Consider the following 72,089-nt stretch of genomic DNA (forward strand, 5'->3'; position numbering starts at 1 on the left):
GCTCCTTGCTAGATACTAGTGCATATGTATAGCATCTTGGGATTCCTCAACATTCTCATCCACATCAAAACCATGCACAAGTACTAGAAGAAACATACACTCTATAAAAGACAAACAAAATAGAGTCTTTACTTAAATGTCAAACAAACAAGATGCAAATAGTTTACAACTAAAACAGAATAAAGTCTTTAGCTAGATGTCAAACAAACAAAATGCACATAGTTTATAGCTAATACAAAATAGTACTAGCTTTCACAACTAAGATCAAGATCTGTAATCATCCCACATCCTTTTTGCTATTTCATCTCTAAACTTCCCCCAATCCTCTCTATCATGTTGAGTCATCCCATATGTCTCAAGAATTGGTACATGTATCATGTTGCAATCATCTTCTTCCTCAGTGTTTACTTCAGAAGGAATGTTGTCTTCTATAGTAATGAAGTTGTGCAATATGCAACATGCCAAAAAAATCTTCGTTTGGGTCATGATTGGATATGATGTCGCATGCCTCAAGATAGGAAAGTGTTGCTTCAAAATGCCAAATGTGCGTTGTATTGCATTCTTGAGCAAGGAGTGGTAGTGGTTAAACAACTCTTTGGGAGTGTTTATGGGGTTTGCTCTTGAGAACTCTTTTAGGTGGTAACGTGTGCAACGATAAGGTGTGAGAAATCTAGGTACATTGGGATATCCAACATCGAACAAATAATACTTACCTACATAAAATAAAAGTAACTTAAATTAAGTTTGCAACAATTGTGATGTGCATCACTATATAAACATATTTGACATACCTGGGGGAACTACTAATGAATCGGCTCTTGATAGAGCTAATGCTGGAACGCAACTATCTGTAGTAGACCCTTCCCATCTAGCAAGGATGTATTGAAACTTATAATCAAATGAAGACACACCCATAACATTTTGCAATAAGTTCCCTTTTCTATCACAATATGGAGCTTGCTTGTCGATATCAACAATGATTGGAATATGAGTTCCATCAATTGCTCCCACACAATCCTACAATATGAAAATTAATAACCCAAGGGACATGCACTAAAATGATTTAGAGTCTAGAAAACAAAATTGCAAAAATAGGATATCTACCTTGAAGTACAGATGAAAATGGTCCTTCGCACTAATTTTAGGAGGTGTAGATGGACCGGGTGGCAAAAGATAATCACTATGAAGTGCCAAGATTGCTGTCAAAACCTTGTGGAAGTATTGGCTAATTGTCTCTCCTGAGTGACCAAAGTTATGGGTAATCTTACGATTTCTCAAATTATGACCAAGGGTGTGGAGGAACATCACCAGTTGTTCTTCCAACGTTAAGTGCACCATATTTGTGATGCTTCCTTTCTCTCTAAGAATAGTTGTTAGATGGAAGAAAGCCCCTCTACTCATTTGAATATGATCATGACAATCAGTATCATTCGAGTAGCACAAATGACTCTTCTCTTCCTAGCAATAAGTCCTATAATGCATTTATCTTTCAGTTTATCCATCAACAACCTAAAACGACTATAGAGACAACTATAGAATTAGTAAGATAAAAAAAAAAAAAAATCTTCTTATGATATAATACCATATTTATTTAACACCAGCAAATGCATTTCTTAACCAACACAAGCATTTCGAGCTTTAATATAATCAATGGTGACAGTTGCCAAAGAAAGACAATACATCTTCAACACAGTCAAGGCAACATGCATAGTGACCACCACAAAGAAAGGAAGAACACAAAGGCATAAGAGTTGGCATAGTAACTTTTTTGTCTAACAGAAGTTTCAGTAACATGTGAAGGAAGTAGAAGGAAAATCCATATTACACCAAACACAAACAAAAATGAGGGGGTTTGTCAGTTGGAGAAACATAAAGGAAAATTTTCTGATCTGCAAATTGCAGAACATGTGTGTCTACCCGTTGGTAAGATGGAAGGGAATGATTGTATTCTTTTAATGAAATATTTTTGTTCATTATTTTATGGCAGTCACCATTTGCTTTTATTGTTTCAATGGCATTACCTCCTAATATTTTTGGCTTCACCAAGCACTAAACAAACAAACTTGTTAATAGCTAACCTAAAAAAGTTGCAGTATAAGGAAGAAAAAGATAAACATCACAACAAATTAGCAATTAATCTAACCTAAGTGATAATTATTTAGAAATTGAATTCACCCAGTTAAAACTTCATAAGTCTCTATTTTTAATAACATTTGTATTGAAATTTGTGCAAACTCATTAGCTGAAAGGTGCATTAGTTGCCAACATCCTAACAAGATTATTTATTGAGGTGGGGTTGGGTGGAAGTTTTTCCTGATAGATGTTGAAAAGTTTTAAATGTGAGACTTTTGTGCATGATAAGTCTAGTTGTATTTCATGTTGATAAAAAATGACTCATGGGGTTTTCTAAGTTGAAAAACACCAAAACTAGTGAATTGATGAGGCAATAAAATAGGTCATCAAAGATCAAAAGGTTGTGGCTATAACTGGCTTGGGGATATCTAATGGATCATAGAGATCTCTCACAAAATCTCTAGAGCAGTCCAGGATGGACTTAATAGTCTGTTCGGTTCTGATACAACAATAGTAAAACTCACTTTGAAGCAGTGATTGTTTGGGCTAAAGATGAAGGCAATCAACAATAAAGTGTAGCACAAAATTTTATTCCATGCAAAATTAGTTAAGCTAGTACAAAAGCTAAAGTAGATTGAACTAGCTAGATTGTGTCTACACTATAACATTGTGTTTACACTAACCAAGATTGATCCAATCTTTGAAAAAATAATCTCTTCCTAAATTGATGAGAAGAATGATTGAGCCATGGGAAATGACCAGTTTAGAAAGGAAATGGCAATAATTGTGAAAAACATTCCCAGTATCTCTCCCAAATCTAACTGGAATCTCTCACCTTCAAATGCAAAGCAATCACCAAGAATAGGCATGTAAGTTTGTACTACAAGCAACAAGGACATGTGATAAGGGATTGTTTTCAAAGAGTAAGAGAATTAACTAACGTAGAAAGGAATCTTGTAGAAATTTGGAATAAACATGTCAAGAAATAGTTAGTTTTATGACGTAATATTATTTTACTTCCAATTAGTTTTGGGGGTAGTGGTCAGTGGTTGGCACTCTTAACCAACCACCTGGCACTGTATATACAATTGCTTTCTATTGGAATCTGGCATTCTTTGGACTGTACACATTGCATTTGGAAATGAAGATTAGATATTTCTGCCATATTTTTGTGATTATTATTTGATTTTTGGTATTATTGTACAGTTTGATCTGGCACATTGTTTACTCTGCATAAACATATTAGAGTCATTACAACAAACTGATGAAAGACAAAGGCTGTGGCTTTCTTGTGCACAATGAAAAGGTTGTGCACAATTTATTTACAACTACTTATCTCCAGACATAAACAAATATACCAAATTCCTTTTACTCTAGCCATGTAAGGTAATAAAAAAAAGTCGTTTGCAAGATCAATAGGGTTTTCTATTTTCTTGTGGAGGGTAGTCTGGAACAGAAATCCATCATAAAAAACTAGGGCAATACAAAATAGATACAAAACAACCCCTGAAATTTAATACAAAATAGATATGAAAACTATGCAAGCCATCACCCTCAAATCTAAAACAAATTGAAAACCAGGAGTCTGGATAAAATAAGCTAGCCTTAGCTTGGCAACTGACTTACTGACTCCTCAAATAGGCAATAATGCATATGGCTCCTCAAATTTGCAAAAAAAATAACATGAGCAAAACCCAAGTGGAAATCTGCAGCAAAAAACTAACATGAGCAAAACCCAAGTGCAAATGAGAGCTCCAAAACGAAGAACACACCTGTGCAGAGGCAAAGAAAAGAAAATCTAGAGGCGAAAATGGTTGAGCAGAGCAAGAAATAGTCACGTCCGGACCTTAGCAACTGAGCGGGAAAAAAAAGATCACATCTAAACCTCGAAATTGTTTCCATTTTAACTTTTCTGTAATCCTCATTTTGGAAAATAATGGAATTAAAATTAGGATTAAACCAATTCCATCTATTTAGATGGAATACCAAATCTTGGTTTTGGGGGGTAAATGGGCATACGAGATTCCATTTTTTTTTCCAATTCCAATTCCATTTTTACATACCCAAACAACAGATTAGAAAATATTTGGAATTCTGAACCCCAATTCCATTTTAATTCCAGCTACCAAACAATCCCTTAGGGTCTGTTCGGTTCCTGGAAGATTACAGGAATTGGCTTTTTCAAAACCCGGATTTGAAAATTTGTGCGTTTGTTTCAAAATTTGCAAAATGGAATTAGCATACAGGACTTCCAATTTTGCCTCAAAACTAGGTTTTCCAACTTCCTGAAAAAAGTAGGAATTGAAAATCAAAACTTGGTTTTGTTTTCTAAGGAGTGTAAAAACATAGATTGGACTACTTTTTGAAATTTGCCTTCAACTCCAAGTTTATGGATAAAAATGTGTCTTCACACGCATCTTCCGAGTGAAACAAATGGTTTTAGTAAAATCCCAAAAATCGGAATGAAAATATACAAAACCTTGATTTGGCTAAACCAAGGTTCGTAGAAATCCTGGTTTTTTTTAATTCCACGAACCAAACGAACCCTTAGGGCTCGTTTGGTTGCTAGAATAGAAAAAATGGAATTAGAACTGGTAATTTGTATAGGAATTGAAAATTGGAGTGGGTATTGAAATTACTATTCCAAAGTTGTTTGGTTTGACAAAATTAAATTCAGAATTCAAACCACAAACTTGCAAACAATGTGAAACTGTACTTGCAGACAATGTGTTCACCTGGTTTGCTTACAAGTATTTGTTTGAGAAGCATTCTTATGCCAAGTTTAAAGTCTAGTGAGTTTCAAGATGCCTGGAATTCGTTTGCAAGGGGACACCGAGATATTCGTGTGAGGAAATCTAAGAGGCTCTAAATAACCCTCTTTGGCATTTGCTTCGAATAATGAATCTTGCCAGGCTTGTGAGATTGTTTTATCGATTGTTTTAGGGAATTTCAATGTGTTTTGTGTTTATCCGAACGTGCAAAACTTACAATAAATTGAAGATGGCATTAACTGCAACATTTGAAGGGGATTTGTCGTCTCCATTGTAATTTGAGCGTTGAGATCTGTTCTGAAATTTCATAGCCAATGGCGTCTCCTCCAGTGAATTCTGCTTCTCCATATAAAAAATTAAAAACTTTTTCCCCAAACAAGTGGCTTCCTCCGATGCTGCAAATGCTCAGACTCGACTGATTATAAATTTTGGATTAATCAAATTGGGAATGGAAATGGTCCATTCCAATTACAAGTATTTTTTGGAATGGACAAAAGCTCATTTTAGGGCTAAAATAGGAATAGGAATGGAGAAATCTTATTCTCCATTCCTATTCCACGCACCAAACAAAGAATACAAATTATATTCTAATTTCCTATTCCTATTCCTATTCTGGTTGTATTCCGGCAACCAAACGGACCTTATGCATTGAAAAACAAAAATATAAACTCTCATACTAACACCCATCTAATCACATTGAAATTCTAAACATAATAACAATTAAAAAACTTAATTATTATTTTTTCAATATACGCTAACTAAATTGTCTAACAGGCCCTCCATACGTGAGGCTTCACACCCAAGAAACCAACCACAACAAACAAACATATAAATACCTGTCATCTTCTGCCTCCAATGGAGCAAAGTCAAATAAAGCAATTTAATTCAAAGAAAGAGACCCTACCGAGGTGTATTATTTCCCTTGAATAGCAAATGAGAATGGAGAAAACCTTTTTATACGCTTTTACATTCATTAAAAAAGCTCTCAAATGTTCTACTAATTCAAAAACCTTTAAAAACACCTTTTTTAACTTTTAAATTTTTACCCTCCACCGCGATTCGAAACATATACAGAGCATTCACAGAGTAGGGGAGTATATACACCAATATTTTAACTTTGTACTGGTTCACTATCGGGGCGCCAGTTCGAATCCCCCGAGACGATAACCCCCGCTAAAAACACACAGCAGGCGACAAAAGGAGTTCTGATTCCAGTCAACGCCAAGGAAACGATCAATCGGGTTTTCGTTGCGTGCAGTGCAGAAAATATCAGTTTCCCACACTCTCTTGAGCTCTAAGCCATCACAAATTCCAACAGAAACAATCATTGCAGAGCACTTCTTATATTCATTCTATTGTTTTTGTTCTTCGTACGGCATTTGGATCCAAATGTTGTGCGTGGAAGCCAGTGGATTGCCTGCGAACCCATCGCCGGAGATTGTGGAGATCCTGGGTTGATTTTATGTTGGATGGAAGGGAATTGTGGCTTTGTATGGTCGGCAGCTGAGATGGAACAGAGGTGGAGCAAGAGAAGCAAGCGTAAACATTGTTGCTGAAGCTGAAAGGAAAGCAGTAAGAAAACACAGTGAAGATATAAAAACTTTAAAGATCTTGGGGTTTGTTTATTCGGCCGAGGTTTGACTGAGCTGTTAAATTCGCAGAATCTGGCGGTTTCTCGGCCGAATTTGGAGAAAAATTGACTAGTTTAGAGTGGTTTGGGTTCAGAGTGAATTTTGACGGGGAACTGATACGTGTACAAAATTGAGGTGGTGCTCCATATAGAGCTTGGAGTGAAAATTGCTAAGTTTTCAGCATCTCAGGGCTTCGCGGTTGCAATCGGTAGGAAGCTGGTAAACAGTATCAGGGTTTCTCGAGCAAAATCAGTAGGAAATTGCTAAACTTACAATAGCACGGGGTTACGCGGCCGAAATCGGCAGGCAACTTGCAATTTTTTTAACATCTCACGATCTGCCAACTGAAATCTGTAAGCTTACAATATTTAAGGATTTTCCTGGTCGAAATCGGCAGGAGGCTGGGCTATTTACACAATGTCATGGTTTGTCTCTTTAATCTGGGAGGAAAGCTGTTGAATTTTGAATGTCTCAAGGTACTTGGCCGAAATCGGTACGAAACCGATGCAATTACAGATTCTCAGGTTGTGTCATTCGAAATCTGCAAAGCTCTCAGACCTGGCCTAAATTGGTAACTCTACAAAGTCGCAGGTTTGACTATTTCAAATCGAGAGGAAACTGGAAAAGTTGTACAATCTCAGGGTTTCTTGGGGCAAGCATCCGGGAACGGGTAAAATCCCAAATCCTCTTCGTTTCTCTTCCGGAATTTGAGGGAATACTGTAGAGTTCTATAACCTCAGGTGATCTTGGCCATATCTGGAAGGGAAACTGCAAACTTTTCAAATATCGCATATGTCTTGGCCAAAATAAGTAGAAAACTTGCTTTAATTTTCAAAATCTGAGGGTTTTCTTGGCCGAAATTAAAAGGATAACTGTTGTGTTTTCAAAGTCTCGGGGGTCCTGGGCTGAATTCAGAAGGAAAAGTGTGAAGTTAATAAACTTGCTGATTCGAAGGACAAATTTCGACCAAAAGCTGGCAAATTTATAAATTTCATGTGTTCGCTGGCCAGAGTTGGGAGAAAAACTTACAAATTTGCGGGCGGGTTTATTATTTCGGGGATTTCAAGGGATATATTCAGGGTCGGGCACAACGGGGGCTAAGTTTTCAAAACGGGGCCGGGGGGATGGGGAAATTGGAAACAGCAATCGCCACAAGCTTATCAGTTTTGTGTCAGGGGTTCCCTATATTCGGAACCTCGTTTCAAAGAAGCGGAGGAGGTTGGTCGTGGCGGGATATGATCTAGACATGTCTTATATCACTGATCGAATTTTGGCCATGTCGTTCCCCGCTGAGCACATGAAGGCCATGTATAGGAATCCTCTCTGGCAGGTCAAGAGAGTGCTTGATATGCGGCATGCCGACCATTACAAGGTAAACATTGTTAATAAGTAACAAAGTCCTATACAGAAAAACTTGTTGAAATGTCTTCCTGTGGGATCCTGAAATCTAAAATTAATTGAAGTCGTTGTATGTCCATATGCAGAATCCTTTGAGCCGTATTCTCTTCATACATTTCATTGATCTTCTTAACTTTTTCAAATTCTCATGGTTGGACATATTTAGCTGGGAGTCACTGGGCGATTACTTTGATATGCCTCAAAAATGAAAAATCTGCATGCCAAACTTTTATTTTTTTAAGGCAATACATGTTCAGTTTAAAGAATTTTTTTTTTCTGTTTGCCTTTTCCTGCTTTTTTCTTTCTTTACAATGCTCAAAGTGAGAATTTTTGATTCTCTTGAGCAAAATTATGATCCCTTTTCCCGTTGGGATATTGCTGCAGGATTCAACTGTGTAGTTTTTCAAATCAAACTCTTTGACCCATCTGAGATTTTTGACATTTGTAGGATGGACTGATTTTATTCTCGTCAAATCTGAGATGCTAGACATCTGTAGGACAAACTTTCATGGTTCTTTTTAATTTCTCTGTTAAATCCCTTTGTCATGGAACTTTCAGATAATAAAGTTGAGGGTCTACACAGTAATTAGAGATTTGGATTCCTTGTTTGGTTTTATAAATTTCTATTTTTTAGTATGGAGCGAAAATCCTTGATCCTCGGCCAAATTAAATCTTCCCTTCTGTGGAAAAATTCAGTCCTTTAAAAAATGTAGGTTCAGCATGAACTTGTATGGCTTTAAGTTTATTTAGTATCTTGCTAAATCCTTTAGTCACAGCAATTCCAGAAAATTAAAATGAGGTTCTGCTAAAAAAATTATTATTTCTGGTAAGATTATTTGGATTGAATATTCTGTTTTGTTTTTTCAATTTTCATTTTTGTAGTATGAAGTCCTTGATTCTTGGTTGAATTTAATCTCCCCTTGTTGTATGGGAAAAGTCACTCTTCTTACAAATGCTGATGTGGTTCTTGTTAAATTTGGGATTGCTAGGCATCTGTAGGTCATAGTTTTTCATGTCTCTGTTTAATGTGCTTCTATATCCTTTTGTCACAGCAGTTTCAGAAAAATCTGAAGTTCTACGCAGAAACAAATGCTTTTGGTAAGAGGTTTGAAGTTTGTTTACTTTTTCACAATATTGAATATTTGGGTCATAGCTCTGTTTTGAGGTAAAGTAGTAACTTGTTGTCACTCCCATATTCAGAAAAAATTCAGAAAACTTCTGTGTTCATTTGAATAGCTTTCTAATTTTTAACTCATAATTAGAGAAACATTTTTTTTCAGAATCTCTATTTAGCAGCTTGAGTCGTGTCTGGCTATTCAAGGCAGATTTGATGGTCTTTAGCAGAGAATTAATCCTGCGAGTACATATTTCTTGCCCTTAATTTGGAGAATGACGACTTCTGCTTGTCTGGAATTTTTAGATTTAGCTGTGTAAGAACTTTGTTTCAGGTATTTCAAATTTGTTCGATACTATTTTTAGAGAAGTTTTTCTGGGAATGGAGAATATTTTGCACCAAAATCAGGGACACATCTATTGCACCTTGAATTCTGGATTTTTGTTAGCTCAAGTTCTCTTTAGCTATTTGAAGTTTGATGTAATTTTTCTTTTGGGGGGAAATTCCCGTCTGTTAAAAATTATTTTTGGCACCAGAATCAGAAAAATGTTTTATGTACATGTCAGAAGTTTTCAATTAAAAATTTTAATGGCTTGTTTCTCTCCAGTTATATGAAATTAGTTGTTACTATTTAGTATTTACGTTTTTTGTCAGGGGTCTTAGGTTTAGTAGATTCATTTCTGCCTAGCTCTTTGAAGTTACCTTTGATTTTTTTTCACGGAGGGTTCTGCATTTGGAGGTGCATTTCCTCTATTCTCTGGGAATTTTGGATCTACTGGGTTTAGTTTTATTCAGCTATTTGAAATTAGCTTTGACAAATTTTTGGTGATCTTTTTAATGGTTATTTTTTGCAGCGAAGGTAATTTTATTGTTTATTTTAAATTCATCTACTTTTCATGGTTTTGGATTTATTATTGTGCGTTCTGTGGGGCTCTTCTTATCAAACTCTGATATCTATTTGCAGAGAAATTTTCTGTATATAGGTTCAACTTCTGAATGTGAGATTTTCTTTAGAAATGCTAACACTAAATATCTCGTGGAAACCCTTTCAGGTAAAGACCGTGGCATACAATAGCTTATATTATAAAATTGGGTCACCAACCTAGATTACAAATGTGAGCACCAACCCATAGAGAGCATCAACCCTCTTGGAAGCACCAACCCTGAACACTGAAGCACCAACCCATAGAGAGCACCAATCCTCTTCGAAACACCAACCCTGAACACTGAAGCATCAAATTTTCTGTATATAGGTTCAACTTCTGAATGGGAGATTTTCTTTAGAAATGCTAACACTAAATATCTCGTGGAAACCCTTTCAGGTAAAGACCGTGGTATACAATAGCTTATATTATAAAATTGGGTCACCAACCCAGATTACAAATGTGAGCACCAACCCATAGAGAGCATCAACCCTCTTGGAAGCACCAACCCTGAACACTGAAGCACCAACCCATAGAGAGCACCAACTGAAGCATCAACTCCAGTAGCTGAGGCACTGACCCCAGATGAGCATTGACTCAAAGTCACTGAATCTAGAACAACTCGTCTTTAGAAAAGTATTTCACAGCTCTTAAAAAAACAAAGCCTAGCAACTGCTATATCTACCAAAGTTATTTTAATTTAAGGCACATGTCCAGCACAGCTCAAATCGTTCCAAAAAACACACACAGCTGTAGATAAAAATGGACGACTCCTCCAAAAACGCCCAGTGGTAAATATTAATGCAACCTAAGTTCAAAACACATGACTCCATTCGAACACACAAAACCCAGCTCACTGAAAACATATGCAGTATGTAAAGGCCTGCTAGACTCCTATCATACACATCTCCCACATGCACTATTTTTAAAATCACCCAATCAACACTATTGTTGAATATTTGATAATGGTCTTAAATTATAGTAGTACACACAATTTCCTTCAGAACACCCAGTTTTGGAAGCCACCTCACTCAGAAAGGCATTACAAAAGGAACTGAAGCTGTCTGTCAATTTTAGCCATTACAGCCCAAAGAGCCAAGCTTTAATACAAACAAACATCTGGCCATAGATCTCACATAAGGAAAGAAGTTATGCTCGGCTAAGCCACTTAGCATCTTCACACCATTTTTATCCCACCCTTTGTTTTCTTTTAATTTGAGATAAAGTGTCTACTCTTCAAACCCACATTCTAGGAGCATGAAAATTTCTCATGGCAAAAGTCATGACACAATGGATAAAGAATGATTCACCGTATTTGATTAAATTGTGATTTTAGAATACTCAATTGGTGACATAGTAGATGACATAGCAGGGAAATAGACAAGTGAGTAGTTGACAAACAGCTGAAGTAGACACACAACCAGCTCAAGCAACTAGCTCAATCAATTTTCTTAATCCTCTGAGATTTATACAACCTTGATCATCAACTTTTGACATCAACAACAACATACTTAACAATCGTCCCCTTTGTCATTGATTGCAACCCATTCGAAACCAAACTGAAACAAAGAAGCTCTGAAGTATCACTTAAAGAAACTGACGGACTCTGAAACAAAATTGCTGTCCCCTTCTTAGTCTTCCCCTTTTGACATCAATTGCTGAAACCAACCTGCATACCAAAAATCATTCCGCATAAACGAAAGAGGGCTGAAACATGTAGCTGTTAAATCTCCCCTCTAAGTCCAAACAATCAATTAACGACGGAGTGGAATCACACCCAACTTCTCCCTCAAGAATTCAAATATTTTCTAAGGCAGAGGCTTAGTAACCAAATCTGCAATCTGCTCTCTAGTAGAAACATATATCAACTTAACTAGCTGATCACTAACTTATTCTCTCAAATCTCCCCTCTAAGTCCAAACAATCAATTAATGGCGGAGTGGAATCACACCCAACTTCTCCCTCAAGAATTCAAATATTTTCTAAGGCAGAGGCTTAGTAACCAAATCTGCAATCTGCTCTCTAGTAGAAACATATATCAACTTAACTAGCTGATTGCTAACTTATTCTCTCAGAAAATGATACATAATAGTAATTGTTTAATTCTAGAGTGCATAACAGTATTCTTAGAGATATACTGAAAACCATCCTGCATAATGAAATGGGCCTGAAAAATGTAGCAACTAAAGCTCTCCTGGAGTCTAAACAACCAATCAATGGATATCAACTCAAGCAAGCAAGCAACTTGCTCGATCAGTTTTCTGTTACTTAGAGTAATCCTTTGAGGTTTATACAACCTCGATCGTCAACTTTTGACATCATTGATAACTTACTCAATAATCTCCCCCTTTGTCCTTGATCACAACCCATCTGAAATCAAATTGAATCAAAGAAGCTTTGAGTTGGGCCTTCCCATGCATTTTTTTGGGTTGTAATCTTGGATGTCAATTTTTGCTTGGGGGAACTAAGGTTCTACTTGCAGGGACACCCTTTTCTTCATCAAAATAATGAAGTAGTCTCTACTATTTTAAGGTGTATAATAGTAGGGCACCCACCTTGTGCATGCATACACAGGGTCACATGCTAAGAAATGAAAAGCAATAGTTATGGGCCCCAACCTTCTCTATAGCTACACCATTCTAATTCTAAGAGGAAGAGTCCTCCTCATAGAATACACGTGACATACCTACCATTTCCTGTTGACTCTTTGTTTGTGAATCCCATGTAGTATGTCAATAGGCCAACAAACCATTGGGAAATTGATGCAGATTTATGCAACATCAATGTTACATCCCAAATTTGGACCTAATTTTAAATTTATTTATAGCCGTTAGATTAAATGGATTTTCTTTCATAATCATGTGAAGAAGGTAGTTAAATATATCCGTTGTATTCATTATGTTGACTGTCTAATGAGGATGGTCGCTATCCATTATTTGTCATGTGATGTTTAGCAGTTGCTTGATTTTGGAATTATGGTTAATTATTAAATTCTTTATCTATATTAAATGTTATTATGAAATTATTATGAAACTATTATGAAATTTGTTATTATCATGGGAATATTGTACGGCTGACTGTAGGAGAAGATGAAGGGGGAAGCATTGCTAAATGAAATCAACGGAATGGGATACTAGCTTAGTCCAATTATCAGGTTGAGAGGTATGACCTTAAATTGCCTTGGGAAAGACCTAGCGACTTGAACTTTAGGATACAATTGATGAACCCGCATGAGCTATTAAATAAACATTTTAAAACATAAATTAATTTAATTAAAAATAATACGTACCTCAAAAGGTTTTTGATTGATCTTTCCACCACATCATTATAATGTATACCTATGTACGTACACAGATACAAGAGTAAAGTGACACCATAATATTATTTTTATAAATAATATGATGCCACCTCATAAGTATATCTACGTGCAGGTAGATAGATATAAAGTATAATTATTCTTGATTTATAACCTTCAAATCTTTTTCCTTATTTATTCATTTTTTTGCTAAAAATTGAATGAACACTTGGCATATTTATTTGGCGTCCAAGAGCCAATTCTCTTCTTTAGGAGTTTTGGCTTAATGGAAGCCAAAGAGACTTAGAACCTTCTTATATCATGAAGTTGAGAGAGACGAAAGGCATGAACTCATTATCCGACTTCCTTCTCATCACCCAACTCCTTTTCTATTACTCGATCTCTATTCTTTTTACCACTCGATACCATTGCAGATATCATACGATATCTCTACATTACAAACATTGACAATCTCTTCCACATTCTGCCTTTTATCAATTTTCTTTGTTGAAGACGTGATTATAAGTCACACTGAGTTTGCACTTGGAGATTATTCCGAGGAAGAGCTGAATCTTTAGTGTCTAGCAAGACTCCATTCTTTTCCAGATTATACCAAGTTATGTGGTCAATCATATTCCAAGTTGCTATCTATTTCATTATCAGTTGTTACTGCATTTTGATTACCATAACAGTAAGCTACAATTTATATTCATCATGCTTAAGTTTCATCGGTTAGACCCTCTCTAGGAAGGAGTTGTTTGTGACAAATAAAAACCAAGTATCCATGACATGATATCATAATTTATTTATGCCATTGATAGTCAAAATCAAATGATATTTTTTTGTAAGTCTTTAAGAACACATTCTTCAAATTACAGATTGTGATAAGTTGGAAGCATATAATACTCATGAATCAGTCGAGGATCAACAGACAAAGCCGATTGCTCTAAGATTTGGGCACCTAGGATTCACTAGCTATATAGCCATGGAAAAGGTGAAGAGGTGAGATGGAATTTGCAATGACATGGAAATAAAAGTCAGACATGATACAATAAATTTAAATTAATTTCATTTAATAGCTCATGCTCGTTCATATTATTGTTCCTTTGTTGTCAAGTCGAGCGGTGGTGATTGGATCATTGAACCCATTAGAAAACCTTGGCCAAAGTTGTTTTAAGGAATGTTTGCCATCTATGATCACTTAATGTTAGTAGAGCCAGTTATTCAGACATGTCCGTTCATAACTGTGCGGACATTCTAAACACTGGAATGCTCAGGTCGTTGGACTAAAAGTATCCCAAGCTTGATCTCAGGGGGTAGGGAGGGCCTTTCTATTCAATAGATTGTGTGGGGATAAATATGGTCCGAAGTTGGGAGGTTAAGCCTAAGTCAATGCTTCTCCTCTTACCGAAAACCAAGGCTTGCACAACCAATTAAAGACTCACCGGATACTTCTCGTATGTTTTTTTTTTTTTTTTTTTTCATGTTATGCATTTACTTTACTTATATGCATGAAAGGATAGTAAATTGTTATTATAGTTATTACAGTTGATCATTGTTGCTGTTATTTCAGTTGATCATTGTTATAGTTATTTCATTTATTTTAGTTAATCGTTATTAAAGTTATTACACATGATCATTGTTACAGTTATTTCAGTTGATCATTCTTATAGTAATTTCAATTACTTCAATTGATCATTGTTATAGTTATTTCAAGTGAGCTTTGTTATCTCAGATAATCGTTGGTAGTTAAAAATAGTTAATGTCTCATAAAAAGGAATTCAATTTATAGTTGAGGAAAGCTCTTTCTAGATTACCTTTATTTTGTTATGAAAATCCGTTTGTTACAATTGACACAAGATAATAAGGGGACAAGGATGGAATAAGGGAATAGTGGGTAAGGAATAATAGTAGGATAAAACAAGAGTGGGATAGGATCACAATAGTAGGACAAAAAAAAAATAGTGGGATAGAATCCCCACAATAGAATACATCAATTTACTTGGAGAGTCAATCTTGGTACAATATTGGTGCCAGGGAGGAGGGGAAGCATCCAATGGTATTGTTATCCCCGCTGCTCACCTGGGGAAATCCTCTATCTTGTCTTGGTAGTCCCAATTTTCCTTATCTAATTTGGGTGTTGTAGTTGTGAAAATCCCAAAAAATGTCAATGTGTGGGCTGTAAGCTAAAATATCTAAGTGTACAACCCTAAATTGTAATCAGTTATAATTAGATGCTTATGTATGGACTCTTGCATTGATTTCTAATAATTCCAACTTTTTATTGCTTATCATTCCAATTTTTTTTTACCTTCCGAATTTTTGGACCAAATTTCAATGTATTTGGGGGTAATAGGTAGGCCAAACCAACGTATTCCCCAAAATTCAAACTGGAGACCTGTCTCATTGGTTTAGAGGGAAATCATAAATCCCATTAGCTTTCTTTGAGTTTTGAGACATAAAAGCAACCTACTTCTCTTCATTTGGACAAAAGAAAAGAAAAAGATTTCAAGAGCTCTCCTACAATTTTGCATCGCAAGCTTTCAAGTATTCAAAGCTGTTTTCAAGGCCATCTTCTCCATGGATCAAGCTTCTTTCTCTCATTGAAGGCCAATTAAAGGAGTCAACCATCAAGGTTGAAGATCATAGCTCAAATATCCATACATCCACATTCATTCAAGCATCCATACAAGCATTCAAGTCTTTCTTCTTCCCACCAAGCATTGTGGCAAAGTACAAACAATCACAATGTGAGACATGCCATTCATGATTTCCTTTCAGGTTTTTGTGTTAAGTCAAGCTATTGTACTAACATTCTTGATCACATTAAAAAGCATACTTGAAATGTCAAGGTATAACACACTTCATGATTCATATATAGCCTCTGCTCTATATTAGTACGCTTCTTTTATATCATTTCATTTCAAGGCTGATTCCAAACCTGGCTTTGACTAATGCAATTCCCTCTCTACACAATACTTTCCTTCTTTTTTGTGTCTAGGACTTGGTGGTGCTCACATCAGATCAGATCTGGCAAGTTTTGGATCTCCTAGACAATTTACTACTGAAAATGGTCAGAAGTTTAGGGAACAAGTTGGCCCATGTGACCTAGTCCTGGGAATAGGCTGGCTAGGTGACCTAACTCCCTCAAAAGTACATCAATTTGAAAACACAAGGTTGTTACAACATTTGGTTTTTGTTTTTGGCATTTGCACATGCTTCTTAGGTTTTTGTTAGTTTGTGTTAACAAAAAATTAATCATTTCGCCCATTTCACCTTAGTCCTCTCATCTACACATCAATTTTCCATGTTAGCGAAGGATCTTGATACCCATTTAGCGCTTGGACCCTTCTAAGCCTATCGACCTATCTCTCCTTCCTAATGTACAATAGAAAATAGGATTGACTCGCTTGATCCATTTATCTTATTGGACACTAAGTTTGTTTTAGGTGCTAGATTTTTCATGCCAAGCATGCTTTTTGCCCCACCCCTAGTTCCCTTCGTTTGCTTTTTGAGATACTGGTAACCTTTTCATCCCAATATATCATTCACTTGTTGCCCACTTTTACTCTACTTTTCCCTTATATTGATTGGCAAGTTGGACTTCCCTTTCATTGGATATCAATCATGAGGTAGTTTTGAACCTTGACTCATGACATTTTTCTTTACACTTTCCTTATTTCAATTAACCATAGTATTTCTCCTTCTCACATGCCTTAATGGGTTGACTTCCTCATGGCCCACAAATCCCAACACCCCCACCTAAGGCATAAACCACAAGTCATCGCTGACCCCCGAAGTCCAACACTATTGCCATTTCTCATCATCATGCTCACCCACTTCTCTACATGTTTAGGGGATTGTTTATGACTGGTGTTGATGTCATCACGATTCGGGATAGGGTTTTTGTCATTCAGAAATTAAAAGGGGCATGGATATTTGTGTAAGTTGTACTGATGAAGTGTAATGTCCCCTTTGGTATTGCCCTAAACCTTGCCATAATTTCACAAATTCCATTAAAATAAAAAATGTAAGATGGTGAAACATACAAGTTTACCAATTAAAATGTCTTTTAACAAAAAAAATTCCGTATTTAGTGCTTGCAACCATATTAAACTACACACACACACATATATATGATTTGTATTAGGGTTAGTAACCACACATGCAAGTACAAATATATATAGTCATCATAAGTCATTAGATAGGTCATGTCATATCTACTTTCAATTCTAGTATACAATCACAATAGGGTCTGAATGAGGGAGTATGATTGGTTGGCCTAAAGTAATCCTTGCACTAAGCCGAAGAGCAAGCACTTACCTTCTTTCCTCCAGGTGGCAAGCACATTGGACATCCAACATGGGCTGGTCTACCTAGTGGGGTGCTTGCATTTGCTCTCCCTATTCATGTTTCATTCATCCTCTAATGACTTGTGATTTTTCCAACAATCAACCATGATAGAATTTATAAAGGAAATTGCAATAGGGTGCGCAGGAATCTTCCTATCTAAGCCCAAGAGCAGGCACTTACCCTCTTGGCCCCAAGTGACAGGCACATTGCACATCCATTAAGAGGTGGTCTCCTTAGATGGTTACATCTGCTTTTATTTTTTGCATTTCCTTGTCCATACAATTGCTTGCCGGGTTATTGATAAATAGATTGATGATTTTGAATATGCATTTTCACTCAACAATTATTGTTTCTACTATTTCTTACCACTATACTTGTAGAATATTGAACTCTTTCAAGTTATATATTTCAGTCTACTGTTAAGATTTAGGCAGATGTGTCTTAATGCCATTCTTCTTTGGATGCTGATTACCACTCATTGGATGAGTGCTGATGCTCCTTGTTTTGATGCTTTTGTTCAATTGTTGTCTCTTCTTACATACCTTTAACTTATTGCTGAAAGGTTGTGTCTTTTTTGGCCTCCAATCTCTCTTCAAGAGGGGCATCTCTTCCATACTCTTAATGTCCCCTTAACTAATCTTAATTGTTTTTAAGCATGATTGATCACTGGGTTAAAGGATTTAGAGAAATAATCACTCATTCAAAACAAGGTTGCTGTTTTGTAGACTCAATGTCTACACACTCCCCCCTTCCTCCAACAACACTTTTGTAGTGGCGTTTTCATGTTGACAAGGCCCCTAACATGTGAAATCCATGGGTGGAATAAATCAAAAGAGAATTTGACATTTGTTGGATTTTGTGTGTTCTCCTGTGCCTCTTGTATGTTTTTATACATTTTGTAAGAAATTTTCATATGTTTGGGGATGCAACGGTTAGAAGAATGACAACTCCAACTAGAGAGTTTTGTACAACAAATTGCAACTCTAAGGCTGTACTATTGTCTCACTCGTGAGGGAGGATTCGAGGACACAAGTACCTCGTCTGACCAATTGCTAGGAAGGAACATTACTGTAGTATCAAAGCCAGTGACCTTGCCAGGATGTGAATAGTGAGTCCAAGTTTACATTCAGAAACGACGGTACCACTCGGTAGAATGGGAGATTCACAAGATCCCATTGCCGAAGTCGTGTCATTGTTAAAAGCTCACCAAGAATCAACTTCAAATTAATGACACCCGATGACTCATTGAGGGAACATTATGAAAATTGGCCGAAGACAAAATATTTGTAGAACACAATTGACATTGTGACAACTTAGTTATGGGAAATAGAAATCCTCATCTTGCACATTCTTGACCGTGCATATTGACTTTCCCTCCATAAATGGAGGCACCTTGCAAAGATCGGTAACCAACTTTTGAAGAAATGCAAGAACAATTACTGGAAGATTGGAGGAATGCAGATATGGAAGGGGTTACATCTTACAAAGATTATGCTGAGTTAAAAATGAGGCACTTCGGTGGTGGCAACTATGGTTACTTCAATGATGATCTCAAAAGGAAGTTAAGCAAGGTAAATTTGTCTCCGTTTGATAGATCTGGATCAATCTCTGCTCAAGCATGGGTAATGAAAGGTGACACCTATTTCCAACTTAATCCCATGCCTGAAGAGGAAGCAATTAAATTCACTGCACTCCACTTGGAAGGACTGGCACACAAATGGTGGCATCATAGTATGGCTCCTCTTGGTCATGTCAGACAGTGTAGAAGAACAAGACGATTCAGTATTCGAAGGGGATAGTTGACAATTTTCCAAAGAGGTTAACTAACTTAAATTGTACAGAGAGGGAGACCGCATCAGTATGGTGAGGAGACATCATCACTCTTGTTGGCACCTTGAGGTGCACAATTTTTTGGGTATGATGAACCCCCCAAGGGTAGATGGGTCATAATGATGTTGGACAACCAGGCTATACTTAATTTTATATACCCATCACTCGTGAAGTGAAGAGGTTTACCTATGGAGGCACATGTGGGATTCCAAGTCAAGGTGGCGAGAAGAACTCTCTTATCATGCACCCATTTGGTCCCACAACTGAGCATTACCATGGGAAACCACACGGTGATAGGCAACTTCTTTATAGTAGATTTGGATGACATGAAGTTTATTCCAGGCTTTCGGTGGATGGAGACTTTGGACAAGTACACACAAAGTTTCAAGTGAACGAAGTTTTTCAAAGTTGATGGAAAAATGGTTGCCTTGAGATTGATGGCAAATGATGGATGGGAGAAGGTTTCAACATGACGGATGGAGACCATCTTTTGACATGATGACATTACCTAGGCAGCACATTGCTTCATGTTGACGTAACTTATAAAGGGTCAACAAGTGTACTACCAAGATGATGAGCTTTAGGTCATATTGGATAAACATGATATGGTTTTTCCAACATTCCACCTAACATACCTCCACACCGGGGTTTCGAGCATACTATCGAATTGGAGGCTAGCACCAAGCCTGTCATCACCACATTGTAACACCATCCCAAGAAGTTTTAAAGATGAGATTGAAAAGACAATTCAACAACTTCTCGACAAGGGATGGGTCTGACCTAGTTCTAGCCCCTTTGCATCATCAGTGGTATTAGTAAAAAAGATGGGACATTACACGTGTGGACTATTGTGCATTGAACAAGAAGACAATAAAATATAGATACCCCATTCTCAGGATTGATAAATTGCTAGATGAGTTGCATGGTGTAGTTTATTTTTCCAAAATAGACCTTTGTTTTGGTTATCAGCGAATTTGCACAAGAGGACAAAATGTGGAGAAGATGGCTTTCCAATGTCACTATTGTTACATCCCCTATTTTGTTTATTTTGAAAATTTCGTTCAACCATTGATATTTCAAGTGGTTTGTTTAAATCAGTTACTTTTGAAGTTCATATGAATGGAAATGTTTGTTGATCGTTATGTCTCATGTGAAGGGGAAGATGTTAGATAAATTACCTACTATTACAGTTAATTTGGTTATTAGTAATGATAACTAATTTTAGTTGAAGGATGTGGAAGAATGCTTTCACCATGCTAATTCTTCTTGTAGGTAGCAGCGACAGGGGGAAGCATTGACAGAGAGGGAATTGGGTATGAGAGCACCATCTTGCCACCAAAGCTAATAGGTATGAAACTAAACCATCACGGTTAGGGAATGCAGGCTAGGACAAACTAGACATATGTCAAGTGCCCACCATGAGCTAACTAGGTCATTAAATCAAATAAGATATATATATATATGTGTGTGTGTGTGTGTGTGTATGTTTGTATATACATATATACATATACACATAAACATCTATACACACACACACACACACATATATATATTTGTAGAGCTATACATACATACATACATACATACATACATACATACATACATATATATATATATATATATAGATTGATATGAAATCGCATAACCAGTTCTGTCATAAAAACCGAATGACCTTGTGAGCACCGAAGTCTACTGTAATAAATCATGGCAATGTTTCAATAAATTTTTATGTAATGATTAGGTGGGAAGGTCTCAATCACAAAGACATTAAAGCATTGGTATGTCTTTGAGACCGAAGGGATTACCTCTGGGCAGTTTATTATCTAACGTGTAATTCATTATTGAACCATTGAATTACCTCGTAATCATATTTAGTAACTCTTCCTTTAGGAGTGGGGAATGTCTTGCAAAATTGAGAATTATGTTAGTAATAATATAAAAAAGAAAAGTAAAGCTAAGTCTAGAAAACTATAATCGAGTCAGCTAATGGGGTTCGTTGAGGAATGTCTTGTTTGTCAAGTCGAGCGGTGGGTGATCGGGCACACAATGTCCATGTAAATCCCTAGCTAGGGTAGGATTTAGTGGCAACTGATGCTGCTTTGATCACTAGAGGTTAGAATAGCCTCTGGTTGGATGGATAGGCTTTCAGGAGGGATTCCAAAGTCTAGTCGGCAGAGTGGTTGACACTACTATGATGCTTAGGTGGTAGGATGAGATGGTGGTCTCATGCCCTTCCTGCGTAGGGTAGGGCCATTCTCAGTTGAGAGTGAGAGGGGAAATGAACTCATCCAAATTTGAAATGCTAAACAAACTGACCCACTCATGATATATCATGTACCTTGGAAAGGGCAGGATAAGCCCAAGGAGGGAAACGAATATGATGCCCAGGGATAGGGTGTCCTATTTCTTTAAAGAGTTATGTTAAAATCCTACTTGTACCCTCAGTAGAGGGAAAGTTTTGAAAATAAATGTGGTTGCAATTGCAACAAGAAAATCTCTATCATATTCATTGAAATTAATGATAACTAATGACATTGTGTACTTATTCTTTACTTAAGAAAACAATTATTATCACATCTTTCTTTCAAATGCTGAACATATGCATGTAAACATGATATTGACAAATAATTTATGTGTCAGGAACCTTAATCAAAATAATATGGCAAATAGTGAAACCCACAACAACGATCTCATGCAGAATGAGGTGGGTTCCTTGGACCAGCTGGTCCAAATGTTACTCGACACACAAACTAGAATGGAGAAAATGGAAAAGAGAATGAACGATTTAGTGACCCAACTTGGACAAGGGTGGGAAGACACTCATTCTTCACCCCACCCTAGAGTCGAGCCAAAACCATTTGCTCACAGTGACCAAGAAAATAGATGCCCTCCAACCTAGTTGGAAATCCAGAAGAAAAACCAAATAGCCATTGAGTTGTCTGCTGATATTAATGAGATTAAGCCCCCTAGGTTTGAGGATTTGAGTTTGGGGATGCTGTTGAGGATTGATTGACTGAAATAGAGAAGTATTTCGACATCAAGAGTGTCTCCGAATCCTCCAAGGTTGTTTGGGGAATCTAGTAGCTTACTAGGGAAGCTGCTACATGGTGGGAGAATAGTAAAACTGAATTGAACATTAAGACCACTAATATTACGTGGGATAAGTTTGTCACTATTTTCAAGCACTGATGGTTACCTCAATCCTTTTTTGATCAAAAGGTGTTAAGACTTTCAAAATCTCAAACAAGGGGACCTAACAGTGAACGCATATTGGGAAAGGTTTACCTGACTTTTGAAGTATGTTCTTGCTTGTCAGCAAGATGGGAATTCCAAGGTCAAGAAATTTGTTATGGGGTTGAACAACAAGATTAGGGGAGTCGTATATGTGCTAGCACCCCAAACCATGGCTTAGGGAGAAAGTGCTTCAGAGTCTACTAGGAGATGATTTCTACAATCAAGTGCGCCAAACCCTCCAAAAGGACCTTCATGACATCATATACAGAAGTTATCGACTGGAAACAAGTGGACTCTTAAGGTATAAGGAAAGGATGTACATACCTAAGGATTTTGGAAACCGCAAAATGATTTTGAGGGAAATGCATGCTGCCCCATATTTAGGACACCTGGGATAACAAAATGCTAGTTGATACGAAACCACTATACTTTTGGAAGAACGTGAACTAGTTAATGATTTTTCTATTTCATGTGCGCATCAGTTAGATTTTCAATTTCTCTTTACCATTTGTTAGTTATGATATTCCACAAGAATCAGTTAATCTTTTATAACAACTAATTCCCTTACTTATGAACATGTAGTTTGCTCATTTTTGAATTTTAATTAGAAGTTAGAAAAAGGATATGAATTTGGTTCATTACAACTATGACATTATGAGTTTTTGGTCATGCCATGTGGGTTAACAAATGTGCCAGCCACATTGCGGTCCTGCATGAACCACATATTCAACAAATAGCTTCGTAAGTTCCTATTGGTATTTTTTGATGACATCCTCATTTACAGTAAAATATGGGAAGAGTGTTTGAGGCATTTGGATAAAGTCCTTATGATTATGGAGGTGCAATTGTTGTTCGCCAAACAGTCCAACTGTGAGTTTGGGATCATAGCGATATTATAGTTGGGATAATTCGTTAGTAGATATTGAATTTAGGTCCACCAAGAAATGATTCAAGCTATTTTGGACCGGCCACTACCCAAAACTCTTAGAGTTGTAGGGATTCTTTGGGTTGTACAGTTACTATAGAAGATCTGTAAAAGGATTCTATCAGCTCAACGCACAATTGACGAATTTGACTAAGAAGAGATCTTTTCACTGGAGTCTTTTCAGTGGAGTGAATAGGCCCAACAAACCGTTGATAAATTAAAGAAAGCAATGAGTACTTGTCTGGTTCTTGCATTGCCAAATTTTACTCAACGTTTCATCTTGGAGTGTGATGCCTTTGGTGGGGGCATTGGCACAGTGTTGACGGAAGATCTTCACCAGATAGCTTATAAGAGTTGGACTCTCACATAGAGTGAGTGGTAATGTTCCATCTATGATAAGGAGATGCTGGCCATTGTGTACACCTTGACCAAGTTTCAACAATACCTAGTGGGTGTCAAGTTTTCCATTTTTACCGATCACAACAGCTCGAGATATTTTTTGGAATAGAGGTTTTGAATGAGAGACAACAAAAATAAGTAAGATTCAGCACTTTGACTCTGACGTTGCATATGTAAAAGGAAAGAATAATGTCGTGACAGATGATTTGTCAAGGAAACCCACCATCTGCTCATTATCCTAGATTTCAGCCGATTGGAAGGCATACTTGTTGGTGGAATACTCCAAGAACACTTTTGCATGTAAGCTAGTGGATGGCAACATCTAGGACGACTGATATAGGGTAGTTGACAACATAATCTACAAAAAGTTGTAGATCTACTTAGTGCTTGAATCCACAGTGAAATATTTTTTTTGAAGGAAATGCATGACTCGTCATTGGTCGGACACCCAGGCTTCCTCAAGATCTACAAGTGGATCAGGGAGCGATATTCATGGAAGGGACTTAAGAGTGACGTCTTGTAGTACGTTCCAGAATGTGTGACGTGTTAGAAAATCAAATCCACACATTAGCGGTGGGCTTGTTGCAACCATTGCTAATACGAAAGTAGAAGTGGGATAACATTTCCATGGACTTCATCGCTGGACTTCCAAAGGTACATGGCAGAGATTGCATTTTTGTAGCAATCGACCGACTGATGAAGTATACACATTTCTGGGCTGTCTCCACCAAGTTCCAGGTTGTACAAGTGGCAAACTTATTTTTTAGGAAGGTTTTCAAATTGCATAGGTTGCCGCAAAACATAGCGAGCAATAGGGGTAGTCGTTTTCTCAACACTATTTCAGCTTTTAGGGACATAATTGTCGCCAAGCTCCATCTATCACCCCTAGATCGATGACCAAATATAAATGTGAATAAGTGGCTAGAAGGGTACCTCTGGAACTATGTTTGGGTGCAAAAAAAGGTGTGGGCTAATGGTTGCATCTGGGGAGAACTCTATGGTTATGAACCTCTCCCATTTGTGAACATGGTTTTGGGTGACAGCCATGCGCCGAGAGCAAAGGATTGGCTTCAGGAAGGTCAACTAATTTTGAGGTTTTTGAAGGAGAATCTCTACCGAGCACAAAAGTAACAAAAAATGTATGCTGATAGGCATCGAATTGAGAGAAGCTTTGAGGTGGGTGACCTTGTATATCTTTGACTATAGCTACACAAATAGTCATCTTTGAAGATAGGTGATAAAGAGAAGTTAAGGCCGCGTTTTTACGATCCTTACCATGTGACCCAATGCTTAGGGGAAGTCTCATACGAACTAGAATGGCCAAAAGGAAACCATATCCATAATGTCTTCCACATATCCTTCCTGAAGAAACAAGTGGGACAAAACATCACCGTATCAGATGAGTTGTCACCCCTCGATGAAGAAGGGAGATTGCTATTGGAACCTCTGAGATCCTTGACACCTAAGAGAGGAAGCTAAAGAGCCAAACCATCAAGGAGGTTTCTAGTACATTGGAAACATCTGTCGCTCGACGCCACCACTTGGGAGGGAGAACAGATTCTGGAGCATTGGGGCTACAATTGCTTGAGGACACGCAATTTTTGGGACGAGAGGACTGCTATATCCCCATCATTAAAATAAAATAAGATATTTAAATTTTGTGTGGGAATGATTGATTTATGTCTCGGGGCCCATTTTCTATTTTAATTATTTTCCAGGTGTTTGCCGTCTCGTGTATCGGTGATAGGGGTTGAAGTGTCTTAGTTTGTGATTAAATTTCCTCCATTTGTTATAAACTTTTAGCTCCTAAGTCACCCGTCTGTAGGAATGCAAAGAAACATACTTAATTTATCATTAATTAGAAAGTGTATGCTTGCTTGTGTTTTTGGTTCTCATGTGACAAATTTTATTAAATGCTCTAGGAAATTACTCCAAAGGCGCTACAAGATAAGATGGTTGAAGAACACAGAAGATATGGATTGCTGCCAATTCAAATTTTGATCTTACTAATGTTATCGGTTTAAGTTCTAGGGATAGCATTTAGTTTGTTTATATCGGATATGGTCTGTGGCCTATGGACAAAACCATATCCCTAATTTACCGAGAATAGTTTTTGATCAGTAAAGGTTGATTCCTTGTTTAGACTCTTGACTTCTAAATTACATATATATGTGTGTGTGTATAAACCTTTGAAACATATAATATATGGAGCGATGGTTATGAAGTATTGGAATTGATAATTGTTGTGAATATATTTGTTCATGCATTGAAACAACATGTGTGATTAAGTTTCCTCTCACCATGAGAACTAGAGGAAGGGCCCCTCTCAAAACTCGGATGAGATTGTTCTAATTGCTTTTTGATTTAGGATTCTGTTTTGTGACTCTTATTTGTGAAGAAATTTGTATTTGATGTGAAGTAATTCATCTTGAGTATCAGATAAGTTGTTTAACGGCTTTGTTATGATTTGCTTTGAGTAGTGAATCTCAGATTTCATTGCGACTATTTTACTTAAAGATTAATCTCATCAGCTTTTGAAGACAATTGCCGCATTTTGTTATAGCTTATTATTCCCTATTGCAATTCATATATTCTGTTGTAAACAATGAGTCTTTTATCTCTACTATAACTCATATAATTACCTCATTCCCATGAAACTCTCGACCTCTTGTCGCAATCCCATATTCCCTCCATAACTCTTAAGTCTCCTGTTGCTTTTCACTGCTTTGCTCAATAATTGTTCTCACAGGTCTCCTGTTGCCACCATATTGTTACAACTGAGTCTACTCTATTTCTAAATGTTAATATATGTATATTTGAGCACTTAAAGGACTCTCAGTACTTAATTAAGTGTGATTATTAATTTTAAATTTCAGTATTGACATTTAATTGATTGGGTGTAATTATCAATATGATTTCCACTGTGGGTATTTGATTGACTAATGTATATCTTGGTAATTAATGTAATTAATTGGATCCAGATTTCATTTTGCATGTGTGAGTTCTTTTAAGAGAGTTTTATTCCTTGGAGTGTGCATTTTGATTCAATAGTTAAAAAGCTCTTTGATTTGATTCCTTAGTGTGTGAATTAGATTGCATCCATAACCAGTTGGTCTACTATCTTCATCCCTTGAGCAGATTGCCACTATATCTCTCATCAGCTTACAAGTCCTGGATTAACACTCTTAGGATATTTCAGTCTAAATTATATCTTAAAGCAACTCATCAAAATAGACCCCAACTTTGCCCTACAGTCGGCATGTTGTTTTCTCCCTTGGGATTTTTTCCTTTGACAGGGTATATATGTCCATCAGGTTGGTGGTTGTAAGTATGCGATTTGGTTTATTTCTTATTTGCAAATTCCATTGGGAGTTTTGATGTAGTTTGCCATTTTAGAAATGAAAGACCGTCCCTATTTGGCTTGTGCAGTTTTGGTGGAGTTCATCCCTCACCCTATTTTGCCCTGTCTCTCTGGCTTCAGACCTGGCAAATTTGAAGTATTCATTTGTACTTATATTTTGGTACTAATGCAAATTGGAGGCATCTTTGGTACTTGGCTTTATCTCTCTATGTTCTTTTGCAATTTTATTTTATGTACTAGTCCTTTGTAATTGTAACGCTACATTGAAGTCGAGGATTCCTGTTGGTGCACCCTTTGACATCCTTCCTCCATTGTACGCAATCCACTTGGTCACCCACCCTTCAACATCCTTCCTCCATCGTACTCAATCCACTTGGTTGCCCACCCTTCAGCCACTCCTCTTTCTTCCCTGTACACCATCCCCAACAACCCATTGTACGTGCTCTTCCCCTTCCACTGTGAACCTTTTCCTGTACGCCACATTCCAGCCATTCCCGTCGTACGATGACACCCAAGGCTATCCATCCATATGCCAAACCCACATCCCCTCCATCATATGGTGACACAATACCTTAGTATAACCCACTCGTGCAGTTAGCTTGATACACTGTACGAACAATATCTCACACACATTGTATGACAGATAGGCTGTATGCCCATTTGCAAGTTGACTTCATGTGGTCTCCTCCATTGTTCGTTGCCAAATTCCATCTCGAAGACCGTACTTCTATTTGGCCTGTGAGGTAGGATTCTAGGACACATGTACCTCATCCGACCAGTTGTTAGGAAGGAACATTACACTTTTAACTTTGTTTGTTCAATTGTAAATAAATAAATATAACTTTTAGAGTGTAGAAAGAGTCTACAAATGCATATCTTTTGTGATAGTATGTGTTCATCACTGTTTGCCAATATTCAGGGGAATAATATAAATGTAGTTATTTATTTCTTCTCGCCACATTTTTTGATATGAGTGAAACTAACATTTGATGCTTGTGGGATAGCACCAATGCTTTCAAATGATATGTGATATCCATTCCTTGGTTCCATATGGATCTTTGAAGTTTTGGTTATGGATTGAGTATGTTTGTTGCAATAAAGTGTAATATTTGATTTGTATACAAAAACGCGTATGGCTTTGTTGATACTCTCCTTGGTTGTACTTCTCTCCTTCTTGCTATTTATGACTCAATTGCCTGATGGAATAGGCTGTAATGTCCCTGTTTGGGATATTCCTAAATGTTGCCCTAAAACCATAATTCCAATTAAAAATAAGAAATATAACACATTTAAGTGTAAACTTTATTAATTGAAATGCCCTTTATAAAAGAGTTGACATTAAATCATAAGCTAAGCTAACATGTGTTTTGACTAGCCATCAATATGCATCGTGATATCGTATAAACATTATTCATAAAATCCAATTAGGGCAATAGCCATTCCAATAATAATCTCATTAGGATTTGTTGGAACATATGCAAATTGTAATCTCAAAGTTCGCTGCCCTTTGTATTGTGAGAGTATGGAAGATTGGTTGCCCTTCCATCACTCAGTTCACCTTTGAGGCTAGTTGTCCTCCTTGATCAAGCCGAGGAGTGTGGAAAGCAAGTCTTTTATTTCAACTCTTTGCCTACAAGCATGAAAGGCTGGTCATCCATTCCAACTCAGGGTAGCATACTTATAAGAGCACAAAGTCTGGTCTTCCTTCACATCTTGTAAACTCAGAAGGTTGGCTGTCCTTCCTATTTGCAATCCATTTCTCTAAATTAATAATGAATTATTATAGGAATCTATTGTAATCATGACATGCCAAAGGTCAGCTATTTCCAGTATTTTTTTTCATTCAAAGCTGTTCACATTGAGAAACAGGTTCCTTGTAATTTCATTTCAAATTCAATATATGTTATTGTTCGTATTGAAAAACCAAGTTCATAAATCAAGTTTGAAATCATAATTTTCTGCGAAATTGTGGCTAGAATATTTCAGTCTTTCTGATAAATGGGTGCTGTGATAATATGTTGTTGTGGCTACCATGATAACGCTTATCAAAGTACCCCAAACAGGCTTGGGCTTGGTGATGTTGCAATATTTACCTGAGAAACCATTTATTTTTTATCAACTTGTCATTCAGAAATTTTAAATTTGATTTCAAGCTTCCCTTTTGCATGTTGCTTAACTGCAAAAGATTGCTTTTTAAATAGAATATTGCTGTCTTTGTTTTCTGTCTTTACTTTGATTTCATTTATGGTCATCATCTACCTGTTTGCTTCTAAAATTTAAGGGCTATTCATAATTTTTGTTTCGAACATGAATAGTTGCCAAATTATTGGAAAATGGTGTAAATGCCTACCAGATGGCTAATGCTTTCAAGGTCATCTTTTGAATGATTATAGGTGTTCGCAAGCATATGGTTCCCATGTATTTTCATGGTCATTGATTATTCATCAGTAATGATTTTCTGTGATCTGCTACATAACTTATTTCTCCAGGGACATCTATCAGTTTGTCATATAGGCATTCTATATAGATGTTTTTAATTGCCATTTCTTATTTGTCACTTTGACATTCTTGATATAATTTTTGGCATTTATCTTCCATATATTTTTGCTAAGCTAAAGTTGTCCAAGCATATTAGCTTTATAGTTTTCAAAGAATATTCTCTAGTATCTATGATCCATGTGGCAAAATTGATAATTAGTATCTTTGATAATTATGACAACTGTGTGTTATGGTTGAAATAAAATATTCTTCATGCTTTTATCCTAAACTTATTTGTCTCCCTTGTTTCCCACTGTTGCAGGTGTACAATCTGTGTATAGAAGAATCATATGATCCAGTACACTTTCACGGTCGTGTGGATGTTTTTCCATTTGATGATAACCATGTCCCTCCATTATCATTAATGAAGCTGTTTTGTGAAAGTGTATATGCTTGGCTTTCAAGTGATCCTCAAAACGTGGCAGTCATACATTGCATGGTAAAAAGTTTTTCCCCCAGCTTCTTTAGAGACTTAATCTGAGGGCTTATGATTATATATCTTGTCATCTGCAATATTTGTCACCATGACAGAAGATCAAAACAATAATCTATTTCTGCTGCACCTCCCTTTAACACTATTTATGGTTTTTATGTTATCCTATCTGGTAAATAAGTATGTGCATAAACAAGTCAGAGTCATGATTATTTTTTGTGTTCACTTCTTATTGCAGGCAGGCAAAGGCCGAACAGGTTTGATGGTATGTGCATACCTTGTTTACACAGGAATGCCAGTGGATGAGGCTTTGCAGTTGTATGCCGATCGTCGAACCACCAATAATGAAGGAGTAAGTGCAAATCATAAGACTTCTTTACCCCAGTAGTGAACTATTAGGTTAATATATGTTATTGTTTACACATATCTTAGAAAAGTATTTTTCTTCTTGTCTACTGCATAGGTCTCTATTGCAAGTCAACGACGCTATGTTGGATATTGGGGTAGGATACTAACATTCACAAGTGGACCACGTCTTGGGCCTCCTGAAGTGCACCTTCCTCCTGTTAAAAGCAGAGAGTTACGAAGAATTCGCTTATATGATACTATAAATATTAGCAAAGTCCTGTTTGTGATTTCAGAATTAAGAGAGGTACACACTGTATATCTTAAGATTGGTCCATACTTACACATTGTTAATGTAAAGGAGGAAAGGTGGATTTGCTTGTCAGTCAGTTTACAGGTAGCACTTACTATGTATGTGTGTTTGTACTTGTATCAAAATCTCTTCTTTTTTATTAGTTACTCTTTCAATATCCATTGCACATAGCAAAAGTTGTAGTTTTGAATAAACTCTGGGATATATGGATATATATAGATCTTAAACATAATTTGAGATTACTTGTAGTTGTCTGTAATAAAGTGTTGATGGATTTTTTTTTTCTAGTTGTATAACTTCAAACATCTTACTAGAATTATTTTCAGTGCAGATTTGTTCTTGCTACCTAGTAAGATGCTATTTCTGAGATATATGTATTAGAAACATTTATAACAATCAAGTTCTATTGAGAAATGATTATGTTCAGTGCAGATTTGTCCTCTTCAACTAGTAAACTGCTATTTTGAGATTTATGTAATAAAAGTTAAAACCATTCATTATAATTTATAGGTATCAGAGTTTATGGTGGCGATTTTTAGAAGGGAAAAAAGTAAAACGTTTATCTTTACAAATTCCAGCATTTTTCTCTATTTTGATGCGATATACAGTAATGTTATTCTTGTTGCAACAGGTACCTTATCAGTTGTATCAACCAGCAGTAGAAATTGCTCATAACTATTGCAGACCTGTCAAAAGAGGATACTATAGGACAAACAGTCCCAGATATTATCTATCCTTCCTGCGCAAAGAAGAGGATGAGAGGAAAACTGATCAAGAGCAACCCCGTTTTGTTGTACAAATGGATACAGAGAGTTCTGCAATCTACAAGAAAACATGCCTCGACTATTATTTTGAAAAACCCCTACGAGTGAGAATTGTTCTTTTCTTGTTAATGTATCTCTTGCTGCCTTAGCGAAATTGATCAGCTGATTTTGTTTTGAAATTGATTTAACAGGTTGCTGGAGATGTAAGGGTGGTTTTCTATGATAAAAATATAGGTGGCAGGCTCTTTTATGCTTGTTTCAACACTGCATTTATTACAAATAGCATGTTACAGGTATGCTAACATGTGAAGTTGTAGTTTATGTAACTTTTTTTTCTTTGTGATGATTAATGTTGTCAAGAAGTAGCACAAGTTAAGGCATTCTGTATTTCTCAGCTTTCTCAACAGGACCTGGACAAAGTAGGGCGTAAAGGGAGATCTATATGTGGGCCTGCTTTCTGTGTGGAATTATTGTTTGGACCATCTGAAGCTCAGTATCCAGGATTGTCATCACATGAAAGCACTGAAGATTCTTTTTAACCCCATATTCAAGAATGGCAACTCTGTTTCTGAATGCTACTAATCTTACCTGACACAGCTTCTAAGTCATCATTCTTGACTCTTCATGGCATGCATTTATATCTAAATGGATTTACGGAAGGGCCTTTTGTATCATTAGAAACACTGTCTTGCTTTGCCATGACTAATATGACCCTTATTTGTAAAGTTCTAATATAGAATCAGACAAGAATGTGAACTTGGGCCTTGCCAGGTTGTGCTGAAGCTTCTGTTATTCAGTTATCTGTAATTGTGAACCCGGCTCAACTTTTGTATTATCTGGCATCCTTGCAAGTAGTGGTTATGAAGGCCATGATGTCTTGCATCTTGGTTGCAGTCTTCTATACAGGCAGATGCAGATGTCTTCATATGTTTCTGTTAGATGCAGGTATGTTAAACATTAGTTTTTTACATGGTAGTTGCTTTACAATGGAGGAAAATGCATGTAGAAAGTATTTAAAAATAGACAGAAAATATTTTGGTTTTGTACTTGTTACAACTGGGAAGTATGATTGCAAACCTTATGAAAGAAAATAAAGGTGAACAAAAATGGTGTTAAAGATTGCTTCTTTTGAACAGTGGAAGATTTATATAGGAGCTTTTAACAACCCCAAGCACTATTGGAATAGAAGTATGTAAATTTATATTTTAAAGCACTATAAATCATCCTATGGCAATGGCATATATAGGCTTTATATGACCATGGGTGCTGGCCCTTGATTTTTTAATAGCTGGGGCTCATATCCTCATGCAAAATGTGGAGGATGATTGATTGATTTTATTTTTCAATTGGATCACCGTAGATGCTGGTCCTTGATTTTTCAGTAAGAGGGGTTCATATATTTATGCAAAATGTGGAAAACAATTGTTGATGATTATTTTTCAATTGGAAATCTCTGTAAAGCTTATAGGCTGTTTTGTGTATGCCTAGACAACATTCTTTAAATATGTAAATCTGGGTCCTGATCTAGCTCTATAATTGCTACATCATGTTCTTGGCTTCTTATCATGGTGAGAGGGATCCAAAATTGAGGACAAATTCTTGCAAAGTGCCTCCCATTATCTTGTCTTTCGTGTTGGACAATAATTTCTTCCATTATGATAATAATTTGTCTAGGTGCTTGAAGCTTCTACTTTAGGCTGTTAAAATAAAACACATTGCTAGAGAATTCTCCTTAAATAAAAAAACCCCACGACATGAGTTTCAATGGAAACAGAAAGCCCTTTAAGAAAAACCTCATTTCACCTTTTAGGGAAAAAACACATTAGTTAAAGCAAAGAAAATTGATACGAAAATATGCTCTTAATGATTATTTTTAGTTTTGTTTAACCTTCCTTTTAACTTATACAGGTTTAAGCACAAGTGAGAAGTACCATATTTTTTTTCATTTTTGTTTGTGTTTTTTGATCGATAAAATGCTGAAACCATAAACTTATTTTATTTATTATAAAATAAATTACAAGATTCTTTGTTGAGTGGAGGCATTGGTAGGAAAGAATAGAGTAAAGAAAACCTTCAGTCTAGTCCGAGGCTTTAACAGTCGGGAAACTTTAATTTTAGAAAAATTCAAACTGTGTGGACTAGTGGCAATGAGAATCATAAGATCCTCATTTACATATCCAGTTTGAACATATTTAACTTACAAAAGATAGGTAATACAAAACACATAATTAATGATCCAGTTCCCATGCTAACAATCTGGAGTATATATGTCTTCAAAGGGATACCGGTGATACTCTTGCTTTCTGACACGCCTCTCTAGAACCTGCAACTTGACTATTCTCATATACCTTCTTGGCCTAAGATTAAAAATCAGTACGTTGTCAAGAAGAGAGGTATTCTTGAATAATTACAAACTAAATGAGGCTTTTATCCGAGACTAACTATAGTTGCAGTGTGATGCACAATTCATTTGATAGAGGATTACATTAGAATCTCCAAATGTTGCTAATAATGAATAGTTCCCATACAACATTATAATCCATTAATGTTAAATCAAGGGAATTTTAAATTTATAAGTCAATATTTATCTATAAGCCAGAGTCCAAGAAAGGATTCAAAGATAACATCTTCATAATAACAAACCAAATGATGCGTTGAAGCAAATCAAATTTAGAAAAACTAAAACACACATTGTTGCCAAGACCTTTATGGAATATATATCATAAAACCAAAATAGAATAAGGATCATAGAACAACCAAAATACCCAGTTTAGGAAGAATATCTCAATAAGGAGAGTACATAACATCCAATATACGCTTGATACATTATGCCAGAATGAAGATAATTATGATGTTTAAGGGGTTCATCTAACAAAAACCTTAAAAATCATTGAAGGGTCCGAGAATAGAAGCATAATCATAATTTAAGAACAATTACACAGACATGCATGCACACACAAAAGCTAGAAAACAAAGAAAAATCAGCGGGTTAAAGCTAACTAATCCAAAACAACCTTATCGAAGCAAAACACTTTGTAAGAGGCTTCACAAATTAACCTTAGACCATTCATTAATAGTTGAACTATCCAAGCATAATGTCGTAAAACTATATACTAAGTCTTAGATTATGAGAAGTATATTTGTTGATGTCAGTTTTTATACCACATAACATATTAGCAATTGAATATCTGATATGGAGTATCGAACACACAATTCCTCTCTTGAAAAGTTAATACTCATGGGATATGAAAATAACTCTAATGTTCTTTACACCTGTGGATACTTAGTATATCGATGTGATTTGTTGGTAATCACGTAGGCAGCCTTACACTATTTGTTTGAGGATGACTTGGACTTTGGTGGAATGATGGTGATGGTGATTTGGTGTGAATGCTAGATGATGTTGATGGAGAGGGTGATGGTAATGGACTGTGAATGGTTCTTATGACTTGTGTCTTTCTAACTCTCTTCTTCAAAATTCTAACTTCTAAACTATTTGCTATTCTACTCCTACTCCTATGAATGGAAGATTAGCAAACATATGGAGATCAAATCTAATGAAAGTTAACTGACAGCTCCACTTCCATAGATGCAATGATTCAAAAGAAAGTGAACTAGTTTACCACACAAGGCTTCCCAATAAGTTGCTAGGATGCTAGTGGCCTAGTTATAAATCCCTATCAAACATTCACCAATGCTACCATACAACTATTCATCTACTTTACTCTTTACTTAACAACTTGAAATGCAATACACTTTAACAACTTGAAAAATAAATTTTACTCTAACTATTTGAAAGTAGAAACCATGCAACAATACCAAAAGCTCTTAATCACTATGCAAGTCACAACAATGAGAAAGAAAAGCGATTTTTGGCATTATCTTTGCAACAATTTTCTTTAACCATTACAAATGAGAGCAAATGGCCTTATATAGAGGCCAAAATGTACAATTGACGGTAGAGATAAAAAAACAAGATCGACGATCTAGATTGAATCCTAACCCCATCGGCCAATGAGAAGATACCACTTCGCCAATGTACCAATGAAAAAAGTGGAAAAGTAGCAACCAATGAGAAGACACCAAAATGGTGGTTAATCAGAATCACACACTTGTCCTACCCTAGAAGAAAGAGAAATTGCCACTTGGGCTTACATCAAATGATCTTCTAATATAAATCTCCTTTTTTCTTTCGTTCTTTTAGCTAAGGCATTGAACCTAGCTAGCCTTTCGTTGACTTCCTCCACGGGAGGGCAAGGTGTATGCTTTATCTTGAGCTCAACTAATCTCATCATGCTGCTTGTTGCTTGTAGTGTCTTCTCATGGTCCTTCTCATACTCTTTTGCAAATCCAATAAAGGCATTGAGGGAGGAAAGGGTGCTCAAATGTTTCTTCTTGATATCAATCTTTCCTAACTCATCCAATCTTATTCCAAGTCTTGTCTCATCAATGTCCTCTTCTCTGATTTCTTCAAAATTAGGTGCCACCCCAATGTCGCTCATCATAGTTGAAATGGAAGTGTCGATGCTTGGGTTGTGCTGTGCAATTGCATTCTGTATCTCCTCAAGTGTTCTCAATTTGGTAGTTAAGGCAACAAACCAAGACTCAACCGTACTCAATCCTCTTTCATCAACCAATTTGGTCCTTTCCAAATATGCCTTCGGTAGCCCAATGAACGTCTGTAGCCTGGGAATAGCTAAATCCTAGATTGGAAGGAAATCCTTTCACTCCTCTTCAAACATTCTGAATTTGTTTCTAATAGTCACTAATGGCCGAAATGTTGAGACAAAGGAAGGCAAGAAATTTTGTCCATCTTGGATTGCATCATGGATCCAATCCTTGACTTCATGTAGTTGAGCCAATATCTCTTCTAGGTTGCTCCCGTTGTCTTGAGGAAGGGCTGCTTGGCGCAATTGTTGGATACGCTGGCATTCTCTCCAATATTTGTTCTCGGCCTCCAACTTTATGATCTTTTCATTTGCCTTCCTTAACCTTTCTCTGATTGAAGCTATACCCTTTTGGATCTTTTCGCATTCCATATCATTCATGTTTCTTCCCAAATTATGTTCCACTATTTCATATTCTTGGGCTGCAATATCATCCAATGCCTTGTTGACTGTTGGTATAGTAATCTGAACCTTTTGGTGACTATCATTGTCGCTCCTGATTACCTTTGCCACCGTTTTTGCCATTTGTTTTTGGTTCTCGCTATCACCCTTTTCTATTAGTCCTTAGATGTCTTCAACTGTTCGGGCAGTTACCACCTTGCCTCTTGGCATAAGCATTTGCCTTAACCACAGTGGTGTGGTGCATCTCCCTAAATCTGGATTTGGTTAAATTAGCCGATCATCACCAACGGCCTTGGGCGCTTGACTTATTTCCTCAATATCAATTGGTCCATCTTTTTCTCTACTAGTAACTGCCATGTCATCTCCTTGTTGGTTTTCTGAGAGAGGAGAGTACTTGGTGCTATTATTGTAGCCACTTGACTCTGAATTAGAGCTCACTTCTATGATGGTCCTTCGTTCGCTCGTGTTATCTTCTTGGCCTCTAACCTCAATTATACTTTCCCTTGATGGTGCCGCATGCTGTCTCTTTGCTAAAGGTTTCGGATGTTCTTTGCTCTTCTCAACCTATAAAGCTCTCTTCTTGCTTCTAACCATTTCTTGTTGTTGGTTACTTCCTTCACCCTTCTGTCCGACTGATTCTGTTGGACCTTCTTTTGGCTTCATCTTCTCATAAATAAGGGGAATCCTTTGACTTTGTAGCTTCCTTAATCTTGCATTGTACCATGAATTGGTATGCAAATCAACTGCTCTTGTAATTGCCTCCAACGAAGGATCCTGATGGTCATCCCAATCTACTAGATTCAACTCTGTTCCTTCTATTGTAACATAATCTTCTCTTAGCACATCTCCATCATCTTCCAGTTGATCGGGAATATCAAGGCCTCTCCATTTGATATCTCTCATCATGTTCACCAACAATCTTGAGAAAGCTAGCTTTCTCACATGAAAGTCATCTTTGGCATTGGCCCAAGAGTCCTCTATAGTGGGAACATGTTTAAACGCATTTCCATGAGATACCTTGATAAGACCATTAGAATCGAATCCTTGCCTTGCTCTGTACCATCCTAGATGATACCATTCCAATTCCTTCTCCCCAACTACAAAGGTGACACGATTGGGGCAACTATCATTGCCAATTCTGAATGAGAAGGTAATCCCCAACTTACCTTCTAGTTTCATTATTTTGTCATAGTGCTCAAGTTGCCTAGTCAATTCCATCAAAACTACCTTGTCGGGTGGGTATCTTGGAAGCCTCTTGGGACAAACTGTGCTTCCTGCTACTCTAATGTAGGTGAATTGCGGAAATTGAATGAACCAACTCCCATGCTTGTTTATCTTTGTTTCTGCTTCCGATGAGAGTCTCATAGCAGGTGTCCCTTGTAATACCTTTATTGTCTTCATGGCAAAGGCGTCACAAAACATTTTGTGATCTTTTTTGTTGTGCAAATTAAGCTGTGGATAGCATTCATGCACCAAATATTGCCTTGGCCCACTGCTAATTTCTCCTAAGGCCTTAAGTCCCAAAATTTTATACAATCTAGCAATTAGGTAAAACAGATAGGATCCCATGTAGAATTGCTTTTGGTTTTGTACGGTTCTAAGTTGCAACTCTAGATTCTCACTTATGATCCTAGCCCAATCAAATCTTCTTTTTCTTTTTTCAATTTCATCAACAAAGAAGTACATCCAGTTTTCGAATTGCATGCCTTGAGCTAGGCCCATGATCCGGCTGAGGAGCACAATGAGATCTCCATATTCTGATTTGAAATCTGCCACCGTGAGCCTGGATGATTTGGTTACTCCTTTCTTTCCCTTGTGTAGCCAATCTTATTTTAGATGCATGAAATAAGCTTTTTGGTTATCTTGAAATGACTTGGCAGCTTGATCCATCATCACCACTGTCATGCTCTTGTACTAGGAAATGTTAAATGCTTCTTCGATCGCTTGTTCGCCAATGTTGGCTAACACCTTCTTCCCTTCATCAAAGATGATGGATTTACTGATCAGATCAAACTTGAATGCGCACTCCATAACTAATTCTGGACAAGGCAAGGTAGGAGGAAAAGTTGTTGCGTGTACAATCCCACTTCTGTATATCTTCTTTGCCATGGGGGATTGTCCTTCCTTTAGTTTGTCCTTTACTTGTATCATATTTATTGTACCGACATTGGTATCAGTTATTCGCCTCATTTTTGAGAAGAAAGTTGTTTTGGGCGTCATATCCTCTTTGTCTTTCTTAGTGTTTGTTCTTTTAGGGTTCTTACTTGCACTAACCTCTACCATCCTAAACACATCATTTTTGCCCCTTCGTTCTAAGTGATATGGACTACCCTTATCAATCTCCAATCTTCAACCTAGGGGTGAGACTACCACTTATTTCTGCCTCGCCGTTACTTTAAGATGGACTACACTTATATCTCCCAACTTCAACCTAAGGTGGTCTAGCTTATTTCTGCCTCTTCAAATGTCCTATCATGGATTCTACTCTTATCAATTTCAAATCTTCAACTTAGGATGGGATGATGAAGTGGTGGATGATGAATGCAAGAAGAACCAAGGAAAACAAAACTAGACAAGAGCAACAGAGAGAAATTTGCTTAAGGACCCCTTTCAACTCTAAATGAATTGCACTTACCTTTACCAATGGTTGAGTCTTCTTTTGGAATTTAGGATCAGACTCAAGAATTTCAATTCGCTTGCAAATCTTGATGCCCTAGATGAAAAATTAGAATTTGACCTCCTTGAAATTGTCCATGCACATGCTACAAATCAAGCCTTATCACTTGTTTCCTTCTTCAACCAAAAATCATCCATCCTTGGGAGAAATCACAACCTCTTTGCTAGAAAAATCAGACCTTAGAAATTGGCTAGGGCAAGGAAAAAATAAATCGCAACCCTTTAGCAAATATAAAATCAGACTTGAATAATAGCAAATCTGCCTTCCAATTTTGCAATTTTGAAAATGTTTTCCTTTGCCAAAAATAAATCGCCAAAATGGGAAATCTGATTTGCCTTAGAGAAAATCACCAAGCATAAGAATTCTGCCTTTAACATGGAAAATTGTCAATATAGAGTACAGATCTGCCCTATAAAGAAAATCGCCAAGCATGGGAGATCTCTATCATGAAGAAAATTGCCAAAAACAATGCTAATTTGCCTTTTCTAAGAAAATTGCCCAAGGAAAAATGCTAATTTGCTCCTTCAAAATCGTCCAAGAAAGAGACAATTTGCTATTTAGTCTAAATTGTTAAGCACTATGAAGAGGAGGAATGAGGAATGAGGAGATAAGGGGAAATAACTTTCTTTTATACCCCATTTGCTTAGCTGGCCGATTGGGACCTTGGGAGCAAAAAAAAAAAACAAAAAAAAAAAAGAACACAAATCTAGCCTCCAATTAAATGCTTAGTCAAAAATTAATTATGCTAAGATGAAATTTACTTTTTTAAATTGTCAGTTAGACCAAGATTGCAAAAAATAAATAAATAAAGCCTTGTAGATGCTAAATGTTTCCATTTAATGTGATTTAGTAATTAATATATCATTAAAAATCGAATTTTGGCTAGCCAAAATTGATTTTTTCAATTTTAAATTACTAATTTCTTTAAATATTTTAAAATCTTCAAGGTAAATTTAAATTTTTGACAAAAATAAATCATTTCTTTAGAGTCTAAAATTGATTTTCCTATTTGATTTCACCATCGCAAAATTAATTGTCTCATTGAAAAAAAATATTCAAGATTTTCCAAAAAACTTAAATCTAACAAAAAATTATTTAAATTTGTACACTTATGTCCAAATTTTCAAAAAATCGTTTAAGTACAAGATTTACAATTTTATCCTGCCAAGTGTTGTTCTTTGAAATTTGTTCGGCTTAAGGATGAAATTAGTCATTTTGAAAAATCAAGTAGAAATCGGGTGAAAATAAATCTAAACCTCTCCCTTCTGGCTTGAAAGTGTCCAAGACTTAAAATTTTCAAATATCAAATCATTTTTTTTTTTTTTTGCCAAGGCGAACGAAAAAGGGGTTCCCCAAAATTTTGGGGTGATGGTGTGAGAACCTCACAACAATATTGAATTAAAAGATAAAGATAGTTTGACTATGTTCTAAGTATTATCATAGTTCATATATACTAAAAGCTACCAGAGGTTAGTTATTTTAAATACTAACTAATTTTTAATAAACTTATGCTTACTAAAGAAATACCAGACTAAACATAGAAACCCAAGACTAAGTCCCTCACCTCCCTTGGCTCTTATTTCTACCTTTATGCGTAGATGACCATGTCTTCAAATTTGTTCGAGTCATCCTCAGACTGAACTCTAGGAGAATCTAACTCGACACCAAGCTCGCCCTTACCTTTTCCACCCTTGTCCAAAATGGAGGCTTCGACTATCAAGGGTGGGATAATATGACAACACTCTAGTAGGGCTTTCCCAAAGTCATCTCAAACTCTATGACCTTCCTTCTTCAAGTAATCTCTCGACCACATTGCATTTCTAAAGGGACAATGTGGAGCCAACAAAGAAAGTAATCCAAATTTATGATCATCAATGGAGCTCAGTTGGCAAAAATGGTTTTATTCCTTCAGGAGTAGGATGGGCCTCCCAACAATTCCTTCAATGTTAATCGAAGCTCCCACTTCATTAGCCATATAATCTATTGGTAGAGGATATGCATATTCTCATCCACAGTAAAGATAGCACACTATAGACCACCACAAAGTTTCTCACCAAAAACAACTTTACACAGAGAGACAAGCTCTTTCTTATGAAATTTAACTATGAGCATAATGGCAACACAAATACCTACAATGTTAGAGTTTGTTTTGAATGTACATTGGCAGTCGGAAAACTCCTCCCATGATGATCTCCATAACTATTCTGAAAACATCATCCAAATGTTTCAATAATTGACTCCATTTGTTTGCTTGGATAACTCCTCTAAAGGCCCCTTGTCTCTTCTCTTTTGTATGAAAAAGGCGAATATTTAATTCCGTAATGCGAAGAAATTTGCTGATTGGGAAAGGTGAGAAATGTAAAGAGCCACCTCTTAATAAAAAGGCTACTGAGTATCTCAATAACTATATAACTTACCACCTTAATAGAGATGATATTTTTTATTTCTAAGGTTGTGCCAAATAATAATTTGGAGATCAACTTTGCTCAATGAGTGAAAATAATGAGAGAGACTCACCCTAGGTTGAGGGAAAAAGCCAAAATGGAGGATCCTTGGTATGGGGGGTGCGACTAATAAGTGAACACCAACCTCAACTAGATAGAGGATGGGCGTGGGGTGGGGTAGGTGGGGTGGGGTGGGGTGGCGTTATATACAAATATAAAAGCACCATAGGGAAAAGGAAAACAAAGCACAAAGAACAAAGAGTAAAGAGGAAACCCAATATCCATATAAATAGTATGCAATGATATTAATAGAAAATTTTACAAATGCAGTTATATATATATATATATATATATATATATATATATATATATATATATATATATATATATATATATATATATATATATATATATATATATATAAACATATTTATAGACATAAGGACATTTATAAGTGACTATTAATATAATAATATACCAAAAGGACAAGAAGGAGGAGAGACATATAAAGGGAATCAATGACTAAGGAGAGAAGATTGAATTAAAGCTTGGTTCATATTGTAAGAGCTTATAACATTTGCCCTTTTATTGGCTAGCTCATCATCTATTTTATTGCTTTCCCTAAAATTATGGCTGAATTTGGTGTTGGTGAACAAGGATACAACATAAGTAGCTGTAGATTGTAGGGCATTTAGTTTCCAGTTGGGAGTTCGATGTTGCCTTAAAGCACTGATGATTATAGCAGTGTCTCCTTCAATATCCAAATTCTTTATGTTTAGTTGCCTACATTATTTTAAACCTTTAATTAAGGCTTGACTTTCTGCTATATGATTGGTGGTATCACCCAAAAGAGAACAAATGGAGAAAATCTCGTACATTGCTATTATGTATAAGGCAACCAAGTCCTACCTTACCTGGATTGTCCTTAGAGGCCCCATTAAAGTTTAGTTTGTACCAACCTTTTTTTTGGAGGATCCCATTTCCCCTGCTACCTTACCCTTGATTTATAATGGTTGCTAGGACTTATAAAGATGAGTAGTTTCAGGCCTTCCCAAGTACTCCTTTTTTCTATCCCACCAAGTCAATGTGGCCTCCTTCCTAGGATGACTTAATAACCTATTATTAGTTGTCTCTATGATGCTGACACTTATCTTATTCATCAATTGTTTAGACGCCATTTGTTTTTCTTTGAATAACCCTATAGTTCCTTTCTTTCGAAGGCTCCCAAATCATAATAGAAGGGTTGATTGTCCATAGCAAGTTATAGATAACTAGATTTGTTTGTGTTTGACCAACAATGAACAAGCTTAAAATATTATTGGGCATGATAGTGATCCACCCCATGTTCCTACATAACTATTGCCAAAAAGCATTTGAAAATTCACAATTTAGAAGGATATGGTTGCTATTTCTTGATCTTTTTCACACAGGGGGCACCTACTAGGACCTTCATACCCCATCTTTGTGAATCTATCTATCGTATCTTTTTCTTGAGGGCAATCCATGCGAAAAGACCACCTTTGGGGAGTTAGTTCTTATCCCAACAAAGGTGCAAATAGGGGTTTGTTTTCGATATAACTTGTTTTCTCATCAATTTTCGTACCCCTATTTGGTAATATATTCCCGTAATTTTGAACAAGTCCACACTAGTCTATCATTACCCATATTTGAAAATGTATTTCTACCAATCAGGACTTTCTTAAGTTTTTCTTTTTCTAGTATGGAGATATCTTATCTAAGATTTTCCATTTTCAACTTAGAGGAACATGTATTTTTGGAAAGGAAATGTAATCTTTGAAAAACTTACCCTATTGGGACTCCATAATTTTTTTAGAGACCTCAAAATTTTCTTGACTTACAATCTTTGTGTCATCCCTAGGAATCATCCCAAAAGGATACACTCTCACCATTACCTAAGTTCCATGTAAGATGGTAATTGATTAGGTCTTTATAGTCCATCATGAAATTCCAAATCTTGATCCTTTACAGGGGTTTGACATGCATAAAAGAATTGTTGGATTACTACCTTTTAAGTATTTGTTTCTTAGGATTTTAACCTACTTTAATTATGGATTATTTCACATACCCCATACTAGCTTAGCTCCTAAAGCCTTTCTTTGCTCTTTAATCTTTTTAAGCTCCATGCCACCTTCATCTTTAGGTATGCAAATATTTTCCCATGCAATCAAGGCTAACATTTTTTTTAATCTTCCGCTCTTGCCAAAAGAAGGTTCTTAATATTTTATTAATTTCCTCTCTCTTATTAACCAATAGTTGAATATAAGATAGTTGATAGATAGGGATGGTTGCCCAGACCGACTTAAGCATAGTTGATTTCCCAATAGATGACAACCATTTTCCCTTCCATGATTCAATCCTTTCTTTAATTTTAGCAATTCTATTATCCCAAAGCTTTATGGATCTATTTCCGGTATCTAGTGGATGACTCAAGTATTTGCTTGGGAGGGCCCCTCACCTAAAGTCCAGGATATTGCATATTTCTTCCTCTAGCTTTATATCAGTATTGAAGAAGAAAATTTTAAATTTGGAGATATTGATTCTTGACCAAAGGCCCAAGTATAAATGTCTAGGATTGTCGTAAAATTATTGGAATCGTCTACAATGTAGATGCCACATAACATTGTATCATCCACCAATTGGTAATGTGTGATGGGTTTTGTATTACTCGTGATGTTAATACCTTGTAGTTTCCCATTTTCTTTGACTTTATTAATGGTCCTACCTAGAGCTTCTGCTATAATGATGAAGAGAAAGGGTGAGAGTGGGTCACCTTGTCTAGTGTCTCTAGATGAGCTAAATAAGCCCCAAGGAGTGCCATTAATAAAAATTGAGAACTTGGGAGTAAAAACACACTCTAAGATAAGGTTAACTCATTGTTGAGAGAACCCAAAGTTTTCCAATGCTTTACATGAAAACCTTAGTCATCTTTGTCATAAGCTTTACTAATGTCTAATTTAATTAACATACAATAGTTTTTATTTTGTTGAATTGAGTGGATTGCCTCTTGGGCATTAATGACTCTGTCATATACAGATCTCCCCAGTACGAAACCAATTTGTTCCTCACTAATACTAAAAGGGAGTATTTTTCACATTCTACTAGCCATATTTTTGGTGACAATTTTGTAAAAGGCATGCCAACTTTCTCTTTCTTTGGGATTAAAGTTAGAAAAGTGTTATTAATCTCCCTTAGGAGGTTACTTGAATTTCTTACCCCTTCTAAGGCTTTAGTTACTTCATCACCTATGAAATGCCGACATTTTGAAAGGAGGTTGGGAATCCATTAGGGTTTGGTGCTTTGTCAGAATGCATCTATTTTAATGCTATTTCAATTTTAGTCTTAGTAGATTTTGCAATGAGCATGTGATTCCCTGCAGAAGTAATAATTTTAGGGATATTTCTCAATGTTTGTTTTTGCTTATTAAGATTAGAGCCCTCCTAATTATTCAAATGTGATTCCAAGTGTTCAACAACTAAGTTTGCAATAATCTTTGGGTCATATTTTTTGTACCACTTATTCTATTAATGTTCTTGCGACTCTTTGTGCTATCATGAACAAATTTTGTATTTTGATCTCCCACTTCCAACCATGTTTCCCCAAACTTTTGGCACCAAAAAAATTCTTATTTAGCCAAAATGTCTCCATATTCTAATTTAAGTCCTTTTTCTTCAAGGTAAAATTCCTCATCCATCCACTTCTCTATAACTTGCTTATTGAGACATTCAAGCTCTTCCTCTAATGTAAATTTAGTATGAAAGATATTACCATAGACATTTTAGTTATAGGGCTATAATTTGTTTTTCATTTCTTTCTTTTTAGTTACTAAAGAAAATAGTTTGGAGCTGTTAACCTTAACCTTGACCCACCACTCTTAAATTAATTTAAGAAGATTCTCACCTTGAGCACATTTGCTCTCCAATTTGAAGGGACATCTATTGTGAAAGGAGTCTTCTAAGGGGTTTAGCTTAGTTGGTTGAAGCAATGAGTTCTCATTGTGGAGACCTTGGTTAAAATCCCAAGAGGGACATCTTTGTGGAATTCTAAGTTGTGACTCTTGGTCTTCTATTGGTTGTATTTGTCTCATTGTAAAAGGTGGATTCTAAGTTGTGACTCTCGGTCTTCTAATTGTTGTTTTTAGTGTGGTTGCTCATAAGGAGCTTGAATAAGAATGTAAGTCTCATGTTGTTTCTTGAATAAGCATAAGATTTGTAAACAATTTCAATATGAAAGGAGTCTTCCATAATAGATAATTGTATTGGATAATGATAAGAACCCAAATATGGAAGAATTTCTGCCACTAAGCTAAAGTGGAATTCCGTCCATTTTCCTTTTTATAAAAAATCGATCCAATTTTCTTGCAATGTTACTAAAGCCTTGCCTTCCACCATTCCATGTAAATATGTCTGACTCAATTTTGATCTTAATTAATTAGTTTTTGCTAACCCATGCACTAAAATTTGTAGTAGCTACAAAAACTTTGTTAGATCCCCACCCCATTTTTATTTAGGATTTAATATGGCACTAAAATCACCTCAAATTATACATAATTGATCTAGATTTGTCTCAAAAAATGCTTCAATTTCTGACAAAACTTCCCTTTTGTTTCTATTTTGAGTAGAACCATAAATATTGATGAGTGTTAATTGTAGACTAGACCTAATTCTTTTTACAGTCTGATTTAACTAATTCTTATTCTAGATGTCTTGTGTGAAAGTTGTCCACCTTAGGGTCCCAAGCTATTGTTAAACCATCTTAAGCTCCTTCTGTAGAAAAGCCTTTCATTCCCAAATTCCCAATCTTTTCTTTATCCTATTAAGGTCATCTTTGTTTAGTTTAGTTTCCTGAATTAATATTATTACTGGTCGAGTTTAGATATGAAACATTTCATGATTTGCTGCTTGTTAGGGACATTGAGACCCCTAACATTCCAATATATTAGCTTCATGAATCAACTTGAAGGAACTGTCCCTTCCCTGTATGAAACACGTTGGTGATTTTTGGCAGACTCATCTTTCTCTCTTAATTCGAGAGGTAATTGTTTCCTCTTTTTCTTGTGCTCTTGCCATAATTTGGTGTATTCTTATCAAGCTTGATAATTTCTGGACCAAGTATAGATGATGTTTGTAGTGCCTCTATTATTTGATTTTTGTATGTCGTCCTAATGGATGTATCTTGATACCCTTTCTTTTTGAGTGATCATGTTTGGGCTGATGAGTGGTTTACAACCTTAGGGTGATTTGATGTATATTATTGTATCAACTAGCTGATTATGCTTTATGCCTGATTTATGAGACTTATGATGTATTTGATAGTTTTACTAAGGTGTGTCCTAATGGTTACCTAAATTTGTATGGTATCATAGTGAGTACCCTTGAGATATGAACAATGGTTACTCCATGTGATGCATTGGACTAGTGCACCTAATTTTGGTTCCTATAGTAGTGTCAAATCACGTGTTGATCATGTTGTTAGTGGTATTTTGACCATAATTGTTGTTGGCCTTAGATTGTTTTGACATTTGAGTGTCAATACACTTAACCACTTTCTATATTGAAGCCAAGTACACTATGTATGCCAAGCCACAGTATGTGCCGAGTTAGATTTTCAATAGGTGCCGAGTGACTGCAGGTGCCGAGCAGTATATAAGTGCCGAGTGATATATAGGTACCGAGTCACAGTTGATGCTGAGCAAGTCAGCATGCTTCATATGCCGAGTGAGCCAGAATCATACATGTGCTGAACAAGATAGAGTGTAATAGGTGCCGAGCAAACCAAGATAGTATATGTGCCGAGCACTAGTAGTTTAGTATGTGCTGAGTAACACAGAATCAACATATGAGTTTGTACCCTCACAAACTCAGATGTAAACCATTTTTGGAGCCGACATAGAAGGATTTCGAAGGAGAAAAAGGATAAGGACGAATTTTTTACATTTCTTATGCAATCTATATGCAACCAATTAAAAAAGTGGAAAAGGCATGCAACTGTAATCACTTAAAAATGGTTACCTAGACCATAAACCCCCTTCTAGCATTTATTGCTAATGTTATCAAGTGTTTGATCACAAAAATAAAGTAAAATCAATTTATTTGATTTTAACCTATAATTTGACCATCATATTCTAAAAACATATTTGATTAAAAGAATTTGCTCCCTTTTATTTCAAATATAATTCTCAAAAATCCATCCACACATTTCTTATTTCATAAATAAAAGAAATGCATTTTTTTGTCTACAAATGAGCCCCTACACATGAAGGTGTAATTTTCCATGTGTAGAGCCTTTTATTTTGACAAAATATTTTGTCTACACATGAAAGTGTAATTCTCCATATGTAGAGCCTTCTATTTTGACAAAATATTTTGTCTACACATGAAAGTGTAATTTTTCATGTGTTAAGAAGCCTCCCATTTTGACAAAACAAAATCATTTTCTACAAAAATGCATAATTTTCTATAAGTGGAGCCTTTTATTTTGACTAAGGACATTTTAATGTCAAAAATTAGGCAAGGATTATTCTCCACCCTTTATTAACCATTTCTTATCTTTTGATCTCAACCATCCAATTTTCTTTAAAAAGAGGGCTCTCTTCTCATATGAAGACACACTCTTGAATATTGTTATGCTGCAGGTTTTCTAACAGGTTTTCTTGGAGCTTTTGGGGAACTTCTCATTTCTTGTCTCATTCTTTCATCCACTTCATATTAGTCTTAAGATCATATTGCATGTTAGTGTAGTTTCTTTGCAAATAGTTAGATCACATAGTTTAATAGTTGGATTTGTAACATTCCCATCTCATTTTAGCATAGCTTGCATTGCGCATCTCATCCTAATATAGTTTCATTTTTGCATTGCATGATCCAAGAGTTCTTTGACACTAGCACCCTTGCTCTTGTCTAAAGAATCTCCCATTTTGTGGTTTACTAGCAAGGGCTGCGTTTCTAAGGCTCAGCTGAGAGCTCTTATATGCTTATTTCTATGCCCCTTGCACTCCATGACTAGGGAGCTCTTAGTCAGCATTCGAGTTTTCAAATCTATGGAGAACCTCAGATAGAATAGTTTAGAGAAGTGCACCTTTTCTAGTGTACAACAACCAATGAGAAAAATGCGAAGAATGAGCGGGAACTTAAGACTCAATATGGATTGTAGATCCACACCTAACCCTAAGTCTTCACAATTTTTAAAAGGAGATCGAAAACCCATTGTAAATGTGGATACGAACAATGTGTCGGGAGATTCTAGTGAAATTTAGTATGAAGTCAGAGCAACAATTATACATCCAGTTGATTAGAACAACACAAGGAATAAGAACAGAGATTAGACCAAGCAAGGGTCACATTAGAGAGAGCAGATCAAGTGCCTAAATCCAACAATTAAAGATTTCATATTGTTAGGTTCATTGTTCTAATACTTTCTTGCCATTGTATTAGAAGTTGGAAATCCTATATTGATAGGTTAGCTTAACAACTAGATAGGATAACCTTTGGAGAAGGTGATTGAAAATCCTATTGTATTAGATGGGTTTAACAACCTATTGTAAATCCTTTAATAGGGTGACACTTCATATAAAGTGTTTGTAAATCCTCTAATCAGGTCACCATTGACACAGTGTAAAGCTTTTAATAGGGCAGGCCTTTCACAGGGCAGACCATCATAAGTGATCAAACTTTTATTGTTGTAGTAATTTTTGTGGGTATCATCCCCACCCTAGTTTTACATTCTTATTCCTAAAGAGTTTCTAGGTTACTATATCTGGTGTTATGTGTTATTGCATGTGTTTACTTTATGGTTATTTGATGTATTTACATGCATGCAATTTACTTTTAGTTATTTGATTTAAAGGATTAGAGAAGGTTAAAAGTGTGATACTTCTGATTCACCTCCCCTCTCAGAAGTACTCTTCCCATTTTGAATATTTCAACAATTGGTATCAGAGCATTGGTTCTCACAAGAAGAAGTATAACAGCTTAGAGAAAAGGTTTGAAGATAGAAGTTTTCAAACTTGGGAAGATTACAGACAATTAGGTGATTGATGTGCACCTAGCTCTACACAAAGTGGAAGAAGTGAGAGAAGAATTCAGAAAATCCTTAAAAAGAAGGAAGGAGATAGCCATAGATGAAAATGACATACACTACAAGGAGATTGATGCCACACAAGTGTTTTCCAATGGAGATTCCAAGGAATTTGATGTAGCAATAGCAAAACTGATGGAGAAAAACAGAGCACAAGCTAAATAAATTAGATTACTGAAGCTTGAACAAGAATCACATGCTATAATACTCTGTGAAGTGACTGAACAAAAGAAGAGAGCCATTGAAGACAAAGCCATGAAAGAAGATGACAAGAGAAATCTTACCAATAGAATAGAAGAGAAGACACTTGAGTTTGAAAGGATCTCAAACATGTAGTTGGACACCTTAAGTCAGATGATGAATGGTCATCATGAGCTAAACATGAAGGACATTGAGATTTCCACCTTGAAGATGCAAAATGAAAAATTGCCGAATGAATTAAAAAGAGAGAAGGAGATAACAAAAAGATTCAACAAACCCAATGAGGCTATCAAGTACTTTGAGCAACTATTGAAATCACCAAGGGCTAGTAATGATACTTCAGGACTTGGCTACACTAGCACTGAACAAGGAGAATCATCCAAGACTGCAGAAGAAAGGAGTAACAAAGGTAAGAATACTAAACCTATTTGTCATTTCTATGGTAAAAAGGGACATACCTCTAATGTGTGTAGGAGCAAGAGTAGTCATCAACATGATAAGCCTAAAAATGCAAGCTTTTGTCACAAGTGCAAAAAGCAAGGACATCAAGCACATGAATGTAGAACCAAGACCATGAGAACACCAAGATTTGAAGGTCACTGCTACAACTGCAAAAAATATGGATATAAAGCATTTGAATGTAGATCAAAGCCTATGTGGACACCTAATCAACTTGCAAGAGGAACCAACCATGCACATCACTACAACTAAGATTACAACACCAGTTATAGCTATCACTATTGTCAGGAGTATGGACACATTCCTGAAAATTACATAAGGACACATTTTAAAGGGAGTTACAATAGATGGTTAAGTCAAACTACATGTTTTAGTTGCTTGAAAACTAGTCATATCAGCAGAAATTGTCCAAAAAAGTCAAAAGCACCCGTGACAAAAGTCAACAAAAGAAAAGAGAAGGTTGATGTTGAACGAATAAGAAGGCAAATGAACAAGACTTGGAAAAAGAAAGATGAGTGCAACACATCAAATGGAGAGATCACTTCACCCAAGAGGTCAAGTGATCACACTTCATCCAACTAAGCAAAATAAAGGTGTATGGGTTTGATATACAAAATTATATCATACATCAGTCCCAAAGAACAAAGGAGTATTGCAGAGAAGAAATCAACATGAGAAAAGATGCCAAGCAAAATTTTGAAGAGGCTGTCGAGTTACCCTCAGATGCCAAGTAGAGCCCCAATGGATGCCGAGTTGATAGTTGAAGCAGAGTGAAGTATAAGTCTAGTGGAAGCCAAGTAAATGAAATACAATGAGAGCTAAGTCATGATGAAATCTTCAAGTGTCAAATTGATAGTTGTATGCAATAAGCATTTAATGCTAGGTATTTGACCAGTATAAGGTTGAATTTTGCTCATTTTCATGCCATTTGAGCACAGAGCAAAGTCAAGAAGAGTGAAGAAGAAATCAAACAACCTAACAGCCATTTGCACAGATTCCAAGAGTAATTCAGCATGAACTCATCGATTCAAAGGTATTTATCAAGTGTTGAGCTACGCATAAGTTAAAGTTTTAATACATTTAAAACCCTAGTTTAGTAAAATGGCCTCTAGTTCAAGAAACCCCAAAGCAAAGGAAGGTCATGAGATTCAATTAGTTAGCAATGAGGTCAAATAGCCTGAATTTAGGCCAATCCCTGAAGTTGCCTACAGAAATGACTCAGCTAGTGCATTATCCATTATTCCATCTAAAGTAGTCATGGTGCAAGATGTGAGAAAATGTTACAATTGCAAAATTGGTGCCATACGTGATTTTGAAATATTCCAAGCTTATGACAAACTATGTGAGAACAAGATTTTGAAAAAGGAATTTGAGATAGCTGAGAAAAAGGGTTTGACCAATGCCCTAGTCTACCCTATAGGATTCAAAACTGAATGGATACAGATTGTTTTGAGTAAAATTCATGATGGCTATCTATGGCTGGAGACATGACCTATTAAGATTACAAAGAGGATAGTTCATAGGATTATGGGATTCCCAACCCTAGATTGACCAAAGACCTTGAGAAGAGATAGAAAAGAGTTCATTAAGAAAAATACAAGAGCCAAATGGAACAATAGGGGAATGACCATTGATACAATAATTGATCCTCTTCTAGATTTTGTTGTGAGAATAATATCTCACAAATTCTATCAATCTAGTAGATTAAACAGTGCGCCATATTTAGCAGTTGATGTAGCCTACAAACTGGTGAAGAAAGATCACACATATGATTTTTCAGAACTCATGTTGCAGCAAATTAATGAAAACCTAGGGGCAATAAGGAAATCAAAGGGTGCACAATGCAAATTTGGCTCAGTTCTTATGTGTATATTCTGTTATGTTATGGAAGAATTTCCTTCTATAAGAAAGGTAAATTGGAACCCGAAAAAAACTGCAATCACACAAATCAATGAGTTCATTGATCAAATGGGTGACAATTTTGAGGCACAAATGACAAGTTATTTTGAAGACTTTAAGAAATCCATGAAGTAGAGAATGAGAATACTAGTTTCATTGGTAGAGAAACATGTCAATGCCATATGCTTCTTGGTTGACATTGATTACACCTATATTTAGGTAGCGATACCAAGAGTAAGATGGCTAAGGCCATTGGGATACGAGGTTGATGTAGATGAAGCCTCAACAACAATCACAACATTGCTTGCAGAAGAAATAGATAAGGCAACTCCTCACTTTGGAACATATGATGTTGTTAAATCCAAAGTTGAGACTAAATTAAAGACAACCATTGTTATCAAGAAGAAAGAGAAGTTAGTGAAGAAAATAAAAAAGCAATTTGGAGCAAGCATTGAAGGAGAAGTAGGTGAAGAAGAAGTAGAAGAAATAGAAGGAGATAGTGAAGAAGAAGAGCAAGGGCAAGGCCCAGTAGAGTTGACACAAGGCTTAGGAGAAGACAAGGAGGAAGGTGCCGAGGGAGAAGAAGCCGAAGAAGCACCTACACCTGCCGAGAAAAAAAAGAGAAAGGTAAAAACTCAACCTACAACTCAACACAAGCCTAAAAAGGTTACCAAGGCAGCTCAAACTGAGCCAACTCTAGCAACAAGGGCCACTACAAGAGCATCTACTCAAAAGGCCAAAGAGGCAATAAAAGAAAAGAAGAAAGCCACTGAACAACTTGCTACAGAGCCCAATAAGAGAAGAAGTTATGTGGCACAACTAGATACAGATGATGAAGAAAGAACATAATCAGTGGACATCAACTAATTTAAAGTGGTAAGCCATCCTCCTAAGATTGCAATTGATAAAGTTTGTGATAGGATTAAAAATGCAAATTTGAATGATTTAAAGTTTCTTAATTTCAATAAGCTCAGTAGGGAAGAGCATAATAAAGAAGAGGAATCTGTATATGCCATGATGGTAGAATTTAAAAATACACCTCTAGGACTTGACAATACTATGCCTAAAGAACTGTATGAAATAATTGAGAATTAATGACATTATTGTCTAAAAATGGAAAAGGAAATTAGAGAATCTACCTTGGCTCAAGTAAACCCTAACATGACAAAGGCTCAAATAAAAGAGGCAAACAAGAAACATGGTGGCAAGTTTGCACCTAAGTATAGAGCCTTCAGCATCTTTCAAAACAAGATTGAGAATGTTGTGAATAAATCCACACAATTGTGGAAAATAATTTATAAAATAATTGATGATAAGGTAGAGGAAACAAATAAGGCAGAAACCAATACCAAAGAAAAGACAGAGGAAAAGAAAACAGAGGAGAACAAAGGAGAGGAAGAGAAGCAAGAAGAGGAGAAGGAAGCAACAACAAGAGTTGAGGAAGAAAGGAAGAAAGAAGAGGAAGGTAAGAAAGTTGAGGAGCACAAAGAAAAAGGTGAGGAGGAAGAAACACAGGACGAAGAAACTATGGCAACAACTGATTAGCAGCAAGAAGAAGGACAGAGTGTGCAAGACACATAAATGCCACCTCCTAGTCCACCTCATGTAACTACTACACCTGCAGAGACAATAATCATCAAGGATGTTCCTGACAAATCAGCTCAAAACATCAATCCCCTTACTGCAGAGGATCTCTCCAAGATCCTTCACCAATCCACTCTCCAGGCATAGTTGTGTACAAGCCCTATATTGGTGAGTGTTGATGAGTTACAAAAGGCAGGAGCAGCACCACAAAAGGAAAATGTGAAACCAAAGGAACCAGCTTTCACATATACAGCTACTTGCACTAAGATTTTGATGCTTCCACCACCACCTCCACCAAGAGCAAAAAATGATACTATTCAGATGCCGAGTGCAGAGGAAAGGAAGTTAGATGAAAAAGAGGATACCTCAAAAGAAAAGAAATAGGCCGCCATTCAAACATTGGTAGAACTACCAAAGATTGACACTCCTACAAAGACCATTCAGAAGCCGAGCACTGAAGCCATTCCTTTGCAATTCTCAACTCTAGGCTTGAGCTCAACCAGAGTAGCCAGGGTACTTCACTATGGAGACCCTAAATTAGATGAAGATATTGTTATACCCTCCTATGATTCCAAGGCCATCACAATGGCACAAATGACTGAAATGCAAACTGCATTAGACAGAAGGATGAGGTAGGAAGTACTAAGGAAAGAGTTCAAACATAAGCAAACACTTCATGAGATCAAGGACATCTTTATAGATGCCTTTAGCTTGTAGTCACCAGATGAAGCAAAGCCAATCATAGAGCAACAATATGATATAGTTGACCAGGTGACCAATGAAGACCAGGATACTAATGTTAAACTCATGGAATGGTTAGAAAGAAAATTTCAAGGAAAAGTGAATGAAAAGATATCAAGTGGAATAACACTTGAATAGGTAGAGTTGGCCAAGAAAATAGATAAGGTTAAAGTTGTCCTTGAAAACATTTTTTCATTGTACAGGAAGTTGTGTGATTTTTCCAATTTCACACAAGAAACAAATCACAGAATAATGAGCTTGGAATTTTTTTTGAAAATTTCTAGCATGCAACTGCCAAAGGATCCAGCTCAAAGTGAGAAGCATTTTGCACAAATGCTTCACACTCAAAGGGAGTTAGCTGTACTTACAACAGAGGAGGCTAATATTAAGGCTAAATTGATGCAAATCCAATCCTCCATAACCCCACATTTAGAAGTCCTCCATAAGGAGCAAGTGTATGCTGAAATAAATTTAAAGGAAGATCCAAATCTTTCTACACTTGATGGACTTATACACCTTCCTGCAGAGACTACCATCCAACATAAGTCACTTGACATTGCTTTGGAGAATTGGGATGCAGATCCAAATCTTTCTACACTTGAACGTCTGCCATGTGCGCCCATTTATTCATCATAAGCTCAAATCGCATATTCATACTGTCCTCATGACAGAGAACCAATGCCCCAATTTTCGTCTTCCTAAGTGTCAGTTTACCTAGTTTCTGAAGCCAATTCTGAAGCCAATTTAGTGTTTTCTGACATGTTTTCTTGCAGGAAGTTCTGAAAGGTCAACTTTGACAGTGAATATATTTTGACCTTGAATTCATCATGAGATGAGATTTGATAGGGTACAAGTGTGCAGAAGATAGAATCAATGGGTCAGATTTTAGGGCCTGGTTGAAGGTTTGAGTGAGTTTTTAAGGCCAGTCAATGGACCTCCTGGCGCAATATTGACAAGCTGCAAATTAATGAAAAATGAGTTTTAAAAGTGTTTTCAGTGCTTGAATTTGTTTCTAGCCAGTCTGAGATGGTTAATGGATCATTTTTGTGCTTTAGTTATTTGGAATTTTTTTTTTAGCCGGACCCATTTTGAGACCGACTGTTTCCATCTAATCAATAACACATTTGGATTTTTAACTCATTAAGAAGATGCGTTGAGAAGTAAGAATGTGGATGGTTTAACAAAGTGCCAATGTGTTCCATGCTCAGTTGTTTGATAAAATGCCCCTGAGAGGTCACTTCAGAGTGGATACCAACATATATTCAGGAAAAATCTAGCAAGTAGCCTCCAAGGAACATTGTCTTATGGTTAACATGATTGCAAATAGAACGGTGTTTGTTAAGAAATTTTATAAAGTTTGAAGGAGATGCAAATGGAAGTAACGACAGAGACCCCCATGAATCATCCTGATAGTGTGTAATGACGACATTTCAAAGAGAGGTTATCATGCATTAGTTGTATATCAATGAAAGTAGAAAGTGCTCAATGACTGCCATAAGAAGAAAGACATAATTAATGAGTTCAAAGTTATGGTTTCGACTTTACACAAAAAAAAGAGGGAATGATGCAAGCACTTTTAAATAAATTTAAGGAGGCAACTTGTGAAGTCCATTCATTGTAAGTAGAGGTTCATTCACTTACAAGAATACTAAATAGAAAGTCAAGTGAATGCAAGAATTTGTCTGATAAATGTGCTTCCTAGGCTTCTGAAATCAAATCTTTGCAAGATCTAGTTACAAAATTAAGGGATACAGAGCAAGAGTTAAAGTTAATCCTAGAGATGTATAGGTGAGAGTCCACAAACGTAGAGGAGTTGTTTGTTTGCCCATAAAGCAAAGGCTCAGACTAAGAAACCCACGCCTCTTAATAAGCCCTTCACCATTAAAAAGAACAAAGGATGCCAAATATAGGATGGGGCTGTATTCAAATTTGCTGACACCCAAAATAAGAAGAAGCCTACATAAACAAAAACTCCACGCAAGTAAATAGAAAAAGCCACTCAAAACAGAGCTCACGTCATTAAAAAGGGTCACTCACACAGGCCCTTAGATGAAGACAGTCAGCAGCCAACTTCATCAAAGGAAGCAGGGCACAAAGATGCCCACGTTAAAGGAGCACTCCATACAGAGAGGCCACTGCAAGCAAGGCTGCTGGCCAGTAATAAAAGATGCTTTAAGAGTAGGAAAATGCTGCCATGTTAGAAGAACAACTCTCAACTTAGAAAAAGAGTGTCTTACGCCATGTCTCGCATGAACAGGGTTAAAGCCAGGAGAAGCATATGCATGCAAGAAGGACGCATTCCGCAGTCAAAGTGCAGGGGCAAGAATGGTTTTAAAACCATTATCCCACATTGATGGGGAAATGGAAGTTATAAATGTTTTAATACAACTCTTCAAATCATGTATTGTGAATTGACGTGAGCACCTTTTGTGGAAGCCATGCTCGGGCAGGGGCCCCACCCGTGTGTCAGACATAGTGGTTAGTTGGAGGGTGAGATAAACAAAATTTTAATCAAAGATCTAAACGTGCTGATGTGGAGGCCGACGCCCAGATGTCAAAACGTGGCGCATCGAATGAACCACGCATGCCCACAATAATAAGATGCACACTGTTTAAATAAAGTAGGAAAGCAGGATTGCGCCATGTGGCAGCGCGAGACCCAAATGCGATGAGATGGCGCAGACAAGCAGGTTCAAGGTGGATGCACAGGATGCCGCCACGTGGCAGATCCTGCGGTGCTCGCATTCCCACAAAAAGAAGATGCAAGGAAGATAAATAATGCGAGAAAGCAGGCAAGTGCCATGTGGCGTGGGTCATGGTGGCACTGATGTGGCAGATGATGCAGAATGGTCGGCCAATCAAATGCAGACACATGGCAGTTGGTCAAAGTTAGTTGACCACGAATTTGAAGAGGGTGGAAAAAATAAAATGATTTAAAATTTTTTTATTTTAAAATTGTTTTCAAAAGGATACGTGTAGGGTCTTTTAAATTTAAAAGTTTATTTTCTAAAGACTAAAATTTAGAAATTTTAAAATTTTAAAGAAATTCAAAATGCAGACCAGAGCCTTTAGCAAGGGGATATGATTTTCGAAATGACTTTCAGAGGGTTTCTGAGAGGCAAAATAGGCGATGTTATATATCGCCGGAATCGAGAGAAGACGAACTTTTCGATTCCGAGGTCAATTTTTGTACAGAACACCACTGATTCAAGCTACAGGGGGATTTGTCTTAGGTACCTGAATTGCAATTGTATTTAGGTAATCAAAGTTTAGAATTGATTTTTAACATAGTAATGACCTGAATATCAGTAAAAGGTAGTAAAAACTAAGTTTGGGTCAAAATTTGTTCAGATTCATTCAGTAAAAACTAAGATTTCACCAGCATTTTAGTGAGCAAGTCAGATATTTTGGCAAACAAGTTTTCATCATTCAGAAAAGGATATTTGAAAATCAGTTACAAAGCAATGATGAAACCAAATCAGTTCAAAATGGTAGAGAGAAGAGAGAGGTGATTCAGTTGCAAGAGACTGAATTTCAAGTGGACAGGTGGTAGTTGCATAATAGATCCGAGAATTCATTTCTTGCTATATCTTTCTTTCTTTCTGTCATTTGAAGGGTTTGAGTTTTTGTTACTGATAAACCAATAGGTTAGCAGTTTTCTCTGGGTAATACGAGCAGGGTTCCAGTGTTTTACTGTGATACCACTTTCTTCAGCAAATTTCTCTTGTATGAACAACATTAGGAAGGATAATACAGATAGTTCAGATTTGTTAGGTGTTTTTCATGCTTTCATTTCATGCATATGGTTGTATTGTTTCAAGGAGATTAATACAAGGAATAATAGATTCATTAGTTTCATTCTGATTCTTGTCTCCCTTCATCAGTAAGCTCCAATGTTTTACGATCTTTGAACAAAGAACCTAGATCGTAGTTGCAGTCCTTTAAGGCTGTATGTGATTTCATTGTTGGTTGCAACTCAAGTAGTTATGTAAATGCTTCAGGGAAATAACAAGGTTGCAAGTTTGCTAATGGGGATATCATGTAAGAATGAGGTTTAGATTGAGCACATATGTCTATTTACAAGTTAAATAGATAGATCAAATATCTGAATATATGTATAAGTATCAGATATCCATATGTATGCATCTGATTCATGGATATGCCCAATGGGTTAGGCACTGGTCAGCTACAAGATCATTAGTTTCTTACTGTTGCATATTTGAGGGTTTGTTGAAATCAACATTATTAATGAAAGTGTTTTCACCTTTCATGTTGAAGGACTTAAATGTTTAACCCTCACTCAGCTTTTGAGATCCATAGATCTGCACCTAGCTACTGTAGGTTCATGTCATTTCATAAGTCTTTAGGAGAAATAAGGGTAAAATTTGCTTTGCATTAGATTCAGTGTATGCTTTGATAACTCGTACCATATAAAGAATCTATAGGTATACTCGCCTAGGGTTTGCAGAGCCTGAAGTGCAGAAGGAGTGTAGCCTTATAGTTGGCCTATTGTCAGAAATGGCATGTTAAAAATGGGAGTTAGCTGCCCCTAGATATTTCAGTTTCTCAGTGGGATAATTGAAAACCCTCCAGCATTTTCAAACACCAACACGATGGCGACTCTGCTGGGGACAAGGTTGTAAATGCCTAAATTATCCAGAGTTGGAAACCTCTGATGTATTTTGCATATTTAGTTTTGTATGCAAGGTTTTGTGATCCCCAGTCAAGCTTTATTCATGGACAATAGTAGGTTGTGAAACTGGATGTAAACTGGACAAAAATTCAAACTCTTAACATGCATAATGAAAATGCAGAAAACTAAACTAAGTTTCTTCCCCCTACTCCAGCTCTCTGTCTCTCGCAGACAAGAACCCTTTGCAAATGAAAAAGTTTTACAACAAATACATTCTCCAGCAACCATTTAGTTTCTTCTGGTGACTTTTTAGTTCTATAACCGACTCTTGTCTCTTTGACTTTTCATCTTTTTCCTTTTGAAAAATGATATTATTATTAACTTGAAAGTTAATAATGATATATCTTAACATATTTAAATTATATTTTAACAATTGACATTTAAATATGTTAAATCAAAATCTTTCCTTTGTTGGGCGGACAAAAAAATAAATACTGCTGCCAGTAAAAATGGGTCATGTTTCGGGGGACATCTTTTTCTTCCATAGTTGGATTGAGCTCATTTTCAGATATATTTTTCCAAACCTAATTTTTTGCATTTTGACTGAAGCGATTGGAAAAATAATCCCGAGTCAAAAGATATGAGCTACTGAATGCTGGTCTATATGACTATTATAAAATTAGAATTGCTAAAATAAAGTTTCCAACCATTCTTCTTTCACATGCTTTGTAACCCAGATGTCTTCAATTTGCCAGTATGTTCTTCCATGCTTACCATTTTGATTCTCTACTGAATTTTGGGAGTAATTCTCTGGAATGCTTGTGGCGGAAAATCCTGAATGGAGGTCGAAAAGCATACCAAGTTCTCAATTTTCTGCTTCTTTATTGTAGGTGACATTTGCACATTCTAGTAACAACTACACTTTGAAAATAATTAACAAGTAATACTTCTTCTTTGTTATCGTATCACTGGTTACATAACAATCAAATTCATTCTTGGCAAAAATCTAATTTTTGTCTTGTCCCTTTTGTGGAAAACTCCAACCTGACTGCGAAAGGCATAGTGTAAAATGAATTTTCCACTTCATATTTAATGTCATTTTGATGTCCGAATCTTCAAGCGATAAATAATTATGAGATTATCTATTGTGGATTTGATGCTTGGTGGAAATTCCATTTTTGAGTGCGAAAAGCGCACCAATCTTCAATTTTCCATTTCCGTGTAGTGGGCATAATTTTGATGTAGATTGATTCATAAATTACTTTTCTGGAGTGATCTTGATACTAGACCCCATATATCTTCATTGTGGATTGAAATTTGCCTTTTCTCTCCTCATGTGGAAAACTGAACTTTGATTGCAAAAGGCGTAGCAGAAAATGAAATTTGTGCTACGCATTTTTCCTTTTGGTGGAAAATGAAACATTTGCTTCTCCAATGGAAAATCTGGAAATAACTGTGAAAGGCGTAGCGGAAAATGAGTTTTCGGCTATGCATTTTTCCTTTTGGTGGAAAATGAAACATTTGCTTCTCCAATGGAAAATCTGAAAATGACTGTGAAAGGCATAGCAGAAAATGAGTTTTTCGATACATATTTTTCCTTTGGTGGAAAATCCCGAGTCGACTACTCCATTGCAAAAAATTCAAGAAGAGCTTCTCCATGGCAAAAAAATGAACTTTGACTTCCATTTTTCTTCCGCATCTACATATCTGGACTTAGAAACAATTCAATCCTTCATAGAAACTTTCTTAGAAATCAAGGAATACATTAGTGGAAATTTATCGTGGGTGGTGACTTAAAAGTTTTAAAAATTGGGGTACTACTTTTAGTGTGCCTACAGTTTCCCAAACCTCAACTACTAGCCCTTTTCAAAATTTATCCAAGATCCAGGTGTAAACTGCCTCACATTCGTTGCTTTGTCCACACACATAGGAAATTTTTTCTCACTTAGCTACTCCATCTCCATACTTCTACTAAGAAGAAATTACACCTTGAAAGCTTGATTACAAATGCTCATAGGCCTTTCTTAAATAGGCACTTACCACCCAAGATGTTACAAACACAACCAATGCGGGATAAACAGTAAATTAAAAATACCTTATAAAAAATATTTAATTCCCACCCAAATACAACTAAGCACCACCATGTGGCCCAATAAATATTAAATACATGATTTAAGGAACTTTCCACAAACTTTTAGAATTCCACCTACACACTTCGATAAATGGAATGACAACCATTTTAATTTATTTTTCTATTTACGCCACCTATGCATCTTGAAAACAAAAATTCCTCTTTTTCCCTTTTTCATTTTTTAAATCATTTTTCCTCTAATTTTGTCACTTTCTCTCTCCAATTTTTTTCACACCCCTTTTATTTTGGCATCATTCACGGACATGATAGCTATCTGCTTTCATATTTTCTTCACTTTCTGCTCGATCATATCTTTTCACTTTCTTGATCTTTCATGTCTCCTCTTTGCTTCCTGTCATCTTTAAGGGTTAATCTAAACCATCACATATAATCTATCGAAGTATCACTTTTTTAAAACATGATTCTTTATCACAAAAATGAGAGCTAAACATATTCATGAGAGAGATCCATGAGCATATAAACACAAACATAAAACTAGGCATAAGCTAACACATCAGATGGATACATAAACTCATATACTGAAATATCTAACCATCACATGACATCAATAAGACACATAAGCAAGTACATTGATTGAATCCAATATCTCATATATGTAAAATATGTCACTATACATATACAATCCAAAATCTAGATGAGTGTCTCAAAATGTATATGGTACAACAAAATGTCACAAGGACATCAACCTAGACTGATGAGGGCACAACCCAAGAAAAAATGAACACTATAGGAAAAGGAGAACATTATTATCAAAAGTGATATGCTATTACATTCAATATAATGAAAACAGACTCAATGACGTGCCCTATGGGCTTACAATGTTGTCTAATTTTGGAGAAAAACACTCCTCACCATACCTTCCTCCAAAATCCATCGAAAAACTACTTTTACATTGCCAAAAATGACCTTAAGTAACTCGAATTAGGTTTAGGGTTAGGAATATATTTTAGAATATGTCATTTGGCATCCACTTCCAAAACAAAAGGTTCTAGAAAACATGTTAGAAGTTAGTGCAAAATTAGAAGAGTCCAAAAATTGTAGTCCAACTTCTAAGAGGCATAACTTTTGATCTGTGACTTCAATTGACAAATTGTTTACATTTTTAGAGAGCTCTCCAAGCGCTCTATAGCCCTATGGACTAGCTTTTTTCATCCTCCATTTCTTGGGCCCGTACAAGGCCATTTAATGCTTCAAATCTAACTTTGAAATGCTCTTAGGGGGTCTCTAGGCAACTTAAAACTGCAATAACATTCAAACCGTAAAGCCTTTTGACCTGATTCTTTTTTTGAAGTGCTTTAAATTAAAAGTATAATCATCCCTCAAACTTACACCCTCTAACTCATCATAATTATGGTTCAATTACAAAATGACTTATTTTCTACATTGCCACGTATCCCAAGGTCCTCAAAAACTCTAAATCAGACGACCAATAGTGGAACTATGAGAGTTGAAATCTCTATTTGACCCAAATGGGTATCTAGAAGTGAAAACACATTAAACAGAAACTAACACTAAGCATATTTTTCGGTGATACAAGATTGCCCTTACACCACTGGATGCTCCTATATCATAGACCTAGTCCTAGACTTAAGATTAGATTTGTCCCCCATGTGTAGAATGTGCATGAGTAAGAGTTTCTGGTGCCCTCAATGGAAGTTGATCCGATATGCCAACCCTCTTTGAGTACATAGATACTCGTCTATCAATAGGAATTTCAACAACGTGGCATGAATTTTGATGATAGTACATTGGAGGAGTATCCTAAGCATTGAAGAGTACAAACATGTTGCATTCATGGCTATGTTTGTCATTAATGTCAACATATCAGTAAGTCTATAAAGACTAGAAAATTAGCAAACATAGATATGAGTTCTATGAACAATGTTTTGATTGTCTGGTGATGCGCATTCATGGACATGTTCAGTATAGTGTCTTGATGATGAGGTTACATGCACAACACATAAGTCAAAGAAGTAAAAAAGTTATACTTGATTTATAGAGAGCAATATAGAGACAAAGTATGTGAGAAGTCATTTATTATGTTTGCATTATATCCTTTGATAGTGATATAATCTAGTGATGCATGGTTAGCTAGTGACAGAGGGCATTCTGATGCTGACGATAAGAAGTGCATAGGTCCTTTCATCGCACATGTGAAGATTTGTATATACTGTGAGCCCATGTATTATTGTAATTGTGAATTAATTAATTATCTTATTATAATTAATTGGGAAAGCCTCAAGGTTGACTCAAGGAATTATTTTGAAGATATGGTATAAAGGAAAGGTGTTTTCCTTGTTTGTAAAGAGTACCAAGTATTGTATTGAGTGCGAAGTGTGAAAAGGAGAAAAGTGTTTACTAAATGCGAGTAACCAATCCAAGAGATTATTGGATGCGAGTTTTGTGATTTGGTTACAAGATTAGAAGGATTAAAAGTTTGGTTGATAGGACAAAGAAAGAGGATGGAAGTACAATTCATTTCTATTATTCTGCAAGAAATAATACAAAGATCATTTGGATAGTGGGTTCATTGGTCACGCCCTTGAAGCTATTTGGGCAGTGGGTCTAGCTGTCTTCCACAACTCCTAATAGTTGGAAGGAGAAGATGAAGACTCATTTTCTTTGTATGGTTCTAGGTTATTGGATCTTGACAAAGAGTGAAAAGATAGTTGTCAAAGAAGATAAACTTGAAGAATGTAGTGAAGCAAAGAGAGATTTGTTCATGTGCAACATGAGAGCTAGAGAATCTTTACTATCAAATCTTCCAAAGAATAAGTATAGTCAGGTAAAATCACTAGAAACATCTCATAAGATTTGAAAAGCATTAGAATCTATTTTGAAGGTTATACACATACAAAAAGTGTAAGATTGCATAATTGGATATGTGCATTTCAAGATGCTAACATAATGGAAGATGAATCTGTAAGAAGCTATATTGGTAGGATATTAGAGATTGTTGAAGGAATTAAGACATATGGTGGAAAGAAGGAAGAAGATAAGGTTGTGTGGAAGATCTTGAAGACTTTGACACCACCATTCAGGGAAGTAGCTCAGATGATCGAACTATTTATACATTGTACTAAGGAGTTTACCAGGAAAAAATTTCTTAGAATATTGGAAGAAACCACAAGTAGGTTTGAGATAGTTAGGAGAACTGACAAGAGTGGAGACAACTTTTAGTGCCTTGAATGTTCAGCCAAGTCTGTCTAGAAGCACAAGTACACATGGAGATTTTTTTAGTAGTAGCAAAACTAGATTTGATGAAGACAAGAAGATTGAAGAAGGTATAACACTTCTTGTGAGAAGAGGAAAATATGATAATAATATCTTTAATTGTTGGACATGTAATGAGTTTGGTCATTATCCATCTAAATGTCCTAAAAGAGAGAAAAAGTATAAGGGAAAGTTCAATCCTAGGAGACCTAGGAATTTCTTGTATGTCAATGAAGAAGAGGAATTTGATGAAAAAGGCTAGAGTGAAAGTGACAATGAGCTAGGATTTATAGCTATTAAGGAAGATGATCTTTATAGAGAAATTAGAGAAGAAAAGACTCCATTATCCCAAGTTGAAAAGAAACCCGATTTGATGATAGATAGTGGTTGTTCACATCACATGACTGGTGATACAAATAAGTTTATTAAATTTAGAGAATATGATGGAGGTATTGTTAGAGTTGGTAACAATGCAACCTATCATATTACATGGATTGGATCCATTACGTTAGATGAAAGAGTTAACACTAATGATGTTTATTTTGTTGATGGATTAAAGCATAATTTGTTGAGTGTTGGACAATAGGTGGACAATAGGTATCAATTGCAATCCACAAAAAAGACTTGTACTATCAAGGACAAGGATGGTAAGATGATTGGAAATGGAACTAGGTCTAGAGGTAATGTATTTCAGTTGAATCTCACTAAAATAATATGTTTGATTGCTAAAGTGGATAACAGTTGGTTATGGTATAGGAGATTCTATCATATAAACTTTGATAATATTATAAAAGTTAGTAACACATCTTCAGTCAGAGATTTTCTTAAAATAATAAAGCCTACTAATGTGGTTTGCAAAAAAATTATTTTGGCTAAGCAGAAGAAGGTATCTTTTCCCTGCAAGAAGTTCATAACCAAAGAGAAGCTGGAGATTATTCACATAGATCTAAGTGGTCCCTCTAAAATAAGAGGATTCTATGGTGAAAGATATTTGATGATTTTTGTTGATGATTTCATTAGAATGATGTGGGTAGCATTTCTTAAAAAGAAGTATGAAACTTTTGAGAAGTTTAAGATATTCAAGAATAGAGTTGAGAATGACTTTGGTGTTAAGATAAAATGTTTGAGATCAGATAGAGGATGAGAATTCACCTCTAGAGAGTTTAATATGTTTTGTGAAGAGAATGGAATCAAAACAAAGTTATCTTCACATAAGACACTTGGACCTAATGAGATTGCAGAAAGAAGAAACACATCAGTAGCAAAGATAAAAAGAGCGACGTTGTTTGAGAATGATGTATCCAAAACATTTTGGAGAGAAACAATCAATACAATAGTGTACACTATGAATAGAGTACATATCAAAAAATGTATGAGCAAGACACCTTATGAACTATGGTTTTTTCATTCACAATCAGTTAAATATTTTAGAGTATTTGCAAGCAAGTGTTATATTAAGAGACATGATGATGTTGGTAAGTTTGATCCAAGAAGTGATGAAAGTATGTTTTTTGGCTTTTCATTGAAAAGAAAGGCATACAAATGCTTTAATCATCAAACTAAGACAATAGTTGAGTGCATAAATGTAAAGATTGTTGAAAATTTTGGAACTAAGGAAAATGTGTTAAATTACAATTCAAATGAAGAAGAAGATAATTCTGGAAGTATTAGACAAAATGTTGAAGTTTTGTTTGAGACTAACAATGATCTGCATAATGATGTACAAACTGTTGAGCAAAGAGCAGAGTAGAGGTATGAACCTAGAGATGAGATAAGAGTTAAGATATCAATTCCTACCCCTAATAGAAATTTGACAAAGAATCACCTTCTAGAGTAGATAATTGGAAGTAAAGACAAAGGTGTCATGACAAGAAATAAATTTAATGAGGAGATATGTTTGATTTCTCAAGTTGAACCTAAAAGTGTAGATGAAGTATGGAAAGATGATCATTAGATTCAAACAAGAAAGAAAGAACAAGATTAGATCATGAAGAATGAAACATGGGAGTTAGTTTATAGACCTAAAGACAAGAATGTGATAGGAACCAAATGAGTATTCAGAAACAAGATGAATGAGCAAGGCAAAGTTGTGAGAAACAAGGCCAGACTTGTATGCAAGGGTTACTCATAGCAAGAAGGCATAGACTATAAGGAGACATATGCCCTTCTAGCCAGAATGGAAGTAGTAAGAATGTTCTTGGTTTATGCAGTAAACAAGAACTTTAAAGTATATTAGATGGATGTTAAATCAACTTTCCTGAATGAAGAACTTGAAGAAGAGGTATATATTGAGCAACCTGAAGGTTTTCCTCTGACAAAAGATAAAGATATGGCATGTAGACTAAAGAAAGCTCTATATGGTTTGAAGCAAGCACCTAGAACTTAGTATGCAAGGTTAGACAACTATTTGGAAAAACTTGAATTTTCTAAAGGTATGCCAAATAGTAACTTGTATTTGAGAGAAATTGAGAATGATTTGCTGATATAGTAATATTTTTTGATGAGATCATATTTGGAGGAAATAATGAAGCAAGTGATAAGTTTTTTGAAGAGATGAAGAATGAGTTTGACATGAGCATGATAGGAGAAATAAAGTTTTTCCTAGGATTGCAGATTGTGTAAAATAGTGATGGTGTTTTCATTTCACAAGCTAAGTACTTGAAAGACTTGTTGAAGAGATTTGGATTGAAAAGTTGTAAACCTGGTGGTACACCTATGATAATTGGTCACAAATTATCTAGCAAGGATGAGACACCTATAGTTGAGAAGAAGTACATATCCATGATTGGAGGTTTGCAATAGCTGACTCACACCAGACCAAATATAGAAAATGCAATTGGGATTATAGCTAGATTTTAAGCTGATCTTAAGGAGTATAATTGTGCAACAATAAAGAGGATATTTAGATATTTAAAAGGAACATATGACTATGGAATTTGGTATGATAGACCAAATAATTTCACTCTATGTGCATATACTGATGCAGATTGGGAAGGTAGTATGGATGACAAAAAGAGCACCAATGGTGGAGCATTTTTTCTTGGAGGAAGATTGGTTTCTTGGCTAAGCAAGAAATAACATTGTATTTCCTAGAATACAATTGAGGCAGAGTATGTTGCAACAACAAACAATTTTAATCAAGTGAATTAGGTGACATTATAAATGGAATGATCAAATTCCTCTGAAGAGGCCACTCGTAATAGGTTGATTAGTGAAAAGTAGTGACATCTTGTTGGTGGTTTTTTCCAAATTGGATTTTCACATAAAATCCTAGTGTCAAATATATGTTGAATGCTTTATATGTTTTCATTAAGCATAAAAAGTTATATTTAAGACAATATTTTTTATAGTAGAGACTGAGCAACAACACGATAGAATGAACAATGAATGTTTATGTTTAATTGTTAAAATGGTACTCAAGGACCTTGAGTAACTGATTTATCCCCCCTCTTAGTTATTCTAAACATTCTTAATAATTGGTATTAGAGCTCAATGCTTATAGAGAAAAATTTAAAGGTACTTAAAGCCATAGATCATGACTCATAAGAGAGATGTACCCAAGCTAAACAAGGAGAACTTTCTTGTAGGGAAAATCTTGATGAGGTTGCACATATGTAGTATCAGTGATGCTGTTATCAACTTTGTGGACAATGAGTATGTAACAGTGACCACTTCTCCTCTGACAGCTGATCAATTGAAGTAGAAGGAAGAACACAAACAAGCAATGTTTGACATTATCTCATAAATCAAGTATTTTTGAATAAAGATAGACAGAAGAAAGAGTATTTTACCGAAGTTCTTTTCTTCATCTATGCTAAGTTTGATGACTTAAAAGATTGTGATAGTGCAAATAAAATGTGGGACAAATTGAAAAGCATATATGGAGGTGATGACAATGTCTTGAGAGGTAAATTTGATGGCATGAGAATGATGGAAGGTGAAAATATAGTACAATACTGCACAAGAGTCAAATAGTTTTTCAATGCTATTCATGGTGCTAATGGAGAAATCAAAGATGAAATAGTAATAAGCAAGGTATTGAGGACTCTACTCTCTATTTATGTCATTAGAGTTTCTGCAATCCAAGAACTGAGATGCACACCAAGTAACACTTTAACCTTAGAAGGTGTAATTGTTAGACTTCTTTTGAGATGTCTAACTTTGATAACTACACACCTGTTACTATTGAATCTACATTCAAGTCACAATTAGTTCTTAGCAAAAGAAAAGTAAACATGTGAAGAGTGATAGTGATAGTTCTGATGATGAGATTGATGAACTTGAAGCCCTTATTGGAAAAAGATTTGGAAGAGGAAAATGTAAATACAAAGGTAAACTTCCTATTATCTATTTTTCATGCAACAAGTTTAGTCATATTGCTGCTAGGTGTCTTGAAATAGAGGATAAGGATGAAAGGAAGGAAAAAAAGTACAAAGGAAGAAGCCATGACAAATAATACAAGAGAAGCAAGGATGACAAAGGTGAGAAATCTTGTAATATTGTTGAAGAAGAAACTAACAATGAATATAAGAGTGATAATGATGAAGTTGTCTATGTTTCTATGGAAGAAGATTCTAATGAAGATGAGAAAATTGCATTAATCTCATATATAAACAAAAATGAGAGTTGGATAATTAACAGTGGATGGTCCAATCATATGATTGATGATAAAGATAAATCTAAGGATATTGGTCCATACACAGCTGGATGTGTTAAATTTGGTAACAATATCCCATGTGTTATAAAAGGTAAAGACACTATTCAACTGGCTAACAAGATAAAATGTGACAATGTTTAGTGGGTTGAAAGACTTGACTATAATTTGTTGAGTGTTTCATAGCTGAACAGATCAGGTTACAAAGTTCAATTTCATAATAGGAAGGCCAAGATACATGATAATGATGGTAAGTTGATTGGAACTGGTGATTAGAAAAGAGGTAACTTATTCTATCTATATTTGTCAAATGAGACATGTTTGTTTGCACAACAAGATGTTTAATTATGTCACAAGAGATTATGTCGTGAACTTTGGCAATTTGGTGAATATCAGTAAGATGCAAAAAGTAAGAGTATTGCCTACACTAAAGAAGCCTGAAAATGCCACATGTAAACAATGTCAACTAGGAAAAATGACCAAGTCTAGTTTTAATAGAAAAATATACACTACTAGTGATATTTTGAAACCGGTTCATATTGACCTCTATGGACCCATTGATGTTCAAAGTTAATGTGGAGATAAGTATTTCATTTTATTTGTTGATGAATACTCTAGGATGATGATTGTGATGTTTGTGAAAACTAAATCTGATGCTTTTCAATTATTCAAGTGGTATTTAGCCAGAGTTGAAAAAGGAACATGTAAGATTTTGTAGTGCTTGAGATATCATAGAGGTGGTGAATTTATTTCAAATGAGTTCAATAAATTTGGCGATGACAGAGAAATTAAAAGATAGATGTTAGCACCAAGGACCCCTCCTCAGAATGGGATAACTTAAAGGAGAAACAAATCAATAATGGACTATCCAAGAATATTAATAATGGAGAAGATCGTACCAAAGAAATATTGGAGAGAAGCTATTAGTATTGTTGTCTATACTCCGATTAGTGTACAAGTCAAGAAAGGTACAAATGCTACACCTTTTGAACTATGGTATGGATATGATTCTAATGTGAAATATTTAAAAACCTTTTGAAGTAGGTGCTATATACTTAAAGATAATAGGAATAAAAAACTTGATGCAAAGAGTGATGAAGGCATATTCCTAGGATATTCTTGTTGAAAATATAAGAGAGTAACTAAGAGGGGAGGGGTGAATTAGTTACAACTAAAATAAATCTTAGGTCCCTTAGATGTTAGTACAAAACATCAACATTGCTGAAAATACTGTTGCTTAGCAAACACACAAGCACTCGGTTAATACTGATAATATGTTGTAACTCGGTAACCATTGAAATAACAACTATAACTCAAAAAATGCTTAACATGCAAATCTTAAGATGTTTTCTGTGATTAACCTTAATTAACTTAGTTGCATACACATGAAAGAAATAACATGAATACAAGTGACACCAAGATTTAATTTGAAAACCCAATTTAAAAAAAATCACCAATTGTAACTTGTTACTGATTTTCACTCTTTTGAAGTGAGCCTTGTTAGGAGACAACCTTGTTAAAGGTTACAAAACACACTGTTAGATGTGACCCTATTAGAAGATTTAATCACCCTATTACAAGTGGCCTTGTTAGAGGTCTTTAGACACTTCAATCTAGAATGCCACCTTTCATAGCTGTTAAGTCAACTCTTTTAAGAGATTTAGATCATTGCTACAATGGTTAGAAAGTAACAAATGAGATGACCTAATTTCTGATGCAACTGAATTGTTGATTAAATATCTCAATTCTAACTTGAATACTTGATCCTTCCTCATCAAATGTATCTTTGAAACTCCTCAAGGATATTTTGCTTATCCTTCTAATTCACTTCCTCTAAACATCTTCTATTCTTCTATACACTTGCACACATTCAATCCTCAAGTTGACCTTATACTTATATCATATCTATTGTCAAGTCGTCTTGAATACAACTTAGAATAATTAATATTTATCTCATCAGTTGGCTAGAACTAAGAAATAAATCAATTGATCTCAATATGCTAAAACAAGAAAATCTTTTGTTAGCTGACTCTGCCTGGTAGGCACTAATTTAGAAATGATTTTCCTGTGTTAACCAAGTGAACTCGGTTAATACTGCATCTTCGTAAAGTTACTTTGGTAATTGAGTGAGCTCAGTTAACATTGGTTCCATCCAAATTTTCCTTTGTTACCCGAGTGAGCTTGGTTAACACTTAACTTCTGTGAACTCTTTGACATCTAAGTGAACTCAATTGTCACTGCTCTCTAAACTTGGAAAATACTAGAATGCTCGGAAGACATAGGAGACTGTCTTCATTGCCCGAGTGAGCTCAACATACATTGTCTGCTAAAGATATGATATTTTTTGTAACATCAAAGACAATACACAATTAACCAATTGTTTTCAATAGTTCCACCAAGAGTAAAGCTTACAAATGTTTAAACTCTAACACTAACAAAGTTTTGGAAAGTGCAAATGTGAAAGTTGGTGAGTTTGCAAAAAGAAGTGAGACTGCATGTAATGAAGAACTTGAAGACTACAATACATTCATCTATGTGGATGATGATGCTACCATTACTCCTAATGAAC

The 72,089-nt window shown here is 35.8% G+C and overlaps 1 protein-coding gene across 2 annotated transcripts; it reads left to right on the top strand.

Moving 5' to 3' along the window:
• Positions 1 to 5,888: 5,888 nt before the first annotated feature.
• On the top strand, positions 5,889 to 32,817 carry PTEN1 (Calcium/lipid-binding (CaLB) phosphatase). 2 transcript variants are annotated; one of them, XM_089818079.1, is made up of 8 exons: positions 7,106 to 7,847; positions 8,929 to 8,971; positions 30,108 to 30,284; positions 30,517 to 30,630; positions 30,742 to 30,930; positions 31,568 to 31,804; positions 31,892 to 31,993; positions 32,096 to 32,817. In XM_089818079.1, exons 2-8 carry the CDS (start codon positions 8,963 to 8,965, stop codon positions 32,237 to 32,239), a joined length of 972 nt encoding a protein of 323 aa, XP_089674205.1. In that variant the 5' UTR covers positions 7,106 to 7,847; positions 8,929 to 8,962; the 3' UTR covers positions 32,240 to 32,817. The 2 variants fall into 2 exon arrangements, with proteins under 2 accessions (XP_089674204.1, XP_089674205.1); XM_089818078.1 differs by lacking the exon at positions 8,929 to 8,971 and having other exon boundaries at positions 5,889 to 7,847.
• The last annotated feature ends 39,272 nt before the right edge of the window (positions 32,818 to 72,089 follow it).

This window comes from Cupressus sempervirens, chromosome 3 (assembly GCF_028749045.1).
Source record: "Cupressus sempervirens isolate cs-2001-9-10 chromosome 3, ASM2874904v1, whole genome shotgun sequence".
NCBI lineage: Eukaryota > Viridiplantae > Streptophyta > Pinopsida > Cupressales > Cupressaceae > Cupressus > Cupressus sempervirens.

Bases quoted from the DNA above. Each gene is read 5' to 3' on its own strand.
- PTEN1 (XM_089818078.1), top strand. From the start codon at position 7,722: ATGTCTTATATCACTGATCGAATTTTGGCCATGTCGTTCCCCGCTGAG. The intron at 30,631-30,741 runs GTAAGTGCAAAT...TCTACTGCATAG, and splicing joins GAACCACCAATAATGAAGGA to GTCTCTATTGCAAGTCAACG. The intron at 31,994-32,095 runs GTATGCTAACAT...TGTATTTCTCAG, and splicing joins TTACAAATAGCATGTTACAG to CTTTCTCAACAGGACCTGGA.